Genomic DNA, 60948 nt, shown 5'->3' with positions numbered 1-60948 from the left:
CCTGTGCACCACTTGGTTTGTAAACAGTCTATTTAGCTGTGGAAGACCAAGCCCAGTCCCTTCAAATTACAACTAGAAGGTCCGAGGTCCTTGTTTAAACTTAGGCCTGGATACTGTCCGAAAACCGACCCTCACACACTTCCATTTCCTAAATGCAAACTATATGTTAACTTTCAAGTGTCAACAGACTCAACACCCTTCAAACCTATGGCCAAGGAAAAATGCATCCCTCCTTTCAAACCTAACATAGTATATTTGTAGTTGTCACTCAAACCTTAAGAAAATATTAAATGCATATAGGCTTTTATAACATCAACAGTATTATATTTGGAAAAAAAATTCACAACTGCATTGTTTTTTGAGAATATTTTTTACAAATAGCATTAGGATGAGGAAAAGCTCCAGTGTAGCACTGAAGAATAAGTGAAAGTAACACCACAGAGAAAAGCCTTTACATATATTGAAGTTTCCATATCTGGTACATTCTGAAATCTTAATGTCAATGTTTTTTGGTTACAACAAGTGGGGGAGAGGGATTTGAACCAATGTTTTCCTTTATGGGAGAATCAAGTAATGGAATTGAGTTACAAGGCTCTTGGAATCTTGATGCTAATGTTGGCATTGATACAAAATTACAAACAAATGGACAAAAAGTAATCTAGTAGATTTTTCAGAATTACAAACTTTACAAACATGAAGTGACCTAAAACGTGATCAATCTTTTGAAGCGGACTGGAAGATAAAAACTGCTGTTAAAATGCCCACGAATGCTGTAACTGCCAAGGCTACTGTAGGCAGGGGACTTGTGAGCCCAAAATTCTGCAAAAATTAAAATGACCAAACATTTTTAAATAATTGTTCATGAGTGCAATGTTGCTCTTGCAATATTTGGTTGTGTGCGCTTTTGTTTGTGTGTGTGTGTGTGTGCAGAGAGAGAAGAGTAGAGGGTTTCCATGTCAACAAGAAAAAACTATCGAAACCAATAAACTTGACTTCCACGAAAATGATTTGACAACTTCCAAGCTAAGAGGAAACCAAATATGATGAGGGAATTTATAAATGCTCGCATTTTTGAACCTTATGATGGATTAGAAATACCATTCCCTTTTTGGCAAGAATATATATGTGTGTGTGTGTGGCATTCCCTTGGTGGGCATCAACTTTTGACTTTCCAACATTAGAAACAGGCATCAAATGATCAACAGGAAACAATAAACTAATAATCACCCAAAAGGTATCTTATGTTTCAACAGGTATTAAAAAACATCAATAGCCAAGATTCTCCAGGATCTCCACACCAAAGCCCCTGGCTTGAAGGTTCCCAAGACTGTAGAAAACTGGACTACAGGATAGTTGGCTCAGACATCATCTAATGTCCAAGGCAATCCTCATTAATGAGATGATTTCCTTCAGTGATGTCATACATATCTTCCTTTTTGAGGGATGAGGTGTTTGTGAGTGTTTATAAATATAGAATAGGAGGGGAAGAGGGCCGCTGGGGGCGGGGGGGGGTAGGTTTGTTTAATTAAGGACGCCTCACTCAATTGATTAAACCAAGATAATTTTCTCTAGCTTTAAATTTGAACAAGTAATTTACAAATGATGCTTCTAATAGAGCTAAAGATCATCATTAGTCTCTCACATTAGTTATTGACACTTTAAAGCAACATTAAATTGTATGAGTTTATGAAATAAGCGACACAAATATAGTAAACTTTTTTAACATGTAATACACAGATATCATTAAAGATAGTCACAGGACATTTTACTTGTTTTAATTTCCTGATGAATATAATGCCTTTTTTTTTTTTTTGTTATTTGTGGTTTGCAAAAAACTGCAAGTTGTATCCAGCAACCAGTGCTGAAACAAAAAACTATGCTTGAAACTAAAAGATAGCTTTTGTTTGGATCTAAAAACCCATAGCATGTGACATACCTCCAAAAGTCCCTTGCCTGTTGTTACCTCAACAGTAATAGCCACTGCAAAGCCAATCATTGCAAATCGGCCTAGCCATACATCTGAACTGTTGTCCTGGGTGCCTTGTTCACATCTTATGGGAAGTAACATTGCTTTGCCTGCAGGCTGCTTTTGGTAACAAGTTTGTCGTATCACTAAAAATGAAAGCAAGCATCAGCTCTCACCAATTAAGTGATCATTAGGTTGCCAAGAATATTGAGGAAAATTTAAGACTACATTTTACAAATAATTCAAATTCTCTTTCTTTTAGTATGTTCTCTTAGTGACCATATAGAAATAAGAGGGAAATAAGGAAAAGAAAAGCCAGACCATATGAGGCAAAGAAAAAGAGAAAGAAAAGAAAAATGGGAACATTGACCAGACAAGAATTTTGATGATAGATATGCAATTTGAACTTCAGAGCAATGAAAAAATGATTTTAAATTTTTAAATAAAAAAATTAAAAATAAAATCTGTATATGTCATGTCAGGTAAGCATTCAAGACTAAAAGCTCATGAGCTCACATCTGAATCACTGCATTTTTTGCCAGCAAACATGGCAACTGTTATCCTGGGTAAGCAAAGAAATTGGCAACACATTATCGCAACCCAAGTACCTTAGATAGGATACTGGCAAAACGGTTGCATTCATATGTTCAAATGTGAGATGATCACAAAATTATAAGAAATTCTGTAACAATGGTGAAATCTTTAAGAAAGAAAATGACTTAGACAAACTGTTCAAAATAAACAAGTTATGCCTATAGTCATGATATACTAAATAGGTAGGTGAGAACTATAAATAGACCATCATTAACACAATTATTGTAAAATGGTTGTGAGAGCCATAAGGTTAATCACTAAAGAATTTGATTTTGATCATTGAGCACATGCTCTGTACCATCACAGCCACCAATCAGTACCACAATCTAGCTAAGATGATAAAAGAAGAAAAAAAAAAAAAAAAAAAAAAAAAGGAGATATCTGGACACCTTTTATAAGTAAATTTATCTGAAAAGGGAAAAAGAAAATGAAGGCAAGGGGACGTAACCCAAGTACACAAAAAGTATACAAGAATGAACCACCTCGAGCAAAAGACAGAGAAAAGGAAAAATATACCAAGGTGATAACAAAATCCCAAAGCGAAGGTGTGTTTGGCCATCCAAACACTTAGGTGTACAGATAAAAATAAGCTGGGAGATATGTTAAGCATGACTTGTTAATAATGAGGTACATTGGGCACCAACATGATTTACAATTACTTCAAAAAATCTTCTAGTGGAATACGAAGATAAAGCCTAGTTAATTTCTCTTTTAGAAGTCATCGTAAGTTATGCCCTACTTGCATAAGGTGTTTTTACTGTAGCATTCAAACATCTACTGCAGTTAGTGGAGATTGTTCAATGGATATTCTGGGGTAGCATAAAGAAGGAGTATTTGGCAAGAAAACGAATGGAAAGGACAAAAAACATAATACTTCCTTGATTAGCAAGACAACTAGAATATGATTCACATCAAATACAATAATATCACTCTCTAGGATATGATAAGAACCTTAAGACCTTCACTCACCCTGGATAAAACAAGTCTTTGTGATTGTAGCACTTAAACCCCACATTTCAAAACCTCACCATATAGAAAGCCCCAAATTTTTCTTCTTCATGTGTCTCAATGACTAAAGAAAAAACACATTGCTTTTCTTTGCTCTCTCTCACACACAAGTGCGCACTGCAACTTTTTTTCTTTTCCTCTCTGGCTTGCAGCACTCTTCTCTCCTCTCTTTTTTTTTTTTTTTTTACCTAGACGGCACCCTTCTTCAAACCATTTAAGAAATTCTGCTTTTTATAATAAAGCCCAGTTGCCTATTACTTCTCCTAATCCAAGGAGAACTATTGATTATGCTTTTATAAGTTTTCTTTCTTCCCATGGTTTACTAGACCACCAACATTAACTACAACTTCTTTTCAAGAAGGTAAATATAGATATGGGAATCAGTTACCTGCTCACTACATAATTTGTAGTAACAAAAATTGCAATAAAAGATCTTCTTTTCAAATAACTAATTGTACGCTAGGAACCACAGACACGGATAAGGATATGACATAGCGGAATGAGCAATTTCTGAAAAATTATAACATGACAAGGTGGAAACAGCACCAGTATGACGCAAGTATGGTATCCCAAATGAAGTGTCCATGCTTCCTAGATTGAACCAACAACAACAACTCGCACACACAGACACAGCACAGCTTTGGTAGCATACAATTTTGTGAATAATGGAAAATCGTAGCATTCATTCTACTTTATTTTTTAAAATAATAATAATACTTTCAGCCCCATTTTAAGTTGCATATTTGTGTAGAAGTTTCTGCCAGAAACAAACAAGAAGCATTGAAAATATAATTAGAATGCTTACAGAGCGGAGAACCAGTGGCAAAAACGGACCCATATAGTGAAAGCTTGGAAAGTGGAAGGCGAGGAGTTGCAGAAGAGGTTTTGGGTGAGCTAAAAGCATATGCATCTGCAACATAGTCATCACCTTCATTATTAGAATGAAAAAACAAAGTACGAGGTTAATGAAAATAAAACTCATTGACACACACACACACACACACACACAGAGGGTACCGCGGACCGAAAGGGAGAGAGACGAGGAAATTTGAGCTAAGGCCATGGAGACTGAGAGGAACTGTGTAATGTGGAGTGTACAGGAAAGTCTGTAGATTACTGGAATTTTGGTATGGGACAGTTGATGTTGAAGATGATCTTATATTTTTGGGAGTTAGGGATCTGCCCACGTGTACTCATTTACCAAAATTGTTTTATTTATGGAAAAAGTTTAGGGATTTTTTTTTGAAAAATAACAATAAAATCTAAAGTATTTTATTAGTTAGCCAAGGTTTGAAATTATTTTGCTAACTAACAATTTGAGTGTGTTAGTATCGATTTTGGCTTAAAAATCGAGTATAATGTATTCGATTTTTCCATTACGCCAATAGCTGAGGTGGACAACTTGTCCACGTAGGCATGCAAATCGAGTTTAATGAACTCAGTTTTTGGTCATGAAAATCAACTCTATTGGACTCGAGTTTCTAGGCTGGTTCCACCAAGACTTTTTCACACTCAGGTCATGTGCTCTTTAATGAAAATTGAGTTTACTGGACTCTATTTTTGGTTTGGTCCCACCAGTGCTTTTCGGCCACGTCGATGTATAACTCGAGTAAATTAGACTCGATTTCTCTTTAATGGAAATCAAGTCTACTGGATTCGATTTTTATGAATGGTCCCCAGCCCATCCACGTGTAGCATATGGGTCCCAGCTGTGACTTTTTTCCCCCCTTACCTGGCTCACACCCTCTCTTCACTCACTCACTCACAACTTTCCTCAAGTCTCACACCACACTCACACTCACAACTTTCATCAACTCTCACACATCACTCACATTAACAACAATATCTCACAGGTAATGTTTTTACAATATTGGGAATATTTTTTGTTAGTTAATATTGTGATTATTTGCTAGGTTCTTTTTTTTTAAGAAACAATTAGAATGTATTAGAAAATTTTTGTTTTTTTGTTTGTTAGTGTGAATATTGTAATTAATTTATTTGTTAGTATATTGTGATTAATTTATTTGTTAGTATATTGCGATTAGTTTATTTGTTAGTATATTGTGATTAATTGCTAGTTTAAAAAAAAAATAATATTATGATTAATTATTGGGAATATTTGTATTTTTTGTTAGTGTAAATATTGAGATTAAATTATTTGCTAAGTTTTTTTATTTAAAATTAATATTGTGATTAATTATTGGGAATATTTGTTTATTTTTTGTTAGTGTAAATATTGTGATTAAATTATTTGCTAGGTTTTTTTAAAAAAATTAATATTGTGATTAATTATTGGGAATATTTAGTATTGGGGGAATATTTAGTACCAAATATTGTGATTAATTATGTTATTACAACATATTGGGAATATATTTTTTTCTTGTTAGTGTAAATATTGTGATTAATAATCTGCTAGGTTTAAAAAAAATTAATGTTGTGATTAATTATTGGAAATATTTAGTACTAAATATTGTGATCAATTGTTAGGAATATTTAGTACTTTTAGGTTTTTGTTATTGGTATGAAATGGATTATGAGTTTGATACCTAAGACACCTATTTGTAGTCTTTTTAGTATAAATTATTTCAAGATATATTTGTTTAAGATTTGTAATAGAGATTTCAATGGATAACTGGTTGGTATAATATTTAAGTTTGATACCTAGAATGATTTGGAATTTTAAAAGAATATAAAATTGGTAATGACTATTTTTGTATGTGACTTGAGGTGAGTATATGCAAATTTGGTTGAGGTTAGTATTGTTGGCATTTCATACGCAAAGTTTTGTGATTGATGTTAATTGAGAGTTATAAATTTGTTACTAATACAATTGCACTTGATGATCTATAGGTTGACAATGATCTATATAAATATATACTACGGTGAACCCCTTAGCAATGCCAACCTTATGACAGATTTCTATTTCAAGGTCCAGGTATCCAGTGCAACTATATGATGATACGCCGTAAGCTAAAGACCACGAATGTTTTGAAAATAAAAATTATGGAAGAGCTGCAAATGAACCCTACTTTGCATGACATACATATTGCTTTTCGTTCTCCACATGAAGTCCTCAATCAATGCATTAATTACAGATATATGGCGATAACAGAAGACAAACATGTGAAGATCATGTTTAGCAAGATGTAGAAATGGGAACAAGTAGCAAATTTTGAGTTGTATGTCACTTTGGAGCTGCGTGCGGAAGTCGGCGTAGAGGAAATTGTACAAACAACTACATCTCAACAGTTTGCAGTCCTAAATGATCATGCACCACATTGGGAGGATATACATCCCCTTTTCAAGAGACACTAATAACAATTGAGAGCGAACTTGGCAATAGATATGAAGATCAATTTTCTACACATCGAGGTGAATCCTCTACACTTCCAATAGTTGAAGATGAAGACGAAGACTATGTTAGGGAAGATCTTGACGATAGAGATGAGTACGAAGAGAGGATTGAGCAAGGCGACTTTGATAGGGGTGGTGATGACCATGAAATGACTCTCAATCCTCATGTTGACTATATGGTTGAATGTGATGAAGATGATGCGGAAGCTACTGTTAGAGTTCAACATGTTACAAATACGACCCCCGTTTATGAACCTCTTGCCTCATCATTTTATGCAAATACTTGGGAAAGTATGGCTAATTCTGAAATTGTCAGCAAGCATTTGCTTCTTCTTGGAATGCGGACATGAATTTTTGTACAGGGTTGATTTTTGTGAATAAAGAGGTGGTGAAACGTGCATTAACAATTTACACCACAAAGCATAACAGAAACTTTATGACTAGTAGGTCGACCAAAAGTAGACTATATGTGAAATGCATGGATGGGTCATGAAAGTGGTACATTAGGGCAGTCGTTAAGCCTAAACAGGGACTATGGATGGTCACATCTTATGGGGGTCCTCACAATTGTATGCCCTTTAGCACGGCCCTTGATGGTAGAATGATGGATTGTAATTTTCTTGCAGCAAAATTTGTTCCAACGTTGCAACAAAATCACACGGCAACAAAATCACACGGCAACAATTAATCACCTTAAAGATTTCATTAAAGCGAAGTATTATGATCATAAGTTTTCTTACTATAAGATATGAGATGCAAAACAAAAGGCTATTGCAAAGATATTCAGAGATTGGGAAGAGTCTTACCAAAGGGTTGAGAAAGTTGTTGTTGGCATACTTGGATCAAGGTACTAGCACCCAGTACTGGTATCACACCGAACCGAGGTAAGGCTTCGGTGATACAATATTGCGCTATGTATTTTGGGCTTTCACTCCATGCATTGAAGGATTCAGACATTGTAAGCTAGTGACCAGTATTGATGAAACCCATTTGTACGGTAAATATCGAAGAGTGTTGTTTATTACAATGGCCACCGATGCCAACAACAACGTTTTGCCTCTCGCCTTTGCCATTGTGGACAAATAGTCAAGGCCTAGTTGAAGGTAGTTTTTAGATTGCTTTAGGATTTCACTAGGGGATGTGATAGCAAATAAGGACATTTGCGTAATTTCTAACCGACATAAGGGTATTCAAAATGCAATTGCAAACTGGCCTAGAGATGATGATGTACAAGTACGAGTATTTCACAGATATTGCCTTCGACATGTTGCTAGCAACTTCAACACGCATTTTTAGGACGCCACTTTAAAGTCATTGGCCTTGAAAGTGGAGTATGCTACTTAGGAAGCTAAATTTGAGTTGTACATGCAACCTATCAAGGAAGCTGAGATTGAGGCCCTTAGGAAGAAACTGAGAACCGAGCGGCAAGAAAGTGAACCCGACTCATCCATCATGCCATACACATATCTAATGAAAGAGGATCTAGACATGTGGACCCAGCTACATGATGGTGGATACCGTTATAGGGCTATGACAACCAATGTCTCGAAGTGCTTTAATGGAGTACTCAAAGGTGCTCGTGGCCTGCCCATTGCTGCAATGTTTGAATTCACTTGGAACAAACTTGTCGCGTATTTCCATGATCGACACAAAGAAATTACCAATGATCTTTCGGAGGGCAAGGTGTGGAGTAAATATGCCAAAAATCTATGATGCAAATCTGAAAAAAAAAAAATCTAAAACACACCAAGTAACACCGTTTAATAATGTCCATGGTATATATCAAGTAATGACCGCATACAACATCCATAGCTCTGGAGGGGGACACCATAATCATGAAATAAACATATTGGCCAGAACATGTGGTTGTGGAAAGTGGCAAAATCGAAAGATCCCTTGTTCACATGCAATTACAGTTCTTCAGTACTTGGGGCAAGATGCGAGTAGATATATTGATTCATGTTATAGTTTGGAGAACTCCATTCGCACCTACTCACACTAATTTGTGGTGCCAAAGTTAGAGTCATTGTAGAGGGATGTGGACGATCCAAAGTGGGTGCCTGACCCAGACCTGTTGCGGGTTAAAGGTTGACCTATGAAGTCTAAAATACAGAATGAGATGGATAGGGTCCGGCGAGAACCAGGAAGCCGGAGGCTAGATTCTAACTTAAGGGAGATTCAACAAAAGCAAAGCTGTGGACTGTGTCATCAACATGGGTATAACCGTAGAAGATATTCGCTTTCCCGTGGGGCTTTGACAAGTAGTAATGATCCAAACTAGGTAAGTGATGCTTTTATATAAAATGCCATGATTGTATCAATTAGCCAAGTTGCGTAGATTAGTACATTTGTTTTGGCTTTTGGTATCTAACGACAATATTTCAATTTTTGTTAGGCATGTAGATACTCGATTTTGGAATGGCATTGTAGATGTAAATTATGGTTCTCTTTATGGTGTATTCAAACTTACTACTAGGTTGTATCGGCACAATTATTATTTTGTATATCATTGAATGCACTTGTAATCGAAGTATTCTATATCCAATGTACCTGTTTCTAGATTGTGATATTATGGATGTTTAATTTTGCCTTTCAATTAGTTGTTAATTATTTCCATTCTTTTCCCTCCTCTAAAACATGGTATTGGGTTGTGATTTATCATCAAAATAGAAGCTTAATTTTTTACTTAATCATAATATTTTAACCTGTTGGAAACTAAAGGAAAAGTTTATATTATGAAGGATTGACATTAGTTGGATATTGCTTGTATGTTCATCATTGTTTGATATTTTTTCCTACATTATTTTCAGACATTATTAACTTGAGGCAAAGTACTCTGTGCCAAGTACTCTAGGTGACTGCATTTCATATGTTGTGAAGTCTGAGATCCTAGAGCTTTGATACTAAAAGCACCTGCCTAATGAAGAGACATCTTACTACGAAAGGGTGGGGCAAGCTGTATAACATGAGTTAACTTAAAGTGACGAACTTAAAGGGAATGTGTAATCAAGAAGCGAGATTGCTAGACTGTGGAGGGAATGTGTAATCATGAAGCAAGATCCAGTAGAAGTCTTGTCATTATGGCCTTGTAATCAAAATGTGTTTCTGCAGGAAAAAAAAAAAGAAAAAGAAGGAAAAAAAAGCACAATGAAACTCGAGTTTCTAGTCCTCGAGTACAATTTTTTTTTCTGGCCTCTTTGCCTAAAAACTCGAATTACGGCAACTCGAGTACTAAAGGAAGAACTCGAGTTTGTATGACTTGAGTTCTAACTCAATAGAAATCGAGTTCAAAGAACTTGAGTTTTTTTTTCCCCTATAGCCATCAAGCCCTCTGTGATACACCTTCCAATATTCTCTTAATGAAGAGAATTCTACTGGAGTGAATTCTACCCACTTCAAGACAAATGAAGAGAATTTTTGGATACCATTAGATTCAAGAAAATTAATTCTGAACTTCACTTGGATAGTCTCCACTTGACAAGTAGAAAAAATCGTAATCTAAATTAAGCATAATAAACAAGCGTACTTAAAACAGAAAGACACCACTAGCTTTTCAAATTCCTGGCAAGTTACAATGATAGCAAAGGAATAGTCACCGAATAATGCTATAGCTTTAATACACTTTCACTAGTCTACATGAAGAAACCCACATAAGTATAATTATTCTATAAGCTATATATTGAGTTCAAAGCTACATGTCTGATTTATGGTCTACTAGCGAACTCTTTAATGCCACCAAGGCCAGAAACTTTAAGTGACCCACAACAATGGATAGCACTTCTTCCTCAAGATCAGCACTCTGCTTGATCTTCTTCTTTGGCCTCAGCTGCAACACAAGTAACAAGCAAACACTTTTTTAATAAAGTTTACCACAAAAAAAATATGGGGGAAGAAACCATGAGTATAGGAGATTCCATGGTTCATCTTGGCAAACCATAAAAACTGAAAATATCAATCCTTTCTGGAAGAAATTTAAGATGTACCTGTGACCTCCACGACCTGTGATCCATCTTGCGATGATAAGCAATCAAGCATCATTCCTTATTTTTGTTGTTGGTTGCAAATAAGCCCAAGGATCACCCCAAAATCTGCACTAACAATTGACATTAATGAAATGAGACATGAAAGGCAAGAAATCTCTAAGAGTAGGTTAAGTTAAATGCTTAGATATGCAGTAGCTTGCCTAGGAGTCTGTCCAGTCCATATTTTCTTTGAATTGTAATTTTCTTTTGTAGTTATGATTCCTTTTTCCATGCCTCATCACTCCCCAAAAGATCAAATGCACGGTCTTGTCATTCTTGAGATGTTTCTGGAAACAAATAGCAAGACCAGCTGGCGCAGGCGTAACCTACAAAGAACACTTGATATGTATTAGTATCAAGGGTTAAATGTTACATCATCCACTTGTATTCTCACATTAACTAGACAAAGCTTTGGCTACCAAACTTTCACAAATTACAAAAGCATACTATGACTTTTATTTACAAGAACTTCACACCTCCCTACTTTTCTTCTTACTAAAGTGCAATTACCTTTCTTATATAAGAACTATTGCACCTCCTTACTATTTCACTTATTAATGTAGATTCAGAAAACAATGAAAAAGCCTCTAACCCTACCACCTCATAGACAAGACCTTACAGTGCAAATATCATGTTGATGCATTACTTGAAATTGGCTAGAATATATAACATAATATAAATGCCAGGATATTGTCAACAGCAACGGCAGCCATACTGCACAAAGTTTAGGGAGTCAAGAGTAATATAAGCACATGTTAAAGATAAATTGGCAAGGATCTCAATGTATACTCTAATTTCTTGCACAAACGATAAGTGTGACAATCAACCACAAGGAATAAAGATACATATTAAAAACTCAATATGCTGTCAAAAACTCAGTATGAGCTAAATTAATTAAGCCTTCTACATTTCTCCATTTTCATTCAAATGTCTTTTGAGGAGTTAGAGCAATGCTTTGACAAATCAAGAACGTTGCTTATTAAGCTTGCAGAAGCATTCAAAATCCTTTTTCACTTTCTTTACAATATTCTTGACACCCCACATGTTGTTGGGGTGTCATAAATAATAGTAGTTTGTGGTAACTTTGTCATTAAATAAGTTGCTTTTTCATATGAGTAAATACTTGAATCAAGATGGAATGGTCCTTGAAATTAGAGTATGACCACCATAAAATAAAAAATAAAAAAAACAGCCTATTGGCTGTACATTACTTTGTACAAACTCTTTCGTGTGCAAATGATGAACCATAGTACAAGCATACCATTCAAACTGAGCATAATGTATTAATAAAATAAAAGAGATGACAACTTTTAATTTTATTGATAACAAATAAGTTACACAATTTCAGTGGGTCTTACTCTTAAACCCACAACCTTAACCTCCTTCATGATCTCACAAGGGGAGGAGGTGTCATTTGGGCTAGAGTTCATTGGGCCAAAAGAAAATATGACACCTACTTTAGTGCTGGAAAAAATAAATTACGTTTTGAGAATAGTTGAAATTGTACAATAAAGAAAAAAATGTTGCAAGTGCCACTTTTTCTTGGTGAGGACCATTTAGATTTAGAGAAACAGAGGAAGCCGTGAAAGAGTTGAAATAGGACAGAGCTTATTATTAGAAAATTACAGTTTTTTTTTTTGGTTTTCATAACAATCTGTATAGGAAATTTCAACTATGATTTTAATATAGATGATCATAACAACAACAATAATAGGAAGACTATCACCATATGCAAACATATAGTTCTATTCACTGTTTGTGTGACAAAATCTATCAAGTACAATGCATGCCAATAGAAAATCATCCATTACCAATAAACAAAAAATGTATTGATTATGAAAATATTATCTAAGATGATGATTTCAGATTTAGTACATCATTTTGGACACCCTTTAATGGTTGAAACTTTTTAAAAACTAATCAATATATTTCGCCACTGACAAGCCAAGTTAACTTTTTGAATTTGGTAGTATTTCATAATCATTCTCCTTTTTTCTTACAAAAATACTTCGTAAAACCCTAAAATATTGTCCATATCAATTGTTACTAAACAATAGCCTAATAAAGTGCATTACTTAAAGGTAATTACAATTATTCTATTTGAAATCCCATTCCATTTCTTGGCAACCATATTATACAAGATTCTAAGCCACCTAAAAAGTATAGCTTTTAGAGAGAGAGTATATTGATATATGAATGCTCACCAACTTCCATTGCAGCATGATACTAATACTCCCCTCATCACATTTAGGGGTGTGCAACTAACCCACCAGTCCACCAAAACAAACCCGACCCAACCCAACCCGCCAGGTTGGGTCAGTTTTTAGGCCTTGGTGGGTTGGGTTGGATTACAAAAATGTTTTTGATAGCGGGTCGAGTTGGGTTTGAGTCATAAAATTTCAAACCCACCAAACCCAACCCGACCCACCCATATATTTAATATATATATATATATATAATATTATATAATTAATAAAAATTTTAAAATAACTAGCTCTTCCTATCCTATATAAAAGTCAATTAGTTCACACAAACCTTAGTAAATTACTATTGTTGTTTAGTCATTAGTGTTATTTTCCTATAAGGAGTTACATTGATACTAATTTTTGAGTTTTTTTAATATATTTATATTTATATATTTTTTCTACTCAATTTAATAATAATAATAATAATAAAATTTTGTCCAACCTATGGGTTCAACCCGACCCATGTGGGTTGGGTTAGACTTATGTGATGGGTTGAGTTGGGTTGAATTTTTGTTGACCCACCATGGTGAGTTGGGTAAAAAAATCCCTTCATCTCGACCCATGCACACCCCTACTAAAAACCGACCCAACTCGGCGGGTTGGGTTGGGTTGGGTTGGTTTTGGCGGGCTAGCGGGTTAGTTGCACACCCCTACACATGGCCTTCCCTGCAACACACCACGGCAGAAGGTCCTCTAATTCAGCTTCATACGGCTACCACACCACCTACAACAGCCAAAAAACAAGTACGTAACACATTAGGCAACAATGTTTATATTCCAAAGTTCACCAAACGTATATCTTGTTCCTAAACATGTTAAACAAGGCATTTTCATACCTGGTCTAGCAACATTGAAGCTATTTGCTCGCGATACCTCTTCAGGAAGATGTGGGTGGGCTTGTTTTTCTTGTTTGGGACCCACAACCACCTACAATCAAGAACAATGGATCATTAACTTTGTACAATTTTCCCACTGAGAAAATCATATGATTAAAACTATAATGTAATCAATCTATGGATAGTCAAGTTAATGTAATGAAGTAGGAAACAATTTGCATATAGACTCTCTAAGTTCCAAATCATGGTCATTACGGCTAACTATAACATGTTATTGCGTAGAGCTTGGTTAATGCACACAGTAATTTTAAATAAAGTATTTATAACCTTAGCCCACCCACTCGCTTTTCAACTAAACATTACAAACATACTTTGTTATGTTGCATTTAAAGTATGTTTTCTAATAAGATAGTTAATCTAGTAAACTGAAGCTTGGTCAACTAAGTAGCTTTTATATACTTATAAAATAATAATAATAAAAAAATAAAAATTAAGAAGAAGTACTTGAGTATATTAACCTAATCATATAATTTAGGAAATTTGACACAAACTTGGAGTATATTAAAACTGATGGTGCACTACTCCTTCGACTCCAAGCTTATAAGACAGAAAGTGGGGGGAGATTCTTTCGATGTGGGACTGCAAAAAGTTTCCCGGGGAGTACGCAAATAGTTTCCCTAGGAGTACAAAAAAAGTAGCCCACAATATATATTGAACCTCTGTTTAAAATTGTTTAATAAACAAATAAATTCAAGTTACATGACATGTACGAGGTAGAGACTAGTATATTAACCTAATCATATATGTGGGCTACTTTTTTTGTACTCCCAGGGAAACTATTTGCGTACTCCCTGGAAAACTTTTTGCAGTCCCACATCGAAAGAATCTCCCCCCACTTTTTGCCTTATAAGTGTGAAGACAAAGGAGTTGTGCACCATCAATTATTAAAATAAAAAATAGAATGAAGATCAAGAGTATGGTAAACACATTGAAATACTTACCAAATTGAGATGATGACTTTTTGTTGAATTGTTATCTCTGATCGAAGAAATCATCTCAATCTTAATAAAGAAAATCCAGAGTTTCTTGATGGGTGTGTTTTCTTTTATTTTCTTCGTGGGTGTGTTTTATACTATTCTTTTTCATATGACAATTTATTTTGTCATAATGCACTTTGGCATAACTTAATATATGACCGTTCAAGAGAATGTGTAAGGTCATAAACTCATAATGCAATGTTTTCTACTATTCTGTTCATATGACAATTTATTTTGCCATAATGCACTTGGGAATAATTTAGTATTCATATGTTCATTCAAGAGAATGTGTAAGGTCATAAATTGATAATGCAATTTTGATTTTTTTTTGTCCAATATTGAATATTTTAATATTTAATATGTTTAGTATTATTTTATATATATATATATATATTGTTAAATATATTGGAGTGTTAAATGGTATTTCTATGTCTATCATGTCTCTTTTACTATAAATTACCACCAACAAAGTGGTATGCCGAAGATAATCCCACCATTTTTAGTTCTATGTCACATGTTTGATAAGATGCCTATGAGAAGGGTTAACAAAAAAAAGAAAGAAAGGATGGTATGTCTGGTGAAGAATTCCTACTTTTTTATTTTGGTTTTTATTATTATTATTTATAAATAACATATTTTATGACTACATGTTTTCAATGATAATAATAATGGCATTATTATAGCCGGTAAGTTACATGTATTTAATTATTATTTTAGAATGTGTAAAGTCATCCTTAGATATTTAGATTTTAATATTTTATTATAGTTGGTAAGTTACATGTATTTAATTATTATTTTAGAATATGTAAAGTCATTTTTAGATATTAATATTTTTAAATAATGTCATTTTTTTTATTATAAAGATATCATGACCGTTGATGTGGCTAAATTGGAGTATAGCAACAATAAATGCTACGCTTCAGGTTTTAGAAATATAATGGCATTATTATAGCCAGTAAGTTACATGTGCTTAATTATTATTTTAGAATGTGTAAAGTCATCCTTAGATATTTAGATTTTAATATTTTATTATAGTTGGTAACTTACATGTATTTAATTATTATTTTAGAATGTGTAAAGTCATTTTTAGATATTAATATTTTTTTAAATGTCATTTTTTTTAATAAAAATATCATGGCCGCTAATGTGGCTAAACTAGAGCGTAGTAACAATAAATGCTACACTTCAGCTTTTACAAATATATAGATATAGATTAAATTTTAATATGTTATTATAGTTGGTAAGTTACATGTATTTAATTATTATTTTAGAATGTGCAAAGTCATTTTTAGATATTAATATTTTAAAAAAATGTGATTTTTTTTATAAAGATATCATGGCCGCTGATGTGGCTAAACTGAAGTGTAGCAACAATAAATGCTACACTTCAGCTTTTAGAAATATATAGATTTGATAAACTGTGATCAAGAAAAATAACTGTTGGTCAAAAGAAGAAGTGGAAAACATTTAAAATGTACCAAAAAATAAAAAATAGAGTGAAGATCAAGAGTATGGTAAGCACATTGAAATACTTACCAAACTGAGACAATGAATTTTTGTTGAATTGTTATCTCTAATCGAAGAAATCATCTCAATCTTAGTAAAGAAAATCCAGAGTTTCTTGATGGGTGTGTTTTCTTTTTATTTTCTTCATGGGTGTGTTTTATACTATTCATTTTCATATGACAATTTATTTTGTCATAATGCACTTTTGCATAACTTAATATATGACCATTCAAGAGAATGTGAAAGGTCATAAACTCATAATGCAATGTTTTCTACTATTCTGTTCACATGACAATTTATTTTGCCATAATGCACTTGGGAATAATTTAGTATTCATATGTTCATTCAAGAGAATGTGTAACGTAATAAACTGATAATGCAATTTTGATTTTTTTATGTCCAATATTGAATATTTTAATATTTAATATGTTTAGTATTATATATATATATATATATATATATATATATATATATATATAATGTTAAATATATTGGAGTGTTAAATGGTGTTTCTATGTCTATCATGTCTCTTTTACTATAAATTACCACCAACAAAGTGGTATGCCGAAGATAATCCTACCATTTTTAGTTCTATGTCACATGTTTGATAAGATGCCTATGAGAAGGGCTAACCAAAAAAAAAAAAAAGGAGGATGGTGTGTCCGGTGAAGAATTCCTACCTTTTTTATTTTGGTTTTTATTATTATTTATAAATGACGTATTTTATGACAACATGTTTTCAACGATAATAATAATGGCATTATTATAGCCGGTAAGTTACATGTATTTAATTATTATTTTAGAATGTGTAAAGTCATCCTTAGATATTTAGATTTTAATATTTTATTATAGTTGGTAAGTTACATGTATTTAATTATTATTTTATAATGTGTAAAGTCATTTTTAGATATTAATATTTTAAAAAAATGACATTTTTTTTATAAAGATATCATGGCAGCTAATGTGGCTAAACTGGAGCGTAGCAACAATAAATGTTACGCTTCAGCTTTTAGAAATATATAAATATAGATGAATTAAAATGGGTGTCTTCACTTGTGCCTATGTGCACATAATTAGTTTTTTCAAAAGTGTAGTAGTTGAGAATTGTTTGCAGAAATTAAAAGTACTAACATTATCATCATTGTCAACAGTAGCTGGATTATTATTATATTCATATAGATTTGGCCTTTGAATGAACATCCTAATTTATTTCAGTAACTATTGAAGTTATTCCAAGAGGAATCAAGCCTTGAGGTTCTGGTGGGAAGTCATGGATATCGGGACTGCTGACTTTGAACTCAGACGAAGTGGATTATTAAATTGCACAAGCAATGCCAATTCTTCATTGAGAAGGCGTTCTATAAGTTTGTCAGTAGCTGCACTTGTTCATATTGATGATGACATTGAAAGTGAGATTGTCTCAGAGGCAGGAGATATTGGGGATCGGGCTCTTCATAGCAACAGGCATAGTGAGAGTAGCAGCCACCGCTTTTCTGTTGATCATGCATTAGAGAATGGAGTATCTGCCCCCACTTCTGAGGATACTCTGTTGCACCTTAATAGGTATTGGTCTCGTGATCCACCAACAATGACTACGATCTCCGTGGTGACACCATTGCCTGAGGAAATCATATCTCCCCTTTCCATAGATGCAATTGTGTGCTCTAAAGACAAAAAGCAAGTGAGCTTTCGTCAACAATTTCTCATTTCTTTATCTTTGTTAAATGAAATTCCTGAACTTTTGTGGTAGTTGTTGATTATTTAATGACTACTTTAAACATGTCTTGTTTCCCTCTGATTTGATTGTTCAAGTAATGCGCATGTTCATGTTTCTATATGCAGGATGATAAGGAAAGGTTATCAATGTTATTGGATTATGCTTTTTGCCTCATTCATTTAGCTATTTTTGGGATTCTTGGGGTAATATGCACTATATATATGAACACTGCTTTTAGTTTATTTATTTATTTTTAAGTCTAAAATGCAATATGCTCATAACTTATAATGCCATTGTGCTTGTTTCTTTTTACAAGTGTGTGGTGTTTGGTTTTTTTTGGGGAAGAATTTTGATGCAAATGTATTTTTGTGTTGCCTGATAATATATGTTTAAAAACTTACTTCTTTAAACCAAAGGTATACAGATCAAAGGATATAATATCCAAAAAAAAAAAAAAAGGAAGTTCCCTAAGAGCGTCATTGTAATTATTATTGTTAATTATCCATGTTTGACATAACTAGATATGAACCATAGTGCTGGAGTTTTGAACAATCCAATCTCTTGGAAGTAACTGAATAGTTTTTTGACAAAAGTTGGAGAGGCTCAAATTAGTGTCTTAATAATTTGGACATACTACCTCCATTTTGTCATAAGAATTTGGAAATAACTAAAATTATTAATTTATCATACGTATGAATTGTAGTTTTGTGATTGGGCTGTTTGGAATTTCAGTCTTCTCTAGATCAGACAGAATTTCCACTTTTACATTTGATTAATTGTAAATTTCATGTTGGTAAGCATACTCAGCAATATTATGATATTTAACATGCCATAGTGTGCAGGTTTTGACAAGATATGTGCTACAAAAGTTGTTTGGTCCCGGAGTTGCTGGCTTAACAAACGATGAAAACATTTTGTACCTTGACCTTCCTTCCAATATGGTCTCTCTCTCTCTCTCTCTCTCTCTCTCCTGATGCATGCACACACATTCAGAGCATTTTAAAGAATTCACTTGGAAAAAAGGCATCTGAACTACTTTGCATTTGACATTAAGATGTGTCTTTATTTCAATGTTTTTTTTAAGGGTTTGATTTCCATTGGAAGAATCATTGTGAATCATTGATTTGGTCTTTTTTTTCAACGTGTATATCATGCATATGCTTGGGCTTTGTGAGAAAATTATGTGGTAGGTGATGTGGTTGAGGAATCACTCATTCTTGAATTGTGTGGTGATAGTTCAATGTTTACTTTGTTAAAAATCTAATCAAGTTATAAGTATTTGGAGGATATGATTAAAGAATCAAGATAAGTTAATTTATGGTAAAAGAATTAAATATGTTGAACATGCACTGATGATAACTATAGTCAATTTTAGCTAATTCTTTATGGTCATGCAAAGTAAAATTGTTTGAGAGGTATTTTACATTTACTCCAAAGATACAATTGTTTTGGACAGCATTTGCTTCTAGAGTTGGGACTTTTGTGGTAGTCACTCTCCATATTCAATTACAATAGTGGATGAGACTATGCGAGTGTTTAAGCCTACATTTTTCCTAGCTCTAAAGAATCGCTTATATGATTATATGCTCCTAATTACAACTTATGTCTGGCATAAATTATGAAGGTCTGTCACAGTACAGGATAGCTAGGATTGGGAAATTAGAATTCATCTTGATTTTTTGTTTTGGTAAAGTCTTTGTGATGGAATTTTGTGTTGGGCTTAAGAGTGCCTTAGGACTGAAATTCTTATATGCAGTTTCTTGCTCTCAACCCTTCATATGTGTGTATAAAGGTCACAAAAGATATTAATTGGAAGATATAAGATATTCTGCTTCAAATTATGATAATAATAATACAACTTTCAACGGTTGAAACCAGAAAATGCTTGATCTTATTGTTGATGGCCATTGGATGCTTGCTGTGCTTGGTTTTCTTGTAGGTAAGAATCCGTATTGTAAGAACTATGTTGATGTAGTAGTGTAGGTAATCTGGTCCATTAGAATTAGAAATATTAGATTTGAATTGTATATCCCACTTTAGTCTATTCAAAACTTAACAGTCTATAGCCTACTCTGGCACTTAAGAGTGAGATGGTCCTTTAACCTGTATGATTGAATGCAGGTTTGTTTCTTGCGGCCTATTCCGTTATTTTTGGGATTGAGACAGCCAAAGGTTTCAAGTGGCTTCTAACAAGGCAAAATGCGAGTACAGGAAGTCGCACTCCAAGCTCAAGCAGCAACTGGAGGGTGGACAGCTTCAAGCATCACTTACCAGTCATAGTGGTGTTGATTTTGATGTTAGGCTTGTTATGGGGTGATGTGGAGCACTGTTGAGGGAGGAGTTTCGCAGTGGCAGCAGTGGTGCTCAGCTATGGTTGGCTTGTTTTGTTGGACCTCCAGGTGTGTGGATCAGGTGGTTCTTAGCTAGACTTAATGGACGTGGGTCAGGCAAGGCTGGTTTGTTTAAATGGGTGCCATTTGGGACTCTAGCGGCCAATGTTTCTGCAGCTTGCATCATGGCAGCACCCTCTACTGTGAAGAAAGCTGTAAGTGTTGGCAAATTCAATCTTGGAAATTTCCCAAATCATGTAAAAATTGACATGTCTCCATGAGCATTTGTTACATGCATAGCACATGACCACAGTCTTGAATCATTTGGTGCAGGTGAATAGCTAGACTTGTGATATTGTGGCATCGGGCATACAACTTGGATTCTTGGGCTGTCTGAGTACTGTCTCTGCCTTCATTGCCGAGTTCACTGCAATGAGAGAAAGCAAACACCCTTGGAGGGCATATGCATATGCATTGATTACCGTTTGCATCTCATTCGGGTTGGGGATATTAGTATACTCCGTACCTGTTTGGACAAAGGGGTATGGGTAATATGTAACCGAAATAATGTTGAAAAATTCCAATTTTACAAATATCAAATATGGACATAAATTTTTATTTTAAAAAATGATTATCAATTCACATAGTCACAACCACCATTTTTTTAATTTGAAGATATCATGCACAGTATTTTGATTTGAAGATAAAGAGAGTAATCGGGAAAAAATCAAGCTCAGTTTATCAATTCACATTCTGATTACACCAAAAAAAAAAAAGAAAAAAAAAAGAAGATAACAATTTGTTACACTTTATTGAGGAATTGAACCCGAAACCCAAATTTTTAGTTTATTTGATTTATTGTTAATGTTAGCAGTAGTGGTGCTATAGTAGGACAAAAAATTACCAGGTTGGATGGTAATCGCACTCATACGTGAACAACAGACAGAAAAACCCAACAATATCTATCTAACCTTAAAAAACATTATGCTCTGTCGAATCTAATCTCAAACAAAGCGCACACACACGCACGCACTTTAGACAAGTTACAGAAAACACAAAACCTCATTCTACATGTATCCATTATTTATTTATTTTTCCAAGTGTATATTGAACCACACGGTATATTTCAATTTAATATTATTCTAATGAACTGTAATAGTAGCTTTTTTGTTATAATTTTTACTTTTTTTTTATTCACTTTTCATGTTCTTTATTTGTTCAATGTTCATGCGTAAGCTAATTTGAAAAAGGTTCACTTCGGATTGTTGTTTCATCGATTTAAAAACTCTAAGGAAAATTTTCCCAATAGTATTTGAGTGGGGTTTGTTTTGTATTATGCTTTTTCGTTTTTCATGTTCTGTTAGTGGAGGACACATCTTTTAGCTCTTAGCAATTTTAGTTATATGATTGGATTGCTATTAAAAATATGAGTTTTCTGCTGAAGATTCTGCTTGTTGTTCGAACTATCAATTAATTTTTCTGGGTCATAGAGTTTAATAATTTCAATAAAGCTAAAGTCACAACAATTTCATAACAACACCCAATTTTACCTACCACCTTAGTTACACATGGTTCATTTTAAAAAAATATAGTAGATTTGTGATAGGCCCAAGTGTGAGTCGGTAGACAAATTACTTTTTGCGAAATTGTTAAGAATTTTTGTTATGACACTAGTTTTGTTCAACCCCAATTTACTATGAAATTTCTAACATCAAGAAAACCAGGGACGGACACGTGGGGGCCTGGGCCCCACATGGCTCAAATTTTTTTTAGTAGGTTAATTTCCCAAAAAAAAAAAAGAGGCCCTTTACTTTTAGCTTGGGCCCCTCCAAATTTGTAAACCATCGGCCTTAACCCAACCGGCTAAGAGGCAAAATAGAGAGAGTGAGAGGTGAGAGACTGAGAGAGACTCTGCCGCTGCCCACGCTATGAGTGAAGCCGCCAAAACGCGATGTGAGAGCTTGTTGCTACTGCCCACGCCGTGACGCTGCTACCAAGCGAGACCCATCTCGCAGAACCACGCGACACCCATCTCGCCGTGACGCCGCTGCTGGCTTTGATCTGCTCCTGCCTGCACACTTCACACTCAAGTATTTAATTTATCCTTCAAAATCTCAGAATCTATGCTTGTGATGTTTGTGTTTTAGTGAAACTGTGCTTGTGTTATTTTTTTTTTTGGCTTTGTGACTGTGTGTTTGTGAATTGTGGCTCTATGTTTGAAAGGCAATGGGTGTCTTTTAAGCAAAGGGTTTTAGATTTCAGAACTTGTCTTCGATTCCTACTTCCAGTTGCTATCGTAGGTATGTATTTCGAAACCTTATTTCATTTCTTTCTTTTTGCTTATTTTCTTTAAGAGCTCTTATAATTTCAGCAACGGTTCTTGCTTGTTTGCAATTACAATTTCCAAGTTGTTGATTGGTTGCGGTTAGTTAAACCGGTAAAGTTTCTTTTCGTTGAATAACCACTTCCCAGTTTTTAAACTGTGATTCTTAGGGAATTGTATTTGTCTAATTGTAGACAGGCTGGGGTAATTTGTGGAAGTCTAATACTATTGTCTGTTGGTAGTTGATGAACCGAAATTGTATCAATATCTCACTTATGTTGTTTGTGATTTTGAATAAGTTAATACTCCATTGACTTGTCTCTAGAAGTGGGTTCTTAAACTATGTGATCTATTCATTATAAAAAGAGGAGAAATGCCTACTTATGCATCCCCTTCACTTGCATTACCTACTTATGTAGTTGACAAGCATCAATACTTGTCTTGATTTTGATCTTCCAAGTGGAGGGATGGAGATTTTCTATACTGCCTTTGCATCTAATATGTGTTGTAAGGTCAATATGCTTTAGCTTGGTGGCACCCTACACGCATCCTATATAGGTCAAGGGTGGAGATGCCATTTGAGGTAGAGTTCATGGGCTTATTGGAATTAAAGCATTTTGTGAAGTATTTTTTTTTTTTTTTTTGCATACATGCTCTTACAATTTGCAAGAAGGATGAACTCCCAGTGGCCAAAGAGAAAATAAAACGGTGGGATGGGGGTTAATTGACAATCCATGATTCTCACTAGCTTCTTTATTTACTTTTGAGTATGAATTTCATTGTTCCAGTTAATAAATTCCAGATTCATGATGCTAGGTGTTCAGATTATCTAGTTTCACTGTGGCACCTATTTGTATTTAACAAGATGTTCAAATTGAAGAATGACACCTTGAAACTTATATAACAGTAATGATGGTATTTACTGTTCTGAATGGCTAATAAGGCTACCTATTAGATTTATAATATTTGTTCATTTTTTGATTGGTTGAATGGATTCAAAGAAAGCATTGAATTAGCCATTGTTGAATCTCCATCGTGAAAACTGATGCATCACCAAAATCAAAATATGACATGCATTTGTATGATCTTTTGCTTTGTTATTGATGGAAGTTTTCTTGGATTTAGACGATCAACTAAGATATATCTGGTTATTCGCCGGTCCATGGAAGCTTGCATATTGACACACTTGATGCCTTGGTCTCAGGTTCTATTCCAGCATCTTGGGAATATTTCCTACATGAATACGTAATTTTGAGTTCTTTTTTTGAAGCCTCGTTTAGTAATCTTGCAGATAGATATTTTTGTCCAAGTACTCCAAGCAGATGGTGGTCAGTTGAGACTTAACTTAATCCTTGTGCAGTTATTACTCCTGACTGATCACCAAGCTCTTTTTTTATTTTATATTAATTCATGAGTTCATGCCCTTTCTTTGTCCCTCGTTTTGTGTGTTTGTGGGTATGCTTGCATTTTATCTTCTGTCATATGGAAGGTCTTATTTATTTATTTCTTTTTCCTTTTTCTTTTTCTAAGTAACAAAGGGCTTCTAGGGAATTTACTATGTATGATCATAGATAGAAAATTTGTCACACTTTCTTGTTGTAAGATACATGCTAGTATGTGGAAAATAGTTGAAGTGTCTTTGTACAGAATACCGGTAGAATATGTAATCAAATTGACCTAAAGTGTTGTGTTGAATTCTACTCGTGAAATGGGATTTTTTCTGTTGATAACCCAATTTCATTAACCGGCAAAAATAGCTTCATCCTTCCTCAATTGCTCAGAAACAACAGGAGGAGGAGAGTGCGTATAACAAGAACTAAAAAACCTAGAAATAGTAGCAAATTTAGAAAGGGCACGAGAAACACAATTAGCATCTCTCCTAATACAGCTAAAAACACATTGAACAAAACCATAGCTAATGGAGATGGAGGGTGATAAAGCCCCTAGTCCTGATGGTTTCACCATGGCTTTTTTTTCACAAATGTTGGAGTGTTGTGGAAAAGGATGTCAGGGATTTTTTTGATTACTTTCATCGGCACTCTGTGTTTGAACGGCCTATGAATGCTTCGTTCCTTACTTTAATTCCTAAGAACTGTAATGCCGTTAACATTAAGGACTTTCACCCCATTAGTTTGGTGGGTAGTGTGTACAAGTTGCTGTTCAAGGCGTTGGCTAATAGGTTGATGGTGGTTTTGGATAATCTCATCTCTAAGACTCAAACTTCGTTTGTTGGCGGAAGGCAGATTTTGGATTCAGTGCTTATTGCAAATGAATGCCTGGATAGCAGGTTGAAGAGCAGAATACCGGGTGTGGTTTGTAAGCTTGATATTGAAAAAGTTTATGACCATGTGAACTGGGAGGCCTTGTTTTATTTGTTGGGTTGGATGAGTTTTGGGTTGAAATGGAGGGGGTGGATTAAGGCTTGTGTTACGTTTGTCCGTTTTTTAGTCTTGGTAAATGGATCCCCTGAAGGTTTTTTTGGAAGCTCTCATGGGTTAAGACAAGGGGACCCACTATCCCCGCTTTTGTTTCTCTTGATAATGGAGGTTTTAAGTAAACTCTTGAAAAAGACAGGAGTGTAATCTTATTTGGGGTTTTCATGTGAGAGCTGTGAACTTTGTTGGTGTGCGTATTTTCCATCTATTATTTGCTGATGACACTATCTTATTTTGTGATGCCTCTAGGGATCAGTTGCTGTCCATAAGGTTGGTGTTGTCTTGTTTTTAGGCTTTTATAGGTTTGAAGGTCAATGTCGGGAAAAGTGAGATTGTCCCGGTTTGGGAGGTGAATAACCTAGATGCACTGGCTAATATTCTTCAATGTAGAGTGGGTGGTTTGCCTATGAAATATTTGGGGATGCCGTTGGGAACTTCTTTTAAGACAACTTCGATTTGGAATCTTATTTTGGAGAAAATGGAAAAGAAACTATCTGGGTGGAAGCGTCTCTATTTATCTAAGGGTGGTAGGCTTATGTTACTAAAGAGTACTCTCTCAAGTCTCCCAATATACTTTTTATCTCTTTTTACTATTCCTAAAGTTGTGACTGTTAGATTGGAAAGTATTTAGAGGAATTTTCTTTGGGGGTCTTCTGAGGGGAGTTTCAAATATCCTTTGGTGGCTTGGGAAAAATGTGTTTACCCGTTGAGATGGGTGGTTTGGGGATAAAAAGTGTGGTGCCATTAATCAAGTTTTATTAGGAAAATGGCTTTGGAGATATGATCATGAAGTTACCCATCTCTGGCGGCGAGTTATCTCCACAAAATATGGTGAGGGTCAAAGGGGTGAAGTACTAATGTATGCAAGAGGACTCATGGGTGTGGCCTATGGAGAAGCATTAATGAAGGGTGAGAGAATTTTTCTAAGCATCTATTTTTTGTAGTGGGTGAAGGCATTCGTATCCGCTTTTGACATGAAAGGTGGATCTGTGATAATACTCTAAAAGATCTCTATCCTGAGCTCTATGTGTGTTCAGTGGTCAAGGATGCTTGTATCTCTGAGGTTTTGTGGATTCCAGAAGGGGTATTGTTAGAGTGTGGAATTTAAGTTTTATAGAGTTTTTGAAGATTAGGAGTTGGCTGCATCTTATTCTTTACTTCAGCTTATCCAAACTCAGATTCCTTGGGGTGATAGGAGAGATATTCTTTGATGACGGCTAAAAGGTGATGGTAAGTATGACACCCGGTCTTACTACCATGCGATTCGGGGTGCTTTGAATTTTTTGTTTCCTTAGAAGGGTGTTTGGAAACCAAAGATTCCTAAGCGCGTGACGTTCTTTTTGTGGACAACTGCACATGGTTGGATCCTCACTTTGGATAATCTAATGCTTAAGGGTCGCCCTTTGGCTAATTGGTGTTGTATGTGTTGCTGTAATGGGGAGTCGGTAGACCACCTTCTTCTTCATTGTCCTGTTACTCATTCCCTATGGACTTTTATGATTTAGGCTTTTGGTATTCATTGGGTTATGCCAGGATTAGTGGCGGGTTTGTTATTTTGTTGGCATTAGTGGCTTGGGAAGCATAATTCGGACATTTGGAATTTGGTCCCAGGGTGCTTAATGTGGATTGTGTGGTTGGAACGAAATCGTCGATCCTTTGAAGACAATGAAAAGATGTTGGATGTGTTAAAGGTTTTATGCCAATGTAGTCTTTTGAAGTTGTCTTGTTGTTGGGGTTTTACTGATTGTTCTTCTCTCTCTGAGTTTATGTCTTCCCTTAGCTTAGTTTCTTGACTACCCTCTGTTTGTTGTGCCGTTTGTTTCTATTACTTCTTGTTATTCATCATCATGAACTTCTTGTACTTTTCATTTCTTTCTCATTTATAATAGATTTCTGATTACCATAAAAAAAAAAAAAAGTTCTCATGAACTGGGAATTTGTTTTCTGCAGGAACTAGATCTGCATGTATCAATGCAGCAACTTCAGCCCTTGCAGATGCTGGGTCCCAATGTGTGATCTTGTTACTTCATGTAGTTCTGAATACCATAATAGCACTCCTCTGCTTGGTAAATTTACATGCCTTTTATTTTTCCGGGTTCCTTGGTACATCTACATTGTTGCTTCTCCAAATGAATTCTTATTTTGTCATGTGAACGGATTTGAACTATGTGGAAGATAGTCCTGCTGGTCCTGATCTCCCTGAGTCACTGTAGGGTTTCTACCTAAGTTGGACAAATTTACTCTTCTTCAGGTTAAATCTGAAAATCTGCTTTTATTTATTTTCTCAGTACCTCTTACAGGTTTAAAATTTCATGATGTTTGATATAATGGCTCATTAAGTGCTTTTGTGCTTTTGAATGTTTTTAAATTTGGATTTGAAAACAGCTATGAGCCTCACATATAAAGAAATTGAAATTCTCTCTCTCTCTCCACTTTCACTTTTTTGCATGCACTTCAATCACTATTGACCTATTGCTGAACTGCTTTGGGCAAGGTTCATGCAAGATGCTTCTCCTGTGTCCTGTTGGCCTTACAGGGATTTGGAATGTTCAGAACTTGTTATGATATACCTTGATTGATTACACTGATCCATGTACTCAACCTGAGTATTTGGGATTAGGATTTTGATTTCTTGCATTATTGATATGTTTTGATACAACTTTTGCAGTGTTTTTGAGGAGTAAATTTATTTCCCTTTGAAGTTTGGGTGATTTTTTGCAACTTTTTGCGGTGCATTAGGCTCAGTGGTTCAATTTATATCAATCATTTTGTGCATCCCAGTTACTTTGCCATTAAGGGTTTTCCTTACTTGATTTAACAGCATCGCCCAAGAAAGGTAAAGTTTTTATTTTTTATTTTTTATTTTTGTGGAGCACTCATGTGTTGTGTTCTCTGCAGATGGATTCTAAGTTACCCATTGACATTTTTGAAAATATCATGCAACTTGCAATAGAAGGATGCCAAGCAATTGCCAATTACATTCGGGAAGTAAGTACATTTTTTTTTAGCCATTGATAATTCTAGCCTTCACACTGTTTGTGATTTAGTTAGAATATATTGAGTGACCTCTGTGCTTGATTAATGCTCAATGACATCTCCTATAGAAAAAAACAAAGCTCAATGACATCTATATAGAGGTACTTGATTCATCTGTTCTTTTATCAATCATGATGGAATTATTGGAATTCTTTATTGGTTTTGTTGGCAGATAATGCTAGAGAATACCAAACAACTAGAATATTGTCAGGGCGTATAGTTTATAAACATGGTAAGAAACTCAAATTCCTTGATTTTCAACGGAAGACATTTGATTATGTCTTGCAGTTCTTTAATTCCTACCTGCAAGTATTTCCTTTCTAACATTCTTCCTTGGAACCTGTAGCTTGGCTTGATCATCATTAGACTTCAAGTCTGGATTTGGGAGTTCACTGCACTTGTTTCAACTTTTAATTAATCCCTGCTTGTGGGGATTTTGGCAAAACCATATACATACATATATACATATATATAAATATATATATATATATATAATTTTTTTTGGGGGGGGGGGAAACCTTGAGCTTGTTCTAGTTATCCCCTGCTAGTATTTAAACCATAAATTTAATTTGTATCATATAGAATTTTGATCAAAAGTTGTGAACTTGTTGATGTTGAACCTTTTTGGTGCATGTATCGCAGTTTATTATGTTTCATTCTCTTCCCTTAATGAATGGTTTTTATAATTGTTTAGCATTGCTCTCTCTGTCTCTGAATGATAGTAGGACCTGAACTGACTTAAAAAAAATCTCTTGTAGCCAATTGGTCCGTATCTTGGATAAAAATACTAGTGTATGCATGATGACATGAATCATCCATTAAGAATAAGATTTCATTTTGCTAGAGTTTTTTGTTTTCAACTTATGCAAAAGTCTGTAAATATAAGAATTATATGGAGTCTACAAATAAATTTTAATTTGCATATCAAGGTCTGCTTGGTTTATGAGAATTTTAAATTGAGTTGTAGGTTCTTGAGGATTTAATCCATAAGAATTCAAATGCCCAAGAGTCAGAATTTATGTTGTTTAGGTATATGTAAAATTTGAATTTGTATTGCATTTTTTTTCTATATTTTATTTGTTTAAAATAATCTTATGCACATGGAAAGGAGATGAGACTATAAGACATCATATAAACTTCCAATATTTTTTTTTTGCCCAAAGGACACTATTTGGCAAAAAAGAAAAAATGGCGTCATTTAGTAATTATATGTTGTTGCGAGAAACTAAAAGAGTGATGTTACTTTTACAATATTTTCACAAAAAAGTCTAGTGATAAGTGTTTCTCAAAAAAAAAAAAAGTCTAGTGATAAGTTGTTACTGGTTCTAATCTAAGCCCACGATTGACATCGTTTATTTTACCCTATGTCAATACCCTTTTTATTCACACATCTTAGCCTAGCAAGAGAAACCAAAATACCCAACGGAATGCAAAGCCCAAAGGCCTAGCAAGAAGATTAAGAGCAAGAAGATTCAGTGGGCCAAGCCTAAAAGCCCAGAACAAAAGGAAATGAAGGCCTAAACTTATGTTTGGGCTGGGAGAGAAAAACAAGGAAAGTAACCCGCAACAAAATACCTTAGGATAGGGTAATAAGTGGGACACGAGGATGACCCACCATTTCTTGAGTAGGAAATGAAAGTATGAAGGATGACCACCATAAAGGGCATCTTTTGAGAAGAGTAAACATGGGATGAGCATGACCCAAATAACATGAGAAGAAGACAAAACCCGAAATAGGTTTTCTGCAAGATGACATGGGCAAGGTAGAGAACAATAGGGCCTAAGGCCCTTTTAATCTAATAAAGAAGGAACAATATGCCCATGAAGGACCAGATTCATTTGTATAAAGGGATAACAACCAAACCTTTCTCTTAGGGTGAAGACATTGTGAAAGAAAGGAAGAGAGAAGCAAGGAACGCATGATGAAGGGATGGAGCCGAAATACCAAGACGGACAAGCAAGGTAAGGCTTGGGCTCTACTCTCCTATGTACCAGCCATGAAATAGAAGTAAGGCCCACAGCTAGCAAGGCTTAAAGGGAATAGTTTGGTGGAGGAGGAAAGACCTTAGTTTTGGCATCATTTCGAGACCTTTTTTGGGAGATGCTCTACTAATAAAACATCTTTACCATAAATGGAAGAGGCTAGTAAGGGTCATGTAAGGCATGTTTGAGATTGTAGCCAAATAATATTAATGAATCCTTATATCGTTTTGGGGAAGGAATGGGTAGATGGCTCTCTAGCAGATTGATATTTACACAAGCATGGGAGTGTTGTCTGTCGTAAGGTCAAAATCAAGGTTCCTTAGTAGGATACCCAGTACTCAGAGTAGGTAGTAGCTAGTGGGTAGTGCAATAGGGAGTCGAGTGTCCATGACAGACAAAAGAGTTAGTAAGAATGAGGATAAATGAGTAAAAAAAAAAATACTCATCCTAATTTGAGTATAAAAAGACGAGCAGTACCCATGAATAAGCAGCACAAAAATCGAGGTGAACTTAAGAGGAAATTGATAGAGAAATGAAAGAGGGAAAAAAAAAGTAAAGAGTGACATTGAAGAAACAAAAGACTATTTATGGAAAGAGTATAGAGAGTTAGCATACATCATTAAGGCATCTTTCCCTTCCTCATAAAGGGCCATACCTTCTACAGGCCTTCCAATCATTAGAATGACTATCTTGACTCATGTTCCAAACTCCACAATTTGATTTTCCTCTGTTGGTATTAAGGTTGTATGAGTTGGGACTGAGACCTCCTTAGTCCATTTTCAATAACTTGCATTTTATTGTCCTTTTTATTTTTTCGGAACCATACTCTCTCTCTCTCTCCAACCCAACCATCTTCTCTCTATCTCTAAAATTCTGTCTTTCACGATCCTCTATAGCCAGAGCTCTATCCAAAGGCAAGAGCCCCCCACTTTAAAACACACACACACACTCTCTCTCTCTCTCTCTCTCTCTCTCTTTATTTTTTCGGAACTATATTCTCTGTCTCTCTCTCTCCAACCCAACCATCTTCTTTCTATATATTTATGAAATCCAATTTCATAAATATATACTTTAGTAACTCCTTACTAAAGTGGTTAGGCGTAACACTCTGAATAACCAAACCCGCTAAACTTATCTCCAGGAAATATTTTATATCTCCGTTAAGAGATTATAAATTCCATCTTAAGAATATATGTTTCATCAACACTGAATGTGGTTGTCCAACATATTGAAATTTTGATCGTGACTTTAGATCTCACTCCTGATATATCAAAGCAACCTATACTTCATGATCAGGTCCATTATTTTCTTAGAATTAAGAGTTGATGTAAATAAAAGTTATGAGATATATTATTCATTTGACAGTCGTTAGAAAAATAATAAATCTCACAGCGGTTTCATTCAATATGTCTTAATTCTTAAACATATCAACTAGAAGTCTCCATTTCCATGATCGAGACAAATAATTTTAGTTAATACGTTATAGCCTTTGTAGATGAAATGCCTAATTTCATCACCGACTACGAACTAAAATTATGAGTTTATAAAGAACTTGTGACTTATATCTTTTGTGACTAAATCACATACTATGCATCTCATGGACTATATAATAATGTCACAATATTCATGTTACCATTATTTTAGATAATAATAAAACAACTTTATTAATTACAACATTAAGTCATACATAGCATCATACAATAGGATTTAAGGACACTAATCCTAACAGAAGAGGCGTGAGAGGATCTTCAATGTTAGGGGTTTGGTATTGGTCTACCTTCGAAAGGAGTGGTTTCCATTGGTACTTACAATAAATTGAAGGACAAGAAGTATGAGCCATTTCAAATTACTAAGAAGATCAAGAACAATGCCTATGTGGTTGCTCTTCCTCCAGACATGAACATTTCTTCTACCTTTAATGTTGCTGACTTGTATGATTACCATCCTCCTAACGATCCAGATAGTGGGAACTCGAGGTCGAGTTCTTTCCAAGTGGGGGAGACTAATGTAGGACAGACAGTACATGCCATCCTGGAGTAGCAGGGGCGCCGGAAGTCACAACGCAAGATCAAAGGGGGGGTCCCATCTATTTTGGGATGTCTCTGAGAGAGAATATTTTTAAATTCTGCAATTATCTAAATTTTGCTTTTTTGGGGGGCAAAAATCACTATTTTGCCACCTAATTATGTGATTAGCGCATATTAGGGTTTCTGGGCATTTTCATAGCCGCCCTAGGGTTTCTTATACTATTTAAACATATTGTAGCCGTTAAGGCAATTCAGTTTTTTCATATTTATAAAAATACAGACTTTGTCTATTTTTCTTTAATGGATTCTAGGACTCTATTACCTTGTGGATTCAAGGGATCCTTCGTGGATTCGAGGTTTTCATTCATAAGTTAACGTGTTTAGTTTCTTTTTCCATTCATAAAGCAATGTGTTAGTTTTCTTGTAGATTCTGCAACATCAAGAAAATGTATTTCAACACAAACCATTTGCCCATTACATGAATATAATTTCCTATTCAACAACACTCTCTCTATAATTTTATTGTCACTTCATATCATGCTTTAAGACAAAATTTTCAATTTTCAATTGAATGAGAACTATAGAAAATCAATACACACTTCTTACACTTTTCTCTACTTAAGTGCTCTTGCTTAAGATTCTTAAATCAAATTCAATCTCAAGAACCATGTGCAGAATCTAAGTTAAGGTACCTAAGAAACTTTGCCTAAGTTTTAGCTATCAAATAATTTCAACGCTTAGGTCACATAATAGTGCAAGAGTTCTAGTTGTAATCCATTGCATTGTATACATAATGATATGGCACACTAGGTTGATAATAAAATGGCACACCAGCTTGATAAGTTGGCCAAACCATTGATTGTATTCCAAATTCACTAGGTTTGCTCTCTTGCTTTTGTTTTTCCTCCTCAGTACTGATTGGTGAGACACTCGTTAACTCAGCAGGTCCAACTTTCTTCCTCAGCAAAGATGTCAAGTTGACTGAATCAACGTTGTCCCCAACAACAACAATCTGACTGTTATCCTCTCCTTGTAGAGCGACCGATTCCACACCTTAAGCACCCAAAAGGAAAACAATCTCATCGTTAGTTTTAAATTCCTAATCAATTTTAACAATGATCAGATATAAGACATAAAAATGAGCACCTTGTAGACCAACTGCAATTTGCATGGCCTTGGACCGAGCATTCTTTTTGCCATTATTTAAGGTGATCCGGATCACTACCTTTTGCTGCAATAAAGTTTAGAAGTGTCAATTAATGACATAAAAATGATTGGAAGTACATAAGGAACAGAATTTCTAAATAATTGTTCAGCATCATTACCTTCATTTTCTTGGTCAGAGAGTTCAAATTCTTATCAGAGAGCTGCAGGGTGTTTTGTTTAGCTAGCTAGTTCTGGGTGTTGTTGCTTAATGTCACAAACAAACACAAAGGAATGTATTCCCTTCGTCAGAGAGTTCAAAATCTTATCTGGGAGCAAAGTGTGTTTAGCTATCTAATTCTGGGTGTCGTAGCATAATGCCACAAACAAGCTGATAGGGATAATATATATAGGCGTAAGTTTAAGTTCACAGTTACACTTAAAACAACCTTTTGTTTGTCCTGTCCAGTTTAGCTCCCCAGAAAGTTTGGTCTACTACTTTTTGCGGCTTAAACACGGTTTCTTTTTGAAACCCAAAGAATGGTTTGGTAGACTTAGTTGACGGGGGCATATTTCAAATATAAGGACTGTCATCATTGATTGTGGACTGTTAAGTGTGAAATGGATCCATTATACTTTAAATTCTGAAGGATTATGGTCAAGATCAAACAAAAGGATTGAATTTTATTTCATAAATGCACGCCATTTTGAAATGAATTCAGAATAACCAGGGAATGAATCCAGAATAAATAAGATGTAAAAGAAGGGCTAAATTTTAGGAGTGACGATTTGTGTTCGCGTGTCGGATTCATGTTATATCGACTTATAAGTATTCGACTATATAAGTTAACACAAACCCGACATATTTATTAAACAGGGTAAGATCTCTTAACTCTAACATGATCTATTTATTAAACGGGTTAGTTATGTCAACCCGTTTAACAAATTTTATCAAAGTGAAAAAAAAAAAAAATACAAATTTTAGTATTAACCAAATTAATCTAAACTATGAAAAACCAAAAAATAAATAAAATTTTTAAATATAAAATTAATAAATAAAGAGTAAATGTATCACAAATAATCATTTAAAATTAAATCATATCTTAATATCACAAATAATTAATCACAATATGTTAAAAAAATAAACCACAACAACTAATGAGTTTATATACCTTAAGTTTGAATGGTATATTGATAAAATTTTATTTAATTAAATGTGTCAAACAAGTTCTATAAGTTGGACACGAACTTGCCAAGTTTATTAAATGAATCAGTCTAGTCAATCCGAATATAACACGAATCCATTAAGCCTCAGCTTATAATCTGCTAATTTCATATTGTATCAAATTTTGCCACCCTTCTAAATTTTACACTTTCTACTTTTTTTTTTTTTTTTTTTTTTTAACAAAGAAGAAAGTAACTCATTTCATACTGAATAGTAAAGTTACAATTTTTTAAAGCTTTTTATTTTATTTTTACAAGTTAGATTTTGATAGGGTTGAAGTAATATAATTTCTACAATGAAAAGTTGTCACATCACATGAAAAAAAAAAACTTCTTTTAAATTTTCATTTGTTTGTCATTTTACACAAATAATAACATACTTAGAGCATTGACATCAGGTGTGCCAAATACTGAATTTTTAGCATTTGGCACACCAAACACCAAAATCTATGCTTCATGAGATGTGCCAAATGCTAAAAGAAATAGCATGGAACTACAATGATGTTCTATAAATGGCATAGTACGGTCAAAATACTATAAATTTTTTAATGGTTTGTCTCTCTCCTTGTGTCACATCTCCTTTATGAGACATCTTTCTTCTCTCTCTCATTCCACTATTCTCTTTCAAGAAAGCTGATTTGTAACTTTTTTTTTCTTTTTTTTATTCAAAGGAGTATTTTTAAGATTCTTTTAATGTGTCTAAAATCTTAAAATAGAACATGTGATGTAAAGTGTATTGTAAAATGATTTGGTAAAAAAAAAAAAGATTTTAGTGTGTCAAAATAGCATTTAGCATAGCACAACTGATGCTAGCACTCTTAGAGCATCAGCTGATGTAAAAAAAATGCTACATTCATATACCGAATCTTACTTTTACTACTTTAATATGGCATTTGAATAAAAACATTCTACATCACATGTTCTAATTTCACGTTCTATTCTTTTCTTTATTAATTTCTCTCTCTTCCTCTTCACTAACTCTCTCTCTCTCTCTCTCTCTCTCTCTTTGAAACTCATCACTACCCACCACCATGAAAACCAATCAAAATCACTGCCATCTGAAACTCACCACCACCCGAGGGGGAAAAAAAACCGAAAACACCATCTGAAACTCACCACCACCAGAGGAAAAAGAAAATCAGCCGACCCGCGACTTAGACCACTTAGATTGGCAATGGCAAAGTAGCGAGAAGGCGAGACAACGAGGCGGCATGCAAAGGTGGTGGTAGCAAGAGGTTGGGATTGGTTTCAGAGAGAGAGAGAGAGAGAGAGAGAGAGAGAGAAATGAATAAAAAATGTTTTTAGTTTTAGCATTTGTGTATGTATTGTTCTATTCGTAGAATGGTATAAGGTCACAAATGCTGCAAAATTTTGGCATTTAGAACATCTCAAGCAACTTATTTTCTGGTGTTTGGTGTGCTAAATGCTAAAAATGTAGCATTTAGCACATGATGCTAATGCTCTTATTAGAGCATTAACATAAGGTGTTCAAAAGAAAATCTAATTTAACATACCAAAATGTTACTTTATACTTTTAGCATAGCATTTATAGTATAACCTACATCACATCTCTTTCTTTAGCAAATCACTCATTAAAATTACTTAAAAAACTCCTACCTTCTATTAAAATAAAAAAATATAGACAAAAAAACATCGCCACCCTCAAAAGTAACAACCACTATTGGAACCCACTACCACCACTGGAACAAAAATTTCAAACCAAAACCCATTGAAACTCACCCAAAACCAGAGCAATCCAACTCAAAATCAATCCACGACCACCCATAGCTCGCTAGCCACCACCACCTTCCAAAAATACCAAAATAAAACCCCAAAATCAACCCCAAACCCCTAAAAGACAAAAAAAAAAAAAAAAGCAAAAAATTTAGATGAATCTAATCAACCAACAAAAAATCAACCCAAAAACCTCTCTGCCGATTCCAACCCACCAAAAATCTAATGACCCACAAAACCAACCATCGCCACCATAAATAACGCCCATATACACAACCTAGCAATATCAACCACCTCTTCGCCACCACTAACACCATTTACATAACCTTGCAAAGAGTTTGGCATAAAGAGTGCTAGGTTTAGATTTAGAACAATTTACAAACCATGAGCACAAACTTGTCTAGTATAGATCTTAGATTCTATAGGGTATATTAAACAATGCTCAAGGTGCTGCAAGTCAGAATACAAGAACAAGAAAGCTGCAGGTTTAGGAATTTGAAACATGCTAGGCTCGACCAATCGAGACTGTGGTTCAACTAATCAAGACTGTGGTTCGACTGATTGAGATTTGAATCAGTAGAATTTATTTTTCGGCCCATCAACCCATTGAGCTCAGTAAGTGATTAGGGTTTCATATCTAATTCACATAGTATTTATATGAAACCCTAAGACACATTTTGTTATGACTTGGGAGCTTCTCTTTTGAGATCGAAAAGGTTTTGTGCCTACTCTTTTCAAAATCACTACCAAAAATCAATCTACATACCATTAGAACTGGTATAACCAAAGTTGCTACATACCAATCATCAAAGGTGCTAGATCTAAACCTTCAAGGGTGGTCTTGGAGTTATAGATTGGAGGTTTATGTTAGAGATCTAAAGTGTGAACTGGAAGTTCATGTTGGAGCAGATCCACATCAAAGAAGTCTGAGGGGTTCAGAACTAGATTGGATAATCTTAGTTAAGTTTACTACGAATGGTATATTTTTTACTACAAACTTCTATTTGATATAGTTGATTGTTCTCTTAGGATCGTTCCCCCCATGTTTTTTTTTACCTTAAAACTATATTGTTTCATTGGTTTTCCTGAGTTACCATATCTTGTGTTATTTAGTTTTCCATTGTGCATGATATGTTTGATGAATATTTAGCCTAGATCTACCTAATTGACCTAAGTAACAATTTGGCTATTAAATTATATTAAACACAAGTGTTTTCAGGGGTCTAAAAACTAACAGAGAGAAATAGGAGAGAGATAGATTTGAAACGAATAGGGGATGAAAACAAAGCCACCATCACGATGGCAATGGCGTTGAGTGGCTTTACGCGGAGCAGAAACCGTGGGCACAACTATGGTTGAATTGGTTTGATAGAAGAGAGAGGGGTTGAGTGAGAGAGAGGAAAGAGAAGAGAAACTAAACAGAAAGGGAGAGAAACAAATGAATAAAAAATGAGTTTTTACATTTAGCATTTGGTCCATACGCTTCTAATTGTAGAAGCATACGGACAAAAATGCTAAAAAAATAATAATAAATGCTAAAATAACAATATATGCTAAAAAAAAACATTTAGGACATTTGATATAGGTGTGTTTTTACTTTTTAGTATTTGGTGTGTTAAATACTAAAATTTTAGTGATTAACACACTTAAATGCTAGTGCTCTTATACATGACAATAATTTTATCATATTTGTTAATAACTAAAGTTTTATTGAACTATAACACCGTAATAAACATTTGAGGTACCCTACCATTGAATGACTCCTATAATTTTAATTATCATTGTTTCTCAAAAAAAAATTAATAATAATTTAAGTAAGGAAAAGTTAACGAACGCTCTAAGCGCATTGGTTTGAAAATATTTTTAGAAACAATTTATGGGAAAAGAAAAAATAATTTTTTTTTTATTTTATTTTTTTATAACAAATGCCCTAAAAGTACTAGTTAACCTGTACCTTTTAAGTATCATCCTTTGCCTAACTAAGAGCAATACTAACACAATTAATTTTATTATACATCCATCATAATTAATCACTAAAAATGGTTGTAACAAATTTTGTTTTTCCCTAACTTATTGGTTAACTTCAGCAACCAAAAAAAAAAAAACTTATTGGTTAGCTAATCTGGCAACCTTTATGGAAAATTAAAGTCAAAAGTTACAAAATTTTATGGAAAATGTCCATTCTAAATCAAAAGCACCTTTTTTTTTTTTTAATTTATTTATGTAAAAGCGATTTGCCCTAAAGCAAAAGCACATGATGACGGAGGAAAACTAATAGAAACTTCTCTATTATTAAATCTATCTTTGCATTGGAACAATGGAACGACAAGCATCGTGACATGACCCAATTATTGGACGTGTTCCTACTTCCTACTCGTTTTGATAGATATCCATTTTTGAAACCATACTTTTTTATTAATATAGCAAACTTTTTTTTTTCTTTCTAAATAATGGTTTTTAAAATTAATTTATTTATATAAAAAAAAAAACTGAAAAAATAAGTTGTACCAATGAGTGTCATACTAGTGTAAATCCCCAACTAGACAAAAGCCACTAACTATACACCAAAAAAATATAGGATTTTGTTGGCATTTAGCATGTTTTTGATAACAATTTTGTTAGTTGACATGTTTTGCAAACTATTTTGTTAAGTATCATCTCAAATATCAAAGCCTCAAGTTCAAGCAAAGCTAAGGCGGACTGAAGAAAGTTAAGTCATGATGCATGTTTTGTCACTTGTCATCTAGTAAAAGATAAAAATGAATCATTTTATTTGGCTGGGGACCAAGAAAGCTGAAGCAGGAATCAGTTTAAACATCTAGCTATTGATTTGTTGTTGCTTTGGTGAATTTGTTTTGATAGGACATCAAATTTAATGGTAGGACACGTTAATGGAAGGCATGAACTTCTCTTCTTTTCTCATCCATTGAGAAATTTTTTTCCTTTTTGGAACTTGAGTCTTAGAGCCTTGACTTCTGCATGGATTTTTTATCCACATTAGCTTTGCCACCTCTTGGAACCCAAGTCCAAGACTCAAGTTCCTTCATCGAACTTGAGTTTCAGAGCTTCGAAATGCTAGTTTACAAAATAGTTTTGAAACCTGCCAACTAACAAAATTGTTAAAAAAATCATGTTAAATGGCAAAAAAAAGGGGTATCAATAGACAGTTTACAAAAAATTTTGCCTTCTAAGAGTAGAAAACATTTTCAAAAACATTACATACTCATTAGATCACTGCAAAGAACTCTTTTATCTCTCTTCAACTCCTCTCCATCGCTACATACCAACTATTATCCATCATTAACTGGCCATTGATACCCCATATATTGAACAGTGTTAATTAACCATTAACTTTGTCATTCTAAAAAAAAAAGGACATTTTTTATTCAAATAAGTAGGGTAGTTTTTTCCTTATTGAAGCTCAAAAATGGCCTAAAATTTTGAAAATATTTTCTCATTTGAAGTTTTTTTTTTTTTTTTTTTTGTGAATGAAATTTATATATATATATATATATATATAATTGTTTAAAATTACAATAAATATTAATGATTTTCATGTGATCTAAACAACAAAGAATATTTTCTAACTCATTTTCCAAGTCATAACTAAATACGAGAAAACTAATAAAGTTTTTCAGAAAATATTTTTTGAAAATTTTTTCCAATAAAGAATACTTATAACCTTCCCTTCAAGGGAAAAAAAATGTATAACTTAAAACTCTATGAATAAATAGTTAGCACATAACTAGTAGTAAGTATGCAATTTTTACCACCGCACACCCTTGGTGCGATGGTTACTTTACAAGTATAAGTGCTTGTGGGGTGTGGGGGGCAATGGCCGGGGTTTAAGTCTCTAGGAGGGAGCTTCATACACATATACACTTAAATTAGGGTAGAGTTGAATTCTATCTTGTATAAAAATAAATAAATAAATAAAATTTTTTAAAAAAAAGTATGCAATTTTTGAAACTTAAAAAGTTAACAAAGATACTAATCTTTGTTTGGAAAGAGGAAGTTTTGCTTAGAGTAAGAAAGTGATTGCCAGAAAAAATAAATTTGGTTACCAAAGTGGAACATAGTTTTATCAATGGAGACTCATTTTTCTCTATTCCTTAAATGTCAAGATATAAACAAGTGCTTCAAACTAAAAAGGATTTATAAGTTTAGTATTTCAATTGACAAAAATAAAAATTTTGAAATTTAATTCAAAAGAGGATATAAATCTTGAGAGATCTTTTTACGTAGATTCCCTTAAAAAGGGAGGGGGGGGGGGGGGTGGGGAAATAAGATAACTTATTTTGTAGTAAGAATAACAAACTTTTGACTTCTACTTTGTTTTCAAGGTCTTGAAAAATGATTCATCGGAGTAATTTAAAAGTAGAGTTATCAAACACGTTATAGACAAAACAATTTTTTTATGCAATCAAGATTCACAATAGCTTATAGGATAGGATCCATAGGGGGGAAGTGTATAAAAAAATTTCAACTTTTTTGTGGAGGTACTGGTATAAACCAATTTTAGTCTAAAAAAAAAAAAATTTAGACTACCTTTTAGCTGTCCAGTAAAAGTTGTAAAGGAATGCCCTACAAAAAGTTGGTATTGTGCTTTTAGAAGGCAAACACACGGTTCTCTTTATGAAAAGCCAATGAATGGTTTGTGCTTTCTTAGACTACCCATAAGGGCATGAGCTTTCTTAGGTTCTTTCTCTTTAGTTGATCCAGTCATGACTCATGTCTACGTATGAGGATTGTTGTTGTTTTATGTATGGATTATCTAATTTTTGAACCTAATTTACACAAAAAATCAACTGATGTTCTTACTTGATAATAATGAACAATCATTATGAAGCGAATACCATAAATTAAATTTTTATTTGAGCATCAGAATTCATAGTAGGATGACCTTTCTATTGGCATGAAGAAAAGTTGAAAGTTGAAACCCCTTAACCTTTATAACTTAGGCAAATGACAATTGAGGTTACCTAGAAAGTGCTGGAATTCACCATTTGAGCCTTTAAATTATGCTATTAGGATATGGTAAATTTAATCATTTAACTAATACTTCTAACACTCCCCCTTACATGTGAGCTAAAACTACCTTTTAATAAGTAAGGCCCAACATGTGAAAATTTAAATGGAAGGTAAGGTAGAGAACAGAAGGATCTAACTCAGGATCTTATGTTCTGATACCATATTAAACTACCAATTGTCCCAAAATTTTAAACTATTAGGATATGGTAAATTTAGGTTGTGTTTGGAATTAGAGTTTAAAGTCAGCTTATTTTACTATTAAACTTATTTTTGTTATTATTCATAGGTTTCATTGCACTTTTTGATATTATTTATAGATCCTATTATACTATTTCGGCTTACTTTTACCTTTATCTACAGTATTTTCAACAGAAAATTTTCAATTTCAACTAAATAAGTTGTTCTCAAACGGACTCTTAATTATTTAACCAATACTAATTGTTTATCATGTCCAGAAAGTATGGTCAACTACTTAATGAAGCTTACACGCGGTTTCATTATGAAACCCAAATAATTGAATGGTATGCCTGACTTATAGTTGACGAGGTCAAATTCAAATATAAGGACTGCCATCGTTTATGGACTGAAGTTTGATCAAGATCAAACAAAATTTTGAAATGAATCCAGTTTAACCATGGACTGAATCCAGTATAAATAATATGTATAGGAAGAGCTATATTTTACACTTTCTACACGTTTTTTTGTTTTTTCCTTTTTACCATAGAAAAAAAGTAACTCATGTCATATTGAATAGTAACATTACAATTTTTCTGATCTTTTTTTTTTTTGGGTCAAGTTAGATTGTGATAGAGTTCTACTATGATAAGTTGTCACATCACATGATAATCCATTTTCTTTTTCTTTTTTTCTTTTTTAATTTTCATTTGTTTGTCTATTTAGACAGATAATAACATATTTTTATATATTACAATAATTTTATCATATTTATTAATTACTGAAATTGCATTGAACTCTAACACCGTAATAAACATTTGAGGAACTAGTGAATGACTCCTATAACTTTAAGTAGAAAAGTGTTATGTCTACAATGTTTTTACAATGAATTCTATGTGATAAGTTATTATTTGTTTTAATTTGAACCCACCATTGAAATTACCTTTTCTATCTACTAATAACAATTAGCTAAAAAAAATTTAATGTGAAAATATTGATAGACACAACAGTTATCTTTTAAGTATCATTCTTAGTTTAAGTAAGAGCAATGCTACTAACACAATTACTTTTTTTATACATCCGTCATAATTAATCTGCCAACCTTATGGAAAATTAAAGCAAAAGCACTTTTTCTTTTTTAATGTAAAAGCGATTAGACCTAAAGCAAAAGCACGTGATGATATAAAGAAAATTAGTAGAAACTTCTCTATTATTAAATTTATCTTTGTAATGGAATGATGAGCATCACGACATGGCCTAATTATTGGACGTGTTCCTACCAGCGTAGTCAATATCGTACCGGTATCAGCCGGTATATACCATACCAGCCGGTATATACCGTACCAGTACGTATACCGGTATCGAAGCGCCAACGTTTCGTACCACTTTAAATACCGGCCGTACTGGCTATGTACTGGCCATATCGGCCGATGCCGGACGTATTAGCCGGTACAGAAAAAAAGCTTTTTTTTTTTTAGTTCTGTAATTTTTTAATTTTTGTAAGGGCAGAATGGTAACTTACTTACATTAACTTATTAGTATTATTTCTTTTCTTAGTATGCAATGAACAATTAAGCTTTTTATTTTTTATATTATGTTTTTTTTCTTTTAATTGATGTTAAAGTCTAAAACCATGAATAATTTGTTCTGAATTGAGGTAATGTTTTATGGTAAACTTTTATATTTATTATAATACACACACAAACACACACACACACACACACACACACACACACATATATATATATATATATATATATAAATAACGGTAAACCCGAAACGGTACACCGATATTGACCGGTACCGAAATATATCATTCCACTAGTCAAACTGATATAGCCTCCGGTACGAGATAGACTCCCTTTGTTCCTACTTCCTACTTTCCTACTAGGAAGTTCTTACTCGTTTGATTCATAGCCTTTTTGAAACCAAACTTTTTTATTTCTAGAACAACTTCTTTTTTTCTAAATGAAGGTTTCTTTAAATAGTTTATTTCAAAGAATTGGAAAAAAAAAAAAAATTTGTGCCAAATGAGTACAATAGGAAAAAAAATAGTTTTTTTTTTTTTTTTTTTTGCTGTTGATAATAGGAAAACTTCATAAACTAAAAAACAAATATTCTTCTCAAAAAAATTATACAGAATACAACAAGGCTAGAAATAAAAGCATATGATAAATTAGAGCTTTTCGAACATCCGAAATCCTAGGGTTACTTGCCCATTTTGCAAGAGTTTGCGTTGCTAGCCTTTATGATCATAAACTCTTCTTAAAGCCAAAGTCCCTGCTTTATGAAAGAGTGACTATGCTTTTAACAACCCTCCTTGAGCATTTCAATTCTCAAGTCACTATTGCTAGTGTTACATTGTTGCTTCCAATTTCTACATCACAATTTAATTTAAAAGAAATGTTATGTTCACAACTTTTTCACAACAAATTTTAAGTGGCAAGTTATTATTAACTGTTATGGGTGGGCGAAAATGTAATTTAAGTTATAAATTCAAATTAAAACCAATAACAACTTACCAACTATAATTTGTTGTGAAAATATTGTGGATATAGCACTTTCCTTTAGTTTCATCCTCCATCACAAGACTTAGACAATTCTCTACACCATTCATTGTGGTTTTCCTCTACAACTAACTCTCCATTTCCAAATTCTTGAGAGATTGATAGCCCAAACACTTACCACACCCATACTGAGTGTCAAATGAGGTTTTGGTGCTGCTGAGAAGCATTGGAAGGCTTAGATGCACTAGGTAGATTAGGCTTGGAGGGTCTCTTGCTATTTGTGTATTCCAACTTATTGTCTAGTGGATCAATTTATCGCTTGGAGGGTGGCAAAGAGATTTTTCACCGAGTTCTTCTGTTTCCTCTTCGATAATACATCGACGTATTATCTTGTGTTTGCATCTCTCTTCCCTACTCTTTTAGCTCTTATTTTACTGCTGTGATTTGTTGAATATGGCTTAGAGTAGTTTTATTGTTTGTTCGCTCGCATTTACTCTATTTCGCACTTAGTTTAAATTGGAGTAAAATCAACTGAGCCATAATTTATTATTTTGGGGTCTAAACAGCTCTTGTGTTTTTAATACAAATCCGAGCTTACATAAACTACCATTTAAATGATATTGATCACAAATAATATTCTCTAAACATTTTAGAGGGAAATTATTGTGTACTTCCGGAGTACCATAAAGGCGTACTCCTTCCTCTCACATGAATGGTGTGTCCCACTAATTAAATCCATGGTGGGATTCATCATTTATGTGAGAGGGAGGAGTACGCATTTACGGTACTCCTGGAGTACCTAATAATTTTATCAATTTAGATCAATCTAAAAAGAGTTTAAATTAGGAATTTCTATTCAATAATATTTTAGATCACAAGTCGCTACCATTTAAATGATTTTTTTTGCTTATTTTTGGTAGGTTATTTTCATAATATGAGACAAAAAACTTAAAGCTAACTTATTTCCAAAGTAATGAAAGTTAATTATTTGAAATAAAGTTAAAACAAAAATTAATGTGGGACCCATAAATTATAGATAATTTAAGCTAAAAACTAGCTTTTAATTATTAGTTGTCAAATGCATATTACTCAACTTAAATGATAAACATAATTTTACATCAATATAAGAAAAGTATAAAATGAAAAAATATATCTTATTTTAATAGATGACAAGCACAATAAGGATCTCTTACTCTAGACAATGAAATCTGTAATTTTCCTTAAAAGTAAAGAAAAAAAAATATTTATAGTTTATATATATATATATATATATATATATATATATATATATATATATATATATATCTAATTCCCCAAATGCAGATTATCAACAAACAAAAAAATTCTCCTAATGCAAAAGAATTTTTTTTTAATTGTAATTACAAAAAAAAAAAAAAAATTATTGAAGAATACTTAAAACTGGGGGTGGCGTGCCCCATAGCACCTCCTTCCCTCAATCATTGAACAATATCGTTTCTATTATCAAAAGAGGGTAAGAAAAAATTTCTAGCTCATGAAGATGCAAAGGTGCAAAAGAACTTAAATCTCTGAAAAAGCTTTTTTTTCTTTTTTTTCTTTTTTTTTAATATTTAGTACCACAAAAAAAGTAATTCAATAGGAAATTTGTTCAATAATCAATAAAGAATAAAGAAATAAACTCACTAGAGTATTTTTTTTTTTTTTTTGGTATTTTAAGAGTAAAAAACCTTTCCAAGAACATTACATACTCAATAGATCACCACAAAGAACTCTTCCAACAATAAGTTATCTCTCTTCAACTCCTCTCTCTCTCTCGCTACGGACCAATTGATAATTATCATTAATATTTAATAGGCTCATGATACATCATTGACCAACATTAATTGACCATTAACCTTATCAAATGACATTTTTTATTCAAATAAGTAGCTTTCCCATTTAATTTATTACACCCCAAATTTAGAGAATGTTTTGCCAATAGGTTCCAAAATGGCCCAAAATTTTGGAATATGTTTTCTCATTTGAGGGCTTTTTTTCCTATGAATGAAAGTTTTTTATACATATAATTATTTAAAATTTCAATAAATATTAATGATTTTCATATGATCTGAATGACAAAAAAAGAAACAAAATTCTAACCCATTTTCCAAGTTGTAACTAAATACAAGAATATAAATATGTTTTCTAGAAAATGTTTATCGAAAAATGTTTTCCATTAAAAAATACATATAATCTTTCCATTAGGAGAAAAAGTTGTACCACTAAAAACCCTACGAATAAATAATTAGCATGTAGCCATTGCCCATTAGTAAGTATGCAAAATTTTTTAACTAGAAAAAGTTAACAAAGAAAGTAATCTTTGTTTAGAGAGAGAAAGTTTTTGTTCAAGTGAAAAAGAGATTGCGAAAAAAATCAAAATTGGTTACCTTAGTGGAGCCCATAGTTTTATCAACATTATCTCATTTTCTCTATTCCATTACTATCTAGAATAAACAGATGTAAGCAAATGCTTCAAATAGAAATGGCTTTATAAGTTAATAAATTTAATTGAAAAAAATAAAAGTTTTAGAATTTAATTTAAAAGAGGATACAAATCCTATGAGAACTTTTTATATGTAGATTCCCTCCATTATTTTTATAGTTAAAGAGGGGGGGGGGGAATTTGACTTCTACTTTTTTTTTCTAGGTCTTGAAAGTGATTCATGGGAGTAATTTAGAAGTAGAGTTATCAAACACATACGTGTTATGGACTAAAACTACTTTCTTATGCAGTCAAGATGCACGAAGTAGCTTATAAGATGGATCCAAATGGGAAAGTGTATGAAACTTTTCCAACTTTTTTGTGGAGGTGGTATATTTAGCCTAATTTTAGTCTCGGCAAAAATTTAGACTACCTTTATCTATCCAATAAAACTAGAATTAAAATGCCCTACAAATAGTTGGGTATTGTTCTCTTTTAGAAGGCAAGCACGCGGTTCTATTTTATGAAAAGCCAATGAATGGATTGTTGTGTTTTTTGGATACCCATAGGGGCATGGGCTTTCTTCAGTTTGTCCTCTTTAGTTGACCTAGTCATGACTGTATCTAAATATGAGAATTATAGTCATTTTATATGAGGATTATCAAATTTTCAAACCCCACCTACAACAACAACAACAACAACAAAAATCAACTGATTTTTTATTTGATATACAATGAGCAATCATCATAAAACAAACACCTTAAATTAAATTTTAATTTAGCATCATAATTCACACTAGGATGAACTTTCTATTCCCATGAAGAAAAGTTAAAGGTTGAAAGTAACCCTTTAACCTTTATAGTTGTGGCAAATGACAATTAAGATTACCTAGAAAGAGCTGGATCTCACCTTTTGAGCCTTTAAATTATACTAGTAAAGTATTCTGTCATATAAAAATTGCACTAAAATAAATAGTGAGGAACGTTTCCCTCAAGGGTCCCTTATGTCAATATTGGTAGTGGTGGGTATGTTACGTTTCAAATTAAACATAGAAGATTTTCTTTAAAATACAATTAGCTTTCATTTATAAATCCATATATGGGCTAGTAGTATGTTGGTTGAAGCATCCAAAGTAGAACAAATCTCACAAATAATATGACAGGATTCAATGAAAATGAAAATTTTATCAATCGGCGAAAAATAATCACTCTATGGTGTTGGTTCCCTTATGATGATGAATCCCTAATGTGGCCTTAACTTGATCTAGTTTTGTGTCAATCTTGAGAAATTGGATTGTATTTGACTATGTGGGCCTGAGTTGACCAATCTTGTTGACTGGCCTCATGAACTTGATGGGTTATATCGATGGGTTTTTGGCTAAACTTTATGAGCCTGAGATTAGCTGATTTTGTGGACTGAATTTTGTCAATTTTGTGGCTAAAATAACGAATTTTGGGCTTTGATTTTTTAAGATAAGTATGATCAAAAACCCAAATATGTGCAAAAAATTTCCAACCTATAATGTATAAAATTTTAAGAGATCTTTAATTTTACTTAGTAAATAACTTGGGATTGAATGACAATTAGAATTTGGAACTCCTTATCCCCGCTTTATTAGATATTTTGAGGTTGACTTGGAGGGTTAATTAGATGTCCATTTTCCACCAATTGCTCAATTTAGAGAATTTTCATTAATGCTATATTGAAGAAATGTATTTCAACAAAAAACCACATGCCCATTACATGAAAATAATCTCTTATACAGCACTCTTTCTTTATAATTTTATTATCACTTCATATCATGCTTTAAGACAAAATTTTCTCTTTTCCATTGAATGAGAACCATAAATAATCAATCCACACTTTTCTATACTTAAGTGCTCTTACTTTTGATTCTTAAATCAAATTCAATCTCAGGAACCATATGTCGAATCTAAGTTAAAGCACCTAAGAAAGAAACTCTACCTAAGTTTTAGCATCAAAAAATTCTTGCACATAGGTCACATAATATTGTAAGAGTTCTGGTTGTAACCCGCGACTTCATATGCATAATATGGTGCACCGGGTTGATAATAATATGGTACACCAGCTTGATAAGTTGGCCAAACCATTGATTGTATTCCAGATTCACTAGGTTTGGTCTCTTGCTTTGCTTTTTCCCCCTCAGTACTGACTGGCGAGACACTCGTTAACTCAGCAAATCCAACTTTCTTCCTCAGCAAAGATGTCAAGATGACTGAATCAATGTTGTCCCCGACAACAACAATCTGACTGCTGTCCTCACCTTGTAGAGAGACTGATTCCACACCTTAAGAACCCAAAAGAAAAACAATCTGATCATTAGTTTTAAATTCCTAATCAATTTTAACAATGACCAGATAAAAGACATGAAAATGAGTACCTTGTAGACCAACTGCAATCTGCATGGCCTTGGACCGAGCATTCTTTTTGCCATTATTTAAGGTGACCCGGATCACTACCTTTTGCTGCAATAAATTTTAGAAGTGTCAATTAATGACATAAAAATGCTTGGAAGTACATAAGGAACAGAAATTGTAAGTAATTGTTCATCATGGTATTCATCATTACCTTCATTTTCTTGGTGAGAGAGTTCAAATTCCTATCAGGGAGCTGCAGGGTGCTTTGTTTGGCTAGCTAAGTCCGGGTGTCGTTGCTTAATGTCAGAAAGAAACAAAGAGAAAGGGATATATTATCTCCGCCAGAGAGTTCAAAATCTTATCTGGGAGCAAAGTGTGTTTAGGTAGCTAATTATTCTGGGTGTCGTAGCTGAATATATATAGGCGTAACCGCGTAAGTTTAAGTTCACAGTTACGCTAATTGTTTGTCCTGTCCAGAAAGTATGGTCTACTACTTTATGAAACTTGCACGCGGTTTGCTTGACTTATAGTTGACGAGGTCAAATTCAAATATAAGGACTGCCATCATTTATGGACTCTGAAGTTTGATCAAGATCAACCAAATTTTGAAATGAATCCAGTTTAACCATGGAATGAATCCAGTATAAATTAAATAACATTTATAAGAAGAGCTATATTTTACACTTTCTACACCTTTTTTTTTTTTTAAAAAAATCCTTTTTACCAAAGAAGAAAGTAACTCATGTCATATTGAATAGTAACATTACAATTTTTTTTTTTTTTTTTAAAGTTAGATTGGGATAGAGTTCTACTATGATAAATTGTCACATCACATGATAATCCATTTTCTTTTTCTTTTTTTTTAATTTTCATTTGTTTGTCTTTTTAGACAAATAATAACATACTTTTATACATTACAATAATATTATCATATTTATCAATTACTAAAATTGCCCTAAACTACAACATCGTAATAAAAATTTGAGAAACTGGTGAATGACTCTTATAAATTTAAGTAGAAAAGTGTTACATTTACAATGTTTTTATAACAAATTTTATGAAATAAATTATTACTGGTTCTCATTTAAACGTATCATTGATATTACTTTTTTCATCTACTAGTAACAATAAGCTACAAAAAATTTGTTGTAAAAATATTGATAGACACAACATTTATCTTTTAAGTATTATTCTTAGTCTAACTAAAGAGCACTGCTACTAACTCAACTAGTACATCCATCATAATTAATCTGCCAACCTTATGGAAAATTAAGTCAAATGTTACAACTTAAGATTAATGACAAATGGCCGTAGTAAAGAAAAAGTATTATTTATTTATTTTTTTGGACGTAATAGCGATTAGCACTAAAAAACGAAAGCATTGGATGATGTAGCAAAAAAAAAAAGAAAAAAAAAAAAGAGTATTATTCTTAGTCTAACTAAGAGCAATGCCAACCTTATGGAAAATTAAGTCAAAGGTTACAACTTAAGATTTATGACAATTGACCGTAGTAAAGCAATAGCTTTTTAAAAAAAAAAATTTAGTGGATGTAATAGCGATTAGCACTAAAAAGCGAAAGCATTGGATGATGTAGAATAGGAAAACTAGCAGAAACTTCTCAGTTTTCAAGCTTAATTTTGATGCAGCCTTGTTCTCGACCCTCAACAGTTCTGGCTTTGGAGCAATCATCCAGAATGAGAAAGGTGAGGTTATGGCAGCCATGGCAGCTAAGGGACCTGGGGTATTTTGCAGCGAGAAAACTGAGTTACGTGCATGTAGAAAATTTATTGAATTTGTTGTTGATGCAGACTTCTTTAAATTAGTCATTGAAGGGGATAATAGCTCTGTTATGAAAGTTATTTCAGCTATGCAAGATGATCATTCTATGCTTGGGAATGTAATTGGGGACATTCATCATTTGATTAGGAATTTACAATGGGTAAGGATTGAATGTATTAAGAGAGGGGGGAATTGGGTTGCTCATGAGTTAGCTCAATTTGCTAGGAATATTAGTCATGATTTGTTTTGGATGGAAGATGTTCCTCCAAGAGCTAGGGAAGCCTTGTACCAAGATTCTAATTTCTCTATTTAATTGAATGAAATGCTTCTGCTTCCAAAAAAAAAAAAATCTTTGGATTGGAACAACGTGCATCATGACATGACCCAATTATTGGACGTTTTCCTACGTACTCGTTTGATTGATATCCTTTTTGAAACCATACTTTTTAATTTCTAAAACAACTTCTTCTTCTTCTTTTCTAATGAAGGTTTTTTAAATAGTTTATTTCAAAAAAAAGAAAAATAAAATAAGTTGTACCAAATGAGTACCACAAAAAAAAAATTATTTTATTTTTACGTTGCTAATATTAAACTAAAAAACAAATATTCTTCTCAAAAAAAAAAAAAAAAAACATAATACAGGGCTTGAAATAAAAGTACTTGATAAATTAGAGCTATTCGGATATCCAAAAAACCTAGGGTTACTTGCCCATTTTGCAAGAGCTTGGGTTGCTAGCCTTCAAGATCATAAACTCTTCTTAAAGCCAAAGCTCTTTGCTTTATGAAAGAGTGACTATGCTTTTACCAACCCTCCTTGAGCATTTCAATTCTAGAGTCACTATTAATGCTAGTATTACATAGTTGCTCCAAATTTATGCATCACAATATAGTTTTAGAGCAATGTTTTGTTCACAACTTTTTCACAACAAATCTTTAGTGACATGTTATTATTAATTGTTATGGGTAAACAAACAAGTAATTTAAGTTTTAGATATAAATTAAAACCAATAACAATTTACCACCTATGATTTGTTGTGAAAGTATTGTAAAAATATTGTGGATATAGCACTTTCCATTAGTTTCATCCTCCATAACAAGACTAAGACAATTACCATTTAAGTCAAATAGTTTTAACAATTACAATCAAAATGAGAAGATAGACCTAAATGAAAATATATACCATGATAACTTATGTTAATCATATATGATGAAAATATTTAAATAAAGTTGATTTACATAATCAAAATATTTTTTTCCTCATTTAGTCAATCTGTAAATTATAAACTACCATTTAAAAGATATTGATCACAAGTAATATTCTCTAAACATTTTAGAACAATATCGTATCTATTATCATAAGTGGGTAAGAACAAATTTTCTAGCTCATGAAGATGCTAAAGTGCAAAAGAACTTAAATCTCTGTAAAGCATTTTTTTTTTTTCATTTTTTAATATTTAGTACCACAAAAAAGTAAGTCAATAGAAAATTTGTTCTATAACAAATAAACAATAAAGAAATAAACTCTCTAGAATAGATTTTTTTTTTTTTAGTCTTTTAAGAGTAGAAAACCTTTCCAAGAACATTATATTCTCAATTGATCACCACAAAGAATTTTTCCAATGGTAAGTTATCTCCCTTCAACTCCTCTCTCTCACTACGGACCAATTGATAATCTATCTATACTACTATTTAAGAGGTTTCCCTTATTTGGAATCCTCAATTTTAATACCCAAAATATCTTCAATCTATTCTCTTACAAGTTTTTCAACTAATAGGATAAATATGTTTTTTTTTTTTTAAAACTTCCAGTTGAATTCCACTTTCCATGTTTTACTTCTAAAAAAGTGCTTTTAATATGCCAATAACGTTTTCCACTTTTTCAATTACCAAATTCTTTTTTTTTTTTTTCCTTTTACTACCGATTACATTTAAATTTCATTTCTCAGGTTTTACTCCAAAAAAATGCTTTAATTTATTCTTTTTCTTTTCTTCTCCTTTTACAACCGATTACAATTGAATATTAAAAAACTACCTTTTAGGAATAATCGAAAATTTATAACTACCATAAATAAAATTTAAAAAAACAACACTAAAAAATAAAGAAACTTGGATCTTGGGGCCTTTCCTTTAAGAAAAATAAATAATAATAAAAAAAACCTAAGCCTTTTACCACAACAAAATAAATAAAAACTATTAAAATTTTGTACTTTGTTTTGTTATGAATCTGTACTAAGTACTACATTTTAGGACTATTATAAACAAATAACACAGCCATGTCCATTTTTCTCAAAAAAAAAAAAAAACCCACATCCATTTTTACTTCCATCAAAAATGTTATTCCATCAAAAATGTTACAGAGAGTTTCTTGGTTTTAAAGGTAATTGTTAAATCCTAAATTTAAGCTCTTTTTAACTACATGTAGTAAGTGGCTAAATTTTAGGATTGAAGATAAGTAGATAACTCCCATCAATAAATCAAAATTTTCTCTTAAAAAAATATAATAAACAATTAAGGAAAGATGTGTAAATAAAAGTTTGGATAAATGAAACTTTAAAAATAAAGTATTCTTTTCCTATTCTTCACTAAAAAAAAAATGTTTAGATATGCCCACAAAGATGAGACTGAATTTAGTACTGATAATATAAAATATATATATATATATATATATATGGATTTTAACTCAATATTGATGAAAAATTATTTTATCTGTAAATGCATAATACTCATCACATCCTTAGGATTTTTTTTTTTTTTTTTTTGTGATTGAATAATGTAGTAATTTCAAATTATAATGAATACAAATTATTAACCTTACCAAATAAAATAAAAAAACCTCTACTCAGAGGGTAGCGTGTGTGTCTATATATATATATATATATATATATATATATATATATATATATATATATATATATATATATATTTGGTATAGCATAAAAGTCTGGTGTGCAAGAAATGAGTCAATTGAAAATGTAAACCACGACCACTATCGACATAAGGGACCCCTTGAAGGAAAAGTTTCTTTTTATTTATTTTAGTGCAATCTTTCCATGATAGAATGCTTTACTACACTTAAAAGGACCTAAAGGTGAATACCAACTCTTTCTAGGTAATCTCAATTGCCATTTCCTGAGGTATAAAGGTTAAAAGGGTTTCAACTTTCAACTTTTCTTCATGGGAATAGAAGGTTGATCACTAGGATAAATTATGATGCTTAAATAGAATTTCAATTTATGATATTTGCTCTATGATAATTGCTTATTGTCATCAAACAAAAACATGAGTTTATTTATTTTATTTATTTATTTTTTATTTTTTGTAAACAGAGTTCAAAAATTAGATAATCTTTATATAAAACGACAATAATTCTCATATTTAGACACAATCATGACTGCGTCAATTAAAGATAAAGAACCAAAGAAAGCCCATGTCCCTATAGGTAGTCCAAAAAACACCACAAACTACTCATTAGCTTTTCAATTTTCATAAAAGAGAACTACAGACTTGCCTTCTAAAAGCACAATACCCAACTATTTGTAGTACATTTTTCTACAACTTTTACTGGACAGATAAAAGGTAGTCTAAATTTTTGTCTAGACTAAAAATGGGTTTATCCACCCACCTCCACAAAAAAGGTGAAAACGTTTCATACACTTCTCCCATTTGGATCCCTCTTATAAGCTACTTCGTGAATCTTGATTGCATAAAAAAGAAGTTGTCAAGGGCAAAAAAGTTTCCTTTCCGACAAATGAGATTTATGTTAGGTCGGGGGCCTAAATCGAAACTCGATGATGGGCCTGATGTACGGCCCAAAGGCTATCGGCGAAGATCCAAATAGTTCACTATATTTTCATGCCTTGGGCCTAGATTTGGACTTACAAGAATGGCTCATAAACAATTCCTACAGCAGATACGTCAGCGTGGTTAAAAAGCGTACTGTAAGGAATAGCCTAGTAGTAGAAGGTTTCTACAGAAGGTAACCTAGCCGTAATATGCTTCTACAGAAAAGAGTTACCCAACTGCAAAGTACTTCTGCAGAAAATGACCCAGTCGTGATGTGTTTCTGCAGAAAAAGAGTAACCTAGTGGTAGAGTGCTTCTGCAGAAAATAACCCAGCTGTAAAGTACTTCTGCAGAAAAGAGTGACCTAGCCATAAGAATATTTCTGCAGAAAAATAACCCGGCGGTAGAGTGTTTCTGCAAAAAATAACCCAGCTGTAAAGTATTTCTGCAGAAAAGAGTGACCCAGCCGTAAGAATATTTTTGCAACAAAACAACTCAACAATACAGTAAAGTAAACTTTGAGTATTTCACAAGTTAAGAGGAAACATCAGAGTCATCATCCATTAGCTCTAGGGAAGAGTCTTCTAATACAATAATATGAGGGAAAAATTCTTTGGTAACTGTTACATCATAACCATGAATAGTAAATGAATAGATAAACATTATGGGTTCCACGATAGCAAATAATGAGGAAAGCTTAGTGTGAGATGAAGGGAGAGAGAGAGATCCCAGCTAGTGCAGCAAGGTCATTATGGTGCCAAAGCATGCTCTTGGACATAGTATTTGTAATGAGTAGGGAGAGCCATTCGTGAGCAAAATGGGTAGTGAGTGAGAATGTATAGTGGAGCTGCTGAACTTTCTGCTGGGGAGGAGCTATATGTTTTTAAGTAAAGGTATGAGAGGTGTTTTGAACTAGGAGTGGGGGAACTCAATTTCCATGTTTGAAACTGAGAGTTTTATGACTTTGAACTATGCTGGGATTTTTAGGGGCTGAAACAGAGGGGCCTTGTGAAAGTTTTTCTCTATGAGTGTGTTTCTTGGTATGTTATTGTTCCCCTTGAGGCATTAATGGAGGGTTCTATTTATAGTTGAGATTTAGGGGGCAATTGGCAAATAACCTTTGCTAAATCTTCCCCCCAATCTTTAGAAAATCCTTAGGGATTTGTTCTTAGAATGTTAGCTAAGAATGGTAAGCTTGACCATTTGAAGACTCTTGCTGTTTTTGGGTAATATCAGCTGACTTAGCATTAATGCTGATTGGTCTTGACTGCTGGGGTTAAAATATGCATTAAGCTAATGACCTTGATTGTGCTGCTTACTAGATTCAAAGCTCCTAAAGGCAGGTTGCATCACCCCAAGCCAGGTGTCAACCTTGGAGCTTTTGCTGGAACTCTGCTGGGATCCCCTTGGTGCCCTCCAAACCACATTTCCCTAAGTTTGCCCATTAGGGGTTCATGTGCTTTGTCCATAAACCAAAAAATACGTATTTTTTAGCATGAAAAACGAGCTGATTTGAGCTTGCTTCAGGGCATTAATGGCTGCCTTGGATGCTTGACCGAATACGTTGGAGAAGAAAGAGGGGGTGGTTGGCTGAAGTGCTTTCAGCTCCCTGTTGGGTCTTCTCAGCCTTTTGTTAAGTCCATTTCAGCTTTATGTCACCCAATGACTGATGATATTTCAGAAAGGTTTGACCCCTGATGGACATGTGTCTTATCCTAACCTGATGGGACAAGCTAAAACTTGATAGCAATGGGCTCCAGCTGTTGACTTGTGCTGGATTTTTGGCTAATTAGCTCACGTGAGCTTTTGCTGATGGTACCTGGGTTTTGGGCTGAGCTGGTCCAGCTGGGCCTCTCGTTTGGGCTGCTTTGGGGCTAATTGTTTCCTCCAAATGAAGAATTTTGCCATGGATGACACTCATGGGCTTTTATAAACTTTGCAAGAGAGGTATTTTCTTGGAGGATAAATACTTATAATTCCAATAAGTAAGGGATTTTGTATATGTGAAATAATTGTTGAGATAATATTTAGACTTTGTAAATATGTGCCAAAAATAGTATTTGGGTTTTTAGAAATAGTGTCAATAATAATATTGGACTCTTAGAAATAGTTGCCAAGATGACATTGGGCTTTACGAAATAGCGCCAAAACATTATTGAGCTTTATGAAATAGTTGTCAAAATGATATTGGGCTTTAGGAAATAGTTGCCAAAATGATATTGGGTTTTTAGGAAATAGTTGCCAAAGTAATATTTGGACTTTTAGAAATAGTTGCCAAGATAATATTGGGCTTTAGGAAATAGTTGCCAAAATAATATTGGGTTTTAGGAAATAGTTGAAATAGTTGTCAAAATAATATTTGGGCTTTTAGATATAGTTGCCAAGATAATATTGGGCTTTAGAAAATAGTTGCCAAAATGATATTGAGTTTTAGGAAATAGTTGAAATAGTTGCCAAAACAATATTTGGACTTTTAGAAATAGTTTGTCAAATTAATATTTGGGCTTTGTAAAGCAGTTTGCCAAATCAGTATTTGGGCTTTGTAGAATAGTTTGCCAAATTAGTATTTGGGCTTCGTAAAATAGTTTGCCAAATTAGTATTTGGGCTTCGTAAAGTAGGTTGCAAATTAATATTTGGGCTTCGAAAAGTAGTTTGCCAAATTAATACTTGGGCTTCGTAAGATAGTTTGAGATTTTGTAAAGATATTGCCATGTAGCAACGGACTTAGAGGTGCCGTGTAGCAACGGGCTTTGTAAGGTGTCGTGTAGCAACGGGCTTTGTAAGGTGCCATGTAGCTACGGGCTTTAAGGTGTCGTGTAGCAACGGCTTAGATGTGCCGTGCAGCAACGGGCTTAGAGGTGCCGTGGAGCAACGGGCTTAGAAAGGTGTCGTGTAGCGACGGGCTTAGAAAGGTGTCGTGTAGCGACGGGCTTAGTAAAGAGTTTTGTTGGGCTTTTTGGATTTAGCCCACAAGGTAAATGAGTTTGGACTTTTTGTGGAGGGAGCATAATTTTGTGGCTCAATGTTGGATAATACGTGGAATATTGTGGGTAGTATTTGTGAGAGGGCCCAAAGTAATTTGTGAGGCTTATATATGTGGGAAATATTTGTGGGAGCCCAATAACATGGAGAATATTTGAGTAATATGTGGGAGATATTCATGTGGGCTTTAAAATAATTCTTGGGCTTGTGTGGGTACTTTTTGTGAGTGAGCTAAAGAAATTAGGGTCCGAAAATTTGTACCTCAACAGAAGTTTTGTCTATAACACATGTTTGATAACTCTGATTTTAAATTACTCCCATGAATCACTTTTCAACACCTTGAAAGAAAAAAAAGAGTAGATATCAAATTTTCATATTATTATTTATTATAAGCAACCAATAAAAAAAAAATTAATAACTGTGAAGTGGCTTTTGTCTAATTTGGGACAATTTTTTTTTTTTTTTTTTTTTTTTTTTGCTTTTCAGTTTTTTGAAATAAACTATTTAAAAACCTTCATTTAGAAAAGAAAATGGGTGTTTTAGTAATAAAAGAGAAATATGGTTTCAAAAAGGATATCAATCAAATGAGTAGGAAGTGTGGTTTTCAAACCCGGAGCATTCAAAAAACCGGCAAAGAGTGAGGTTCAAGATCTTTTAGGTTAGACAGAGATTCAACGGAGGTCGAACCGCGATGACATCATAATTACTTCACTAATTAATTAAAACCCAAATATAGATATTAAATTTATAAAACTAGCAAAATTGACTAATATATCTATATGTGTGAGGGAAATTTAATAATTTTCAAGCATATATTTACAAATTAAATAAGAAAGTTAATAAGATAAAATAATAAACCATGAAAACATTATGAGTTATAATTAATTTTCGAAGTAAAGTTTAATATCTGTGAAGGATTTTAATTATAAATTTTTTATATTCCCTTTGAGAGATGGATAATTTAATTCAGTAGAATAGAATTGTGTTAAGTTGTTTAAAAAAAAATGCATTAAGATTACTTCAAGTATTTTCTTTTCTATTGTTGAGCATCAACTTACAAGCGTAGCTTAGTGGCTAGACTTTAACTCTAACGATTGGCTGTTGTAATATTGTATAATAAAAGTTGATAAAGACATGCTAATTTATTCTATATCATTAATCTTTATTATGTGATGTAATAAAGAGTTTCATTGTGAAATCTTGTTTATTTGTTTCTTCAATGCTTTATTTTTGTAGTATGACGATGCTTGTAAATCTTGTTATGGGTGGGCAAAACAGTAATTTAAGTTGTAGATTCAAATTAAAACTAATAACAACTTACCAACTATAATTTGTTGTGAAAATATTGTAGATGTAGCAATTTCCTTTAGTTTCATCCTCCATCACAAGACTTAGACAATTATCATTTAAGTCAAATAAATTTAACAGCTACAATCAAAATGAGAAGATAGACCTAAATGAAAACATATACCATGATAACTTATCTTAATCACATATGATGAATATATTTAAATCAAGTTAGTTTATATAATCAAAATATTCTTTTCTCATCTAGTCAATTTGTAAATTATAAACTACCATTTAAATGATATTGATCACAAATAATATTCTCTAAAAATTTTAGATCAATCTAAAAATTTTAGATCAATCTAAAAAGAGTTTAAATTAGGATTTTTTGTTCAATAATAGTTTTGATCACAAGTAGCTACCATTTAAATGATTTTTTTTTTTTTTGCTTATTTTTGGTAGCTTATTTGCATAATATGAGACAAAAAAAACTAAAAGCTAACTTATTTCCGAAGGAATGAAAGTTAAATTATTTGAAATAAAGCTAAAACAAAAAGTAATGTGGGACCCATAAATTATAGATAATTTAAGCAAAAAAAACTAGGTTTTAATTATTAGTTGTCAAATGCACAATAATCAACTTAAATGATATACATAATTTTATATAACTAAACTTATATAAGTCAATATAAGAAAAGTATAAAATGAAAAAATATATCTTATTTTAATAGATGACAAGCACAATAAGGATCTCTTGCTCTAGACAATGAAATCTGCAATTGTCCTTAAAAGTAAAGAAAAAAAATGTTTATAGTTTATATATATCTAATTCCCCAAATGCAGATTATCAACAAACAAAAAAATTCTCCTAATGCAAAATAAAATTTTTTTAATTGTAATTACAAAAAAAAAAAAAAATTATTGAAGAATACTTAAAACTGGGGGAGGCATGCCCCATAGCACCTCCTTCCCTTAGTCATTAAACAATATCGTTTCTATTATCAAAAGTGGGTAAGAAAAAATTTTCTAGCTCTTGAAGATGCAAAGGTGCAAAAGAACTTAAATCTCTGCAAAGCTTTTTTTTTTTTTTTTTTTTTCATTTTTTCATATTTAGTACCACAAAAAAAGTAATTCAATAGAAAATTTGTTCAATAAACAATAAAGAAATAAACTCACTAGAGTAGTTTTTCTTTTTGGGTATTTTAAGAGTAGAAAACCTTTCCAAGAACATTACATACTCAATAGATCACCACTAAGAACTCTTCCAACGGTAAGTTATCTCTCTTCAACTCATCTCTCTCACTGCGGACCAATTGATAATTATCATTAATAGGCTCATGATACATCATTGACCAACATTAATTGACCATTAACCTTATCAAATGACATTTTTTTATTCAAATAAGTAGCTTTCCCACTTAATTTATTGCACCCCAAATTTAGGGAATGTTTTCCCAATAGGCTCCAAAATGGCCCAAAATTTTGGAATATGTTCTCTCATTTTATGGTTTTTTTCCTATGAATGAAAGTTTTATATGCATAATTATTTAAAATTTCAATAAATATTAATGATTTTCATGTGATCTGAATGACAAAAAAAAATTAGAGGTGCTACATCCACAATATTTTTACAACATTTTCACAACAAATCACAGATGGTTAGTTGTTATTGGTTCAAATTTGAACTTAACACTAAAATTACTTTTTTGCCCCAATAATAACAACTAGTAACAACCTTCCACTTAGGATTTTTTGTAAAAATATTGTGAAAATGTTGTTGTAAGTGCACAATTGCACCTGGACCCAAGAATAGTTATGGGCTCAGGCCCAATGAGCCTTAAACAATAAGAATTTGTAGAGTGTGGGCTTGAAACCCAGGTTAGAAGTGTATGAGGATGAAATGACAAACTAAAGATTCCAAGTACTTAGAGACAAAAAGGAGTAATGTAAATAGGCCTCCTCGGACGTAAGCCGAAAGCTGTTCTTATATTATATCTCTCTCTTTTTCCTTGTTCTTTTTAGGTTACAAAAAGTTCCGTCCTGTTTCTGTTCCAGGTCCCTCCTT

At 33.0% G+C, this 60948-nt stretch overlaps 4 protein-coding genes, 1 long non-coding RNA gene and 1 pseudogene across 7 annotated transcripts; 3 read left to right on the top strand and 3 right to left on the bottom strand.

The window, feature by feature from the left end:
• Positions 1 to 424: 424 nt before the first annotated feature.
• On the bottom strand, positions 425 to 4740 carry LOC142615123 (stress enhanced protein 1, chloroplastic-like). 2 transcript variants are annotated; one of them, XM_075787821.1, is made up of 4 exons: positions 4586 to 4740; positions 4374 to 4478; positions 1937 to 2112; positions 425 to 819 (listed from the first exon to the last, which is right to left on the bottom strand). In XM_075787821.1, the coding sequence occupies exons 1-4, from the start codon at positions 4629 to 4631 to the stop codon at positions 715 to 717; spliced, it is 432 nt and encodes a 143-aa protein (XP_075643936.1). In that variant the 5' UTR covers positions 4632 to 4740; the 3' UTR covers positions 425 to 714. The 2 variants fall into 2 exon arrangements, with proteins under 2 accessions (XP_075643936.1, XP_075643935.1); XM_075787820.1 differs by having other exon boundaries at positions 4577 to 4738.
• A 13099-nt stretch (positions 4741 to 17839) lies between these two features.
• On the top strand, positions 17840 to 21168 carry LOC142616134 (uncharacterized; annotated as a pseudogene).
• Positions 21169 to 27447: 6279 nt separating this feature from the next.
• LOC142614437 (uncharacterized) lies at positions 27448 to 29104 on the top strand. 2 transcript variants are annotated; one of them, XR_012840446.1, is made up of 4 exons: positions 27448 to 27625; positions 28043 to 28362; positions 28583 to 28642; positions 28757 to 29104. It is a non-coding gene; the product is annotated as an uncharacterized LOC142614437 (long non-coding RNA). The 2 variants fall into 2 exon arrangements; XR_012840445.1 differs by having other exon boundaries at positions 27448 to 28362.
• Positions 29105 to 32896: 3792 nt separating this feature from the next.
• Positions 32897 to 33922, bottom strand: LOC142614585 (heavy metal-associated isoprenylated plant protein 46-like). Its single transcript, XM_075787138.1, has 3 exons — positions 33746 to 33922; positions 33567 to 33651; positions 32897 to 33473 (listed from the first exon to the last, which is right to left on the bottom strand). The coding sequence occupies exons 1-3, from the start codon at positions 33749 to 33751 to the stop codon at positions 33184 to 33186; spliced, it is 381 nt and encodes a 126-aa protein (XP_075643253.1). The 5' UTR covers positions 33752 to 33922; the 3' UTR covers positions 32897 to 33183.
• Positions 33923 to 48478: 14556 nt separating this feature from the next.
• On the bottom strand, positions 48479 to 49474 carry LOC142617783 (heavy metal-associated isoprenylated plant protein 16-like). The gene is made up of 3 exons (XM_075790749.1): positions 49263 to 49474; positions 49075 to 49159; positions 48479 to 48981 (listed from the first exon to the last, which is right to left on the bottom strand). The coding sequence occupies exons 1-3, from the start codon at positions 49266 to 49268 to the stop codon at positions 48674 to 48676; spliced, it is 399 nt and encodes a 132-aa protein (XP_075646864.1). The 5' UTR covers positions 49269 to 49474; the 3' UTR covers positions 48479 to 48673.
• Positions 49475 to 50499: 1025 nt separating this feature from the next.
• On the top strand, positions 50500 to 51144 carry LOC142616133 (uncharacterized). The gene is made up of 2 exons (XM_075789016.1): positions 50500 to 50529; positions 50647 to 51144. The coding sequence occupies exons 1-2, from the start codon at positions 50500 to 50502 to the stop codon at positions 51142 to 51144; spliced, it is 528 nt and encodes a 175-aa protein (XP_075645131.1).
• Positions 51145 to 60948: the final 9804 nt, after the last annotated feature.

The sequence above is a fragment of the Castanea sativa genome, chromosome 11 (assembly GCF_040712315.1).
Source record: "Castanea sativa cultivar Marrone di Chiusa Pesio chromosome 11, ASM4071231v1".
Taxonomy (NCBI): Eukaryota; Viridiplantae; Streptophyta; class Magnoliopsida; order Fagales; family Fagaceae; genus Castanea; species Castanea sativa.
The sequence above is the reverse complement of the archived record's forward strand: the minus strand, read 5'-3'. Positions and strand labels throughout refer to the sequence as shown.

Coding starts and splice junctions, on each gene's coding strand:
- LOC142615123 (XM_075787820.1), bottom strand. CDS start 4,631: ATGGCCTTAGCTCAAATTTCCTCGTCTCTCTCCCTTTCGGTCCGCGGT. Junction 4,479..4,576: donor TTCGGTCCGCGGTACCCTCT/GTGTGTGTGTGT, acceptor ACTATGTTGCAG/ATGCATATGCTTTTAGCTCA. Junction 2,113..4,373: donor TGCCACTGGTTCTCCGCTCT/GTAAGCATTCTA, acceptor TTTCATTTTTAG/TGATACGACAAACTTGTTAC.
- LOC142614585 (XM_075787138.1), bottom strand. Junction 33,474..33,566: donor AATTGCAGTTGGTCTACAAG/GTGCTCATTTTT, acceptor TGGGTGCTTAAG/GTGTGGAATCGGTCGCTCTA.
- LOC142616133 (XM_075789016.1), top strand. CDS start 50,500: ATGCCAACCTTATGGAAAATTAAGTCAAAG. Junction 50,530..50,646: donor TATGGAAAATTAAGTCAAAG/GTTACAACTTAA, acceptor TGGATGATGTAG/AATAGGAAAACTAGCAGAAA.
- LOC142617783 (XM_075790749.1), bottom strand. Junction 48,982..49,074: donor GATTGCAGTTGGTCTACAAG/GTACTCATTTTC, acceptor TGGGTTCTTAAG/GTGTGGAATCAGTCTCTCTA.